The sequence below is a fragment of the Catharus ustulatus genome (assembly GCF_009819885.2).
Source record: "Catharus ustulatus isolate bCatUst1 chromosome Z unlocalized genomic scaffold, bCatUst1.pri.v2 scaffold_29_arrow_ctg1, whole genome shotgun sequence".
Taxonomy (NCBI): Eukaryota; Metazoa; Chordata; class Aves; order Passeriformes; family Turdidae; genus Catharus; species Catharus ustulatus.
Window position 1 is genome coordinate 1,542,269 of NW_024879446.1, and position 70,088 is coordinate 1,612,356.

The window sequence follows — 70,088 nt, forward strand, 5'->3', positions numbered from 1 at the left end:
GAGCTGGACCAGTGGGTGCATTCAGCACATTCCAACCTAAACAGTCCCTGCTTCAAAGCAGTGTTTGTAACATCTTTTTCATCCAGAGCGTCACTGGTTCATGTACTGGTTAGACAAATAGACTCTACACCTGATTAAAGAGAAAAGCAGAGGTCCCGTCCCTGTTTTATCTCATGGTTTGTCTTTCATAGCATTTATTGCAGGGGGGATGGATATGGAAAGTGGTTGGTCAGGCAATGCAGAAGCACCAGGAAAAGCATGGCATTGAACATGAGGCTTTCTTATCCTAGTTCAGAGTAAAACTAAAAACTAAAAAAAAAAACCAAAAACAAAACAAAACAAACAAACAAACAAAACCTAAACAAAAGAACAAAAGATCTGGAAGGGGAAAAAATATATGCTTGCCTCAAAAAAGTCCTTTAGACACTCCGCAGGGGGAAAGACCTTCCTCCGTAAAGCAAAGTAATGGGGATTTAATTGTGGCTGGTGTCAATTCAGGTAACTTCTCTTCTCTTCTCTTCTCTTCTCTTCTCTTCTCTTCTCTTCTCTTCTCTTCTCTTCTCTTCTCTTCTCTTCTCTTCTCTTCTCTTCTCTTCTCTTCTCTTCTCTTCTCTTCTCTTCTCTTCTCTTCTCTTCTCTTCTCTTCTCTTCTCTTCTCTTCTCTTCTCTTCTCTTCTCTCCCTCTTCCTCTTCTCTTCTCTTCTCTTCTCTCTTCTCCTCTCCTCTCCGACCCTCTCTTCTCTTCCACCTTAAGAAATTTCCAGCACAGTTAATCACCCTCTACGAATCTGCACTGCAGGGGCAGAGTGGTCCTTATTTTGGAAAGTAAGACACTGAGTAGAGAAATATGCTCTGTACTCTTCTGTCAGAATTACCCCTGAGGTTTCTTCCTCCCTGTCAGATGGCAATGACAGCTCCACCTTATCACACAAGGTATGGTAAGGAAAGATGCTTGTTCTGTTATTGCTGTTATTAATGAATTCATGGAGAAGGAAGGAAAACAGATACCACAGGAAAGGCCACTCTGGCTGCAGATTCTTATAACAGCTTGCAATTTCCTCAAGAAGAACCTATTAGGAAAGGTGACCTAATATGGGCTACAGTCTAAATAAAGAAAAGATTTTTTGGGGTTTCTTCCCTTCCCTGTTCTGGCCATTTAAACATTTAATAGTTTAATACAGCAGTAGAATCTGAAAAGCATACCGAATCTGTTTGAAGTATATAAGTTTGTTATGTCCCTTGCTGTATCTTTATTCTGAATATCACCATGGTTATTGAAATAAAAAGATGGATTTCTTTTTCTTTTGTAACTTATCAGAATAGTGGATAAATATTTATTACATAACATAGAAACCAAGTCTCCAAAGTTTTTTAAAACAAATTGTTGATGATGGAGTGTATGCTGCTGTACTGATTTGCAAGTCCAAAAAACACTCATTACATGGATTTCATTCATTTTTATATTACAGCTAAAAAAATATTTTCAACAGAGCTTGCAGATTTATTTTCTTCTCTTCTGATCCCGTCACATCTCAGATCTCTCTGCGCACAACATTGTTCATCTAAGCACAAAAACTCCTGGGATAGCCAGATGCATGCAAGCTGATTCAATTCTTAGTGAAGGAAAAAGAAAATCCAAGCTGGAAAGCACTCACTAATCTAAAATTGAACAAATAATATCTTGACATGGAAAAACTGAAATTCTTTCTTGAAAAGATTTCATTGGGCTCTTGCTCTCCAGCTAATATTGATGTCTTTAACTTACATTTGCTTGGTCAAAATATCAGAGAAGTGCGTTAGTTCCACGTATGTGTAGATTCTGCTCGGAATAGTAGGACAGCTGGACTGACTTTCAGCTGGACTAATTGGATCTTGTGGGTGGTTTTATCAAGATCTTTCCAAATAATCATCTAAACAAAACCAGATCTGACTTTGGTAGGTGCATCCCCTGAACCATCTGCAAAGATTTCTGAAGGGAGCCACGGGAATGAAACAAAGCCTGCCACCAGGAAGGAGCAAGTAAAACTTGCAGAAAATCTTAATGTGTTGTCATTTAGTATTAAGTCATAGCTGTGACAGTAGTTTTCCACCTCATTCCTTAAACTGCTAATAATTCATTGGAATTGTATAAAACCACCAGTAAACTGCACTCAGCAGTACTCCAAGAAAGGTCTTGTGACTCTACTGGCACAAAACCAACAAACAAGATACCCTGTAAAAAAAAGAATCCTCTGTCTGGAGACAGGGGAAGCCCTACCCAAAAAGGAACAACATGATTAGACCTGTTATTACGGTGTGCTTGCGTAATTCCATCAGTGAGTAAGGATTTGAACAGGAAGGAAGGTGGCCTTTGGCTGCAGAAGTGCAGGTAATAGCAACCGGCAGCCACTAGATCTGAATGCTTGATGTTTGCTCCCAGAGAGAGCAGCAATGGCCAAGGTACAATAAAAGAGAACAGCTGGGAAACACCCCACATACTGTTTTGCTGTACCTGTGAAAACTACTGAAATTCAGCAATTTTGTATTTTTACAGGGCTTGAAGTTAAGGACAGTCATAATAGAGTCACCTTCTGAGAGATTTTTTATCTTCTACAGGATTATTTTCTCCACAGAAAATATTTTTGTTTCTCTCTCTTTTTTTTCCAATATACAGCAAAGTCCTGTATTAGTCTGCACCTAACTGAGGGGGATTATTTTAAAAAGGACAATTTCATGTCAATGTGTTTCCTAGTTGGTGCAAATGTGAATCCCTAAAAGTTGCCTCTATGCAAAATAGAAGAAAAATGACATAGTCTATCTAATTCTTGGCTTGTTTGAATTAGTGTTGTTGATTTGGGATTCTAGGCTGGTTTTTTCATGTCCAAAAATTGAGCTTGGTCTGGTTGAGCCTGTGAAAGAAACAGAAATGTGCCTGTTACTTTTCAGAAATACTTCTGGATCTCCAGTGTCTGAAGAAGGAAACTGAAACCAAAAAAACCAACAAAGTGCTATATAAGGTATTACTCCCTTTGAAAGTGTATTTCAGCCTCTCTGTGGAGCAGGTCTGTGTATCCTATTAGTGCTTTTGGCCATAATTTTTTATGCCAACTGTTTGTCCAGAGGAATACACTTACCAAATCCCAACTGAGACAAAATTAGCCATCTGCTGCAAGTCCTTGATTTTCTTTGTGTTTTCTTTGTATGGGAAAATTTCTAGGTCCTTCTAGAAACAAGGATTCTGATATACATTTCCACAATTCTCTCCTGCGTTAAGATTCCAGATGAACTATGTATATTAAAAAAAAAAAAAAAAACTCAAGGAAATGTAATGATTCAGTGCTTTTTCATGCAGTAACTATAATCCTAGAATAACTAAATGTTCCTTGAACTTGGAAGCTTGTAAAAATGTTGCTATGCACCAGATGTCGTTTCAATTACTGCTTTGTCTTCCTAGTCTCCACAGTTTGTCTTCTATGCTGTAGTTTATTACAATGTCTGCAACTTTTTAAAATTTTTTCCCCCCACAAATAGATCCAGCTTAATGTGATGTAATTAGAGTGTTTGCCATTTAAGGGCTGGAATGAATGTCCTGTGAAGAGCACGTGTGTACTTCAGGTTCATTGAGCTTGGAGAAAAGGAAGCTGAATGACAACTTCATGTTCTTGTCTGTCTAGGTCTGTGAAAAGCCAGCCCAAGGTTAAATATGGAATAGAAAAGGCACAGAAATTTTCTCCTGACTCCCACAAGTTCAAGGAGACCCTTTGTCCCTTGAGAACAGCCCATACAGATCCTATTCTAGTTAAATCAGTAATTGAATCTATACATTTCTGCTGTATTTGCATGTAGAAAGAACATTTCCCAATTTTCTTTGTCACAGAGTACTGATAGTCAAATTAGAGTGTTTCTGATTGGCTCTTTTTCATTTTCACTTCCAAAATAAATATATTTTTAGAATTGTATAAATAATCCTGCAGCTATTGAAGACAATCATTAGTCCTTTTATTTTATTTTTATTAGCATTAGCTTCAGATTTTAAAGCAATGGATTAGGCCTAAGGTCCAAAGCACGGACCTTTTTTCCAACAGATTTGGAATTCCTGACTGTCAATACGAAAGCCAATGGGAACTACCTGATGTTTATCATATCACCTGACAGACTAAGTTATGTGTCTTTGACCTCTGGAAGAAAATGGAATATATGGTGCCTCTGCTTTTCAAACTTGAGAATTATATTGTCTAAGCTTAGATCTCCAGGTCAAAATAACAAAGTAATAGAAACAATATGGGGTTCAAAATGTTAATAGATACTGTCAAAGTGAATTTGGAGGAAAAGTAAAGCTCACTGGAAAGTGGGAATGACTCTCATATCAAGGACACATTGATAAGTGCAGACCATTTCTCAGAAAACATCCCAAATCTGCTTCTGCCCCAAAACAGTTAACTTCAGCAGCAGGAGTTTGTCTGCCACTCCCAGAACCCAAGCTGGTTGTTTCCTCCATGGAAAACTGGGGGAAAGCATTTGCTTTGCCCTTTTGGAAATTATCTCTTGAGCACAGTGCCAAGGAGCCTTGTGGCTCCTGAGTGATACCACAGATCTTGCTTATCCTGGAGCTGCTTTGACCCAATTTAATTTTCTGCCAAACTCCTTCTGCAGTTTGCTCTCCAGAGACAGCTGTAAGCACAGGTTCTGCTGGGTTTGTTCCCTGAGCCACATTTCTGGAGCCAAATGTGCTCATTTCTCACTGCTGCGTGTGATGAGTCACAAAACAAAAACCTTAACCAACAGAAGGCCCAAACCTTCATGTTTTCCAGGCCTGAAAGAAAAAAAGAAAAAAAAAAAAAAATACCACTTATATTCTGGCCCTTCCCATCTGGAAGGCCAAGAGAAGAGGAAGGGAAGAGAAGACCACCTCAAGTTTGTCTGGAAATGAGAAGTTAATTCTTTGTTCCCATTTTACTGGAATAAGGATTCCCTGGGCCTGAGGCACCTGGTTTAGGCTGTGGAGTAGCTTTTGTTTGGAAATAGCTGCATTCACAGAAAATACCTTTTGAGAGGTGTTCAGCAGTCCTCATACTCTGCAGGTAACATGGCTATAAATCCTTTAAGCCCCATTTTGATTTCCTTCCACCAGTTTTGGGTGCCCATGTATGGCTGCAGCTTCTCTTTAGTGTTCACAAGGTCCTTATGGTCAACATTTAATTTCTTTGAGAAGACTGAACAGCAGCACAGCAATGAAATTTTACATTTGTATGCAAAATTGAGTTGTTTTTTTATTTAAAAAAAGGCAGCCACCACTTTATTTTGCAGATGCATGCACTACAATACAGATTATTCTAGGCATGTAGGGACCTGGCAAGTTAGTTATCTTCATATAGGCTGTTTGGCTCTATCAATACCTGCCATGAATGATCACTCTCCCCATTTCAACAATGTGCTCATGAAAAGGCCATTTTCTGCCAACATCTGTGGAAAATCTATTATTTTATGTATGAGAGGAAAAGATCAGCAAAATGCAACAGCCTAGTTGCCTCTTATTCTTCACTGTTGTGAGGTCTAAGCCAACAGATTTCCTCTTTTCACAGAATATTTTAACAGACAGATGTTGGGGGCCAAAAATTGTAATAAAATATGTTACATAAGCCTTTCTAACCTTGCAGTATATATACATAAAAATAGTATTGCAATTATCCCATTACAGGTGGGGTGGTTTTTTGGTTTGTTTTTTTTATATATATACTGGACCACCAGGTGTATAAGGAATTCCAAGTTCAAGTGGAAGAAAGCATATTATTACACTACAAACCTGACAAATTGCTTTTATTGGTTTTTAAAATAGGGGGTTGAAATCCCAGACAAATAAAAAAACAAACAACAACAACAACCAAAACAAAACAAACAAAAACACCCAAAGCTGAATATTGTTCATGTCAGTGAATTGTGGAGAAAGTTGTGTGCAAATGTGCAATATAGGCATGTGTTGTGTGGATGCCTTAAGGGCTAAATCTGCACCCCGTAAACAGTCAAAAACAGCAACACCATAAACTTTTCCCTGCACTTCAGCTGCTTTTGGATCATGTCTTTTGTGGTGTGGCCTTGGCTCAAAATAGTAGCAATAATGTCCTTAATTAATATTTAGTCCTGGAGGGGAAGCAAAACAGTTGTCCCCCATTACCAAAATTGAAAGAATCACAGACTTGACCGTACAAAGGTATTTGTGCTTTTAGTGACCTTTTTAATAGCAAAAGATGAGCTAACAGGATAAAACTCCAAGTTATACCTTAAAAATAAACACCTGGCAAATGACTGTCACATCTGGAGCACACCACGGTACTTAAATTACATTTGGCTCATCACCCTGTTCTTCGCAGCTGTTATGGCACAGAGGAGGATAATTAAAAGCAGCAGATTGCCATGGTATTTAATGGACTGCTGCTGAACTATTTGTGTGTTTGTGATTCAAATGAAAACTGTTGGGCAAGTTATGGCTTTGGAGCAGGAAGATGTTTATGAGCGACAGTGGGTTTATTGAGAGTGTTTATTTACCTTGTGATCTGGGGCAAGGAGCAAAGACTTCAGGACACTGAGAAGCTGTAGGAATCATAGTGTAGTTATGTTAGGAATGTGCTTTAAGCAGAATAAATTGTATCTTGGCTAAAGGAGAATCAGAATGCATACATATATGCCACAATATCATCTATATCAGTTAAGGCTCTGAGTCACCAAATAAAGAGGTAAAAAAAGCTGATTTCTGACCCCAAAAAAACCCCAAAAACAAAAAAACAAAAACAAACACAAAAAACCAAACCAAAACAAAAAACAACATAGGAAGGAAAGAATGAAGGAGATTAGTTGTGGTAATTTGACTGCTTTTCTGGTGCACTGAGCTCATCGCACAGCTCAGGTACAGACAGGTTCATTTCAGGTGTGCAGGTGACACACACAGAGATTTCCCTTCAGCTTCCTGTGATGTGCTTGCAATTTTGTATGTCAACACACAAAAGGTGAAAAATCTCTCTTTTTTTTTCCTTTTTTTTTTTTTCTAATGTTGACAACTATCCCTCCCTCTTGCCTAGCAACTGTTTACAACCACAGTCCTGGAGAGAAAAGCAACCTTTTCAAATTTGATAAAGACCTGTGAGTTCCCACGTGAATGCCAGGAGCTACATGGAAATTCAAAGACTTTTATCACTGTCTAGTGTGGCCCAAATAGATAGTGGTAAGTAATGTTTGGTTAATGTGTATAAACTGAAAAATAAGAACTCTTTGAAGTTTCCATTCTGCCTTCCCTTATTTTGCTCTTCATCTTAAAAAACATTTTGTCTCAAGCTCATAAACGTTGCATTTCTTCTGTCCTAAAACCTGGGGTTAATTGGGAAAAATAACCTCCACTTCAAGCCACCAAGTGTTCAGATATTGTGTATTAGGTTGGTTTTTTCTTGAAATATCTTGAAACAAGTATGATTTTGAGGTGTGGCTTATAGTCTTTGTGTTTCCTTAACTTAGGAAGGCAGAGAATGCAGCTGTCTTAAGTGTTTTTGCTTTTTTTCCCTTTCCTTTTCCATAAAAATGTAAGAAACTCATTTAAGATAAAACATATCTTACCTAAAACAAGAAGCAATGGCTCTCACTTATTCACCTGTCTCCAGAGGCTGAAATTTAAAGAACAGTGGGTAAGAAGAGACTCAGAGTTTCAACTTTGTGATCTGAAAGCTCCTGAGCAATAGAAAACCACAACAATATGAAAATGCCAACATTTGTCTGAAAAACTCATGCAATAATGGCTAGTGAAGCAATTTCTTTGGAGTTAATTAGGAATCACTAAACAAGGATGAGCTCTCTTGCATTGTGAGTGGCAGAGATTTCTTCCTCTCCAAGGGCAAAACATGGTCATGGCAGGGGAGCAAATTAAACAGAGAAGGACAAGGGAGATTTCGTCCTCATCTTTCCTTTGCCTGGCAAAACTCAGGTAAACAGCTGGAGAGAAAGAAATGGCCACAGAGATAATTTCTCTTTTCAAAGCAGCAAAATTACATGCTGTTCCTCTCTCCAGGTGCATCACAATCAACAAAATCATCTGCAGTATCATCTAGGCTTCACAGCTGATGTTGAGAGAAAAAATAAGCAGCCAGGGAACCATGATAATATTTTTCTTTTACTTTGCATAGTCTCACAATGCATATGTTTGGTTTTACTAGGGGGAGAGACACAGAGGTGGACTGGATCAGGAGCTGATAATAATTATTTTTAAATTAACCATTAAAAAAATTTGTTTGGGATTACACTAGACTGGTTTTGTGTTTCTTCTCTACTCCATTGTTAACTAATTCTACAGTAACTTTGCAAAGAAATTTTAAAAGTCCTAAATTTTAACATAACCCTAAAACATATTTTCACCTATGAATTTTCTCCTAAAGAAGTTTTTGGGGTTATTTGGCATAAAGATGCATTCAGAAACAATACCTGCTTCCCCACTCACAGTAATACCAAAAATCCATATCATATGAAATATCAGTTATGTTCGCTCACAATGTTTGCCAACTGAATTCACTCAAACTGTGAGAAAACTTGGGCCAAATTCCAAGATCCCACATTTAAAACCTTGGTGCTACAAGCCATTGATCAGATGAAAAATCCTCTAAGCATATGAATGTATTCTTTTGTCAGCAGATTTATTTTCACACACTTTTATTAGATGTTACTTAAGGAAACTTGAGTAAATACTGAAAAAAAAAAAGTACATTTAGCTTTGGAACTACCAAAACCAACTTATCTTGAATTTAACACCTGCAAAATTCACATCTATAAGCTTTATTTTATATTAGTTTCTTAATACCAAATAAGAACCGTAAGAATACCAAATAAGGCCATAAGAACTCAAAAAATTCAAATGGTATCAAATAGACCAAACAGAGCAATAATCCCACAAAAATATTTCTGTTCTGTGAGGCTCCATGCTTGAAGAAAGGAAAATGTGCAAAACCACCAATTCCCAGATGTGGGAACAAAGGGGAGAAGAGGGGTTATGGATAGCAGATAATTATTTAAATGGAAAGCCACCTCTCTTTTCTGTAGAAGAAGAAATGAAGAAATCTAATATTTCTTTTCCACAGCAATAGATCTTTTGCAATTAAATCTACCATCAAGTTTACATAGGGGAAAATCCCTAATTATATCACAATAAGGCATCACAATGCCTTATTTGACATGATTTATTTGATGGCGTTCATTGGCTGATCATTACATTTCAAGGTTGCATGTTAATTTTTCAGTCAGGCCCTGGGGGAACGATAGTTTCTAACTTTAGATTATTACCAAATGCTCAAAAGTTTTGATCCCTCATGTCTTCATCTTGAGACCAGATCTCAGCAGCCAAGACAAGGATTAATAACCAAGGTGTCTCATAGGACTAGTGATGACTGATCTGAAGAAAGGTGCTTTGGCTTCTCATTTTATTCCTGTCATAGATATACCTTGTGACCAAAGACATGACATTTTCCTTCTGAATGTCTCTAATTTTTCCTCTTGGTCACGTCTGTGTAGCCTATTCAGTGTGTTCAGCTTTGAAGTGAATCGTATGTGTGAGTGTTTATTGCCAGGACAGGTGAGGGACATGGTGCTGTGCAGGGTTTAATCTCCAGTATTTGTACTTCTAAAATGCACGCATGCAGTTAACTAACATTCCCACAATACACCACTCTGCAATGGAAGTCTGTTTCTAGGAATCAGGATATGAAATTTAAAAAGTCCTAGATTTTAACTTAATGTGCCCCTAAAACATATTTTCACCTATAAATTTTCTCCTAGAGAAGTTTTTGGGGTTGTTTGGCAGAAAGATTCATCCAAAAAACAGTACCTGCTTCCCCACCTACAGCACCAAAAATCCGTATTGTATGAAATATCAGTTATGCTTACTCAGAGTGTTTGCCAACTGAATTCACTCAAACTGTGAGAAAACTTGGGCCAGATTCCAAGATCCCATATTTAAAGCAGTGGTGGGGTTCTCTTCTCTGTTTCAGTTTTGGGAGTCTGTTTTTATAGGTGTCTTTCTTCAGATCTCCCCACTGGGAATGGGGACTCAGGGTGGGCAGTTGTATGAGCATCATCTTTTATTCAGCTGATATTGAAAATCATTAAAACATTTACTCTAAGTAATATATCAACTGATTCTGCTTTTCTACAGAGCACAGGCTGAGGACAAAAAATGCCAAACTGCTTTGTAGGCACAGCATAATGATCTGGGAAATGGCAGACAGGAAAAGATTGGAATACATCTCTAGTTAGTGCCCAGAAAATCCCTAATAGGTAACAAACAAACCAAGGTGAGTACTTGGAAATCTAAGGAAATCTAAACTTTTCTCTGACAGTGCTTAACAAAAGCTTAAAAAGTATCTTCACAAAAAGTCCTCAAAACTAATATTTCCAAACTCAATGATGTCTTTCTATGCTTAGAGCCTTTCCCCTTTTGCACGGATTCCTGTTGTCACGTACCTACATTTTGCTAGGGAAAGGGCAGAAATGTAAAGCCATCTAGTACTATATGCCTGCTAGGAATCTACCATAACCTGGTTTAGATGAAGGCTCTGGAGGAAGCCAAAATTTTAAGTCTATCTGCAAGTTTTCAAAGGCCTATACTGAAGATCCTTAGAGCCAGTCCCTCATCACAAAGCTGAACACTGTCCTGCCTGACAAAAAAAAAAAAAATTTAAAAAAATTGTGTGAAAGCAGCTTTATTTGGTTTACACTGACAAGCCTTTATTTGCAAATATTCCAGTGCTGCCAAGGGATTCGGTAGCATTATTTCCCCATTATTGATCACGGAAATTAATGCACAATGACTTTTTCAGGGTTCACCCAGCAGGAGTATTTCTACTTAGCCCTTTGAACTTATTTTTCCTTTAAGAAGAAGCGATATTTACACTTGTATTTTTCAAATTTTAACTCAACCTCTGAATTCCCTTTGAAGTCAACAGGCTGAGTTACCAATTAAAATTAATTGCTCTACCTTGGCCTGCATTATTTTATGGGGATTATGGCAAAGCAGGCCATTGAAAGGCTTTGGAAATGGGGGCCAAATGAAGATTCTGCTGCTCATACATGAGAGCTTGGTGTGCTCTGCTGGGAGAAGTATTCCCACGGCCCACATGAATTGCAGGCAGCCTCCCCTCCACAGATGTGTGGAGTTAAAGAGTCTTGGGAGAAAACTGGCCTGTGACAAGCAGGGATGAGGATGCTGGGCTCTCTGTGGGAAGCAGAGGCAGCACCTGTGAGATCATGGACAATTAGCCCCAAGACTGCTCATCATCAGTGCGAAGCAGCGGCCAAGTTAATCTCTGCCAGCCCTTCAGCTGGTTTTGCCAGCTTTTTGTTCTATTGCTTTTGTTTGGCTCTACATTCAGAGATCACTATTCTGATCAAATATCTTCTTTATCTTCCAAACTCTATTCTTAAATCTATCCCTGCAGCTCCTGATACTTTGTTGGTTTTTTGGTTTTTTTTTTTTTTTTTTTTTGCCTTTCAATTCCCATGTGTTGTCTGGAGAAAAAAACCTGAGGCTCGTTCATTTTATTGCCGTTCTGTATTTGCAGAAAAGGTATTTCACCTTTTTTTTTCTCTAAAGCGCTCACATTTAGTGGTTTACAATGTCCATATAGAGCAAAAAATAGTGATGTATTCTCTGTATTTTGAATACAGTGGAATTACACGGATAATCATAACATTCTTTGGATCTGACCATAAAACCAGAAGTCTGCAAATCAACTCTATAAAAGTTGTTATTATTAACATGGCATCTTGTGCAATCATGCAAGGATTTCAAGGAATATGCAAAGAGACTGAAACCTGTATCTGAGCTTTTTGAGAAAATTTGTGATGACTTCAAGATCATAATCTCATAGGGCTGTATGTGCCAGTGCATGTTTTCTGAGTGCTTCACCACATTTCCTCAGGAACATTTCTTCACAAAGTGATAGAAGAGAAAGGGGAAGGCTCCATGATTTTCCTCAGCTTCATGAGGTCTGTAAAAATGCCCCCTTTCTCACAGAGAACATGGTCTCTACTAGAGATTCATTCACCCTGGAGGTTCACTTCGCTTCTCAGATACCAGGTTTGCATGCAAATATTGCTTTCAATTTCGACGCGTGTCCAAGCACGTTAAAAGACAGATTTGCACCCAAGAACTTCCTCATCAAGTCAGGGAACATTAGAGATGTTCCCTTCTTTGGCTGTGGTACTCATTTACTGATGTTTACTGGAAGTTTATGTGATATATGTGAAAATAGCTCATCATCAGAGTTCATCTGCTGCTGCAAGTGCCTCTTAAAATGCATTTTTCATAGTGCTCAAGACTGAAGGAGAACAGAGTTAGCTTTGCACCACAAAAGAGAGTTATCTAGATTGAAAAAATGTGGGCAAATTTACACTTAACAATGTTACTTTGTTCGGAAATGGAGAAAATCACCTCCATTTAACTAAGGCTACCATGATTCCTACTAAGAACAAAAAAAAAATCATAATAAAGGTTATTAGCCAAAAAAAACTTTTTTTTATTCTCCTCCAAGCCCACAGCACTATCACCTCCATCAAGTGAGAGATTCAAGTAACTCCTGTTTTTGCCTGTGGGTAGAAACAGAATCTGCACATGGGTGACCCACACTGGGAGCAGGGTTTCCCAAGCACTCCAGGTAGGAGTTTTGAGATACAAGGGTTTCCCAAGAGGCTGGGATCTCAGGCCTGTTGATCAATAGAGCACACCTGATAGCTGCTTTTGAAAACTTCCTCCTGAGATAATTCCTGTGACGTCTGTTCTGATTCTGCCACGGCACAGCTGGGATTGCAGTGCAATCCATGTCCGGCACATGAAAGCAGACGTTGTTTTGTGTGTCAGGGCAGATTGTCTTATCTCACTACCAAACTAACTCAGATAAAACTAAGGTGGGTGATGGATACAGACATCTTCACTTCTAAATCATTAAAAGCCTTCTTTTTTTTTTTTTTCCCCCTCAGAGGCAGATCTCAGCAATCTTCTTTCTTACTAAGGATATGCACTCTCTCTCCCTCTGTGTGCAATCCTTTTTCCAGGGCTTAATCAGGAACCACAGGGCTGTAGCTCAAATCCTAAATGGGTCATTGATAAACGGAGTGCCTTGAGAATGCATTTCCCCTTTGTTGGGAAAGCTTGAGCTACCCCAGTGTTCAGGAAGGAATTTTTTTCCACTTGGGGAAAGAAAAGAGAAAAGACAAAGAAAAGGGGAAAGACAAAATGAGAAAGAGGAAAAGAGAAAAAGAGGGAAAGGTGAAAAACAGCAGAAGATTAAGAGGGAAAGGAGGAAAGGGGAAAGGGAAAGGGAAAGGGAAAGGGAAAGGGAAAGGGAAAGGGAAAGGGAAAGGGAAAGGGAAAGGGAAAGGGAAAGGAACAAGCCAAGGGAAATTGTCAAAATATTGTTAAAATGCTTTTTTAAAGGGAAAGTAGGCCCAAAACCAAGTTGGAGTAATATCTGGCACTCAGTGTCTGAAACACCAGTAACAATTTTACAGTGGCCTTTTTACCTGATCCTGAGATATCTGCGTGGTCAGATGGATTTTTCTTCCTTCCCAGAACAGAATTTACTAACAGAGGAGAACAGTCAGGTTCTGGGGCAATGTGACAGTCCTGAAGGGCAATAAAGTCCCCCAGATTAAGGCAGTGTTGCCCCCGTGGTGTAAGCCACATCCCCTCTGTGCCCTCCTCAAATTCCTCCTCCTCCCCCTCAACCACTCTGCTACCCAGAACAGCTTTCCCAGGATTTGGTGCTATGGGAACTCCCCTCTCAGGTCACATGAGACATTTTAAAATATATAGTCTCTTTAGACATGTGGATCACTCTAAAGCAGACTTCCACGTCTCCACCCACTGGTAAATCTGAATTTAAAACAGTTTTTCCTTCTACTAATAGGAGTCCTGCAAGGAAAGGCTTTTTCCTTCTTGGCTGCACCTTTTTGAACACAGGGTGGAAGCTGTTCCCTGAGATGTGATGGGAACTGGCTCGCTTATAGTCTTGGATGTGTGAGCCAGACTTCTGTGTTCCATTACTGCTGCATGCCATTACCTCTTTTCCACTTTGAAGAATGCCCCTACCTTTCATTTTTAACAGAAGTACCTCCCAAACACAATAAAACAACATATGTAAACTCTTCAGTCCTGCCTGTTGCCCTTTCCTACTTATTTCTTTTTTTTATTGGATACCCACAGAATGCTTTGCTTCTGTCTGTAAACTTTAGGGAATTTGTTTTCTCTGTTTGCTCTTTCATTTGAGGAGATGCTTTGTATTTTAGATGCTGGACATCATATGTTTATGTGAAAAGAAACCATTTCTTAAAAAAATATGTTTCCCATGCTCCTTCCTCCCCTTCTGCACTTGAAGCCCAAGACCAGAAAAAAACAGTGTGATAAAGACAGGGAGCAAAGGAAGCACAAATATAGACCAGCACCTGTAAGTCCAAGCAAGAATTCTTCTGGCTAATGTGCTAAGGTGGGCTGTCACTCTTATCTGATGCAGAAGTGCCTGTTCTTGGAAGGAAAGATGTATTATAAAAGACATTTGGTAAGCAAGATGAAGGACCTACATCCATTTATTAGGTGCTGGCAATAATTGATGGCACATGGTTTAACTGAGGCTTTACTATCCAGTAGAATTATGATAGTGCCTCTAGGTTTGATGTTAGGAAGCCACGATGAGGTGGTAAAAAAGGCTCTGGAAAGCTCCATATTTTCCACATCAAAAAATCAGGAGTAAGTCATAATCCAAATATGTAATATTCCACTTTGACAAAAGAATAATTTCCCTAGATGCACCACACTGGTTCTTTCCCTTTTCTCCTCAACTGAAAGCACCATTTAGTTTGCTATTTGATTCACAATTGCAGGGTTTTCTCAGGTTTCTGTTGGTGTCTTTAGTTTCTTTCAGTGAGGAGGTTCCTGGCTTTAGCCCTTGGTGCGACTGAGCAGGGGAAGGAAGGAGAGATGAGAATCTGTGTGGGAAGGGGGACGACCTGCTTGTCCTACAATGGATTTGTGTGGTGGATTTTTCTTTGTAATTTGGTCACAGCAGCCTCTGGTGGTTTTTAGGATCCCTGCAGCTGTTTAGGGAATAGCAGTTTGCTGTGGAAATACTTGTGTATTATCAGATATATTGTGTACTATCAGCATCAACTCCCAGCTGGAAAGTGTACTTTAATACAAAACAACTTTCCAAGCTTAGAAAATTACCCCTTTCATTCTTCCCTCATGCCCAACTTTACTATAAAGAACAAATATCTTCCCCAAACTATCATTATTATTTCCTTTTTATGCTGGTGATACATTTCAGGTAATGTCTTCTTCAGGGCACAGTAAAAACAAGGGGCTGCCAGTAAAGTGTGGATACATCTGGCCCCTGCTTTGAAGGCTGTGCCAACCAAATAGTGAAGGCAGGTGCAAAAAAAGTGTCATTATCCCAATTTTGTACATAAGAAACCAAGATCTAGAAAGATTGTTTTCCAATATTAGTAAGGAACAGGAGTGAGTGGGGATGCACTTCACGACCTGTGGGAAAAAAAAACTCCAAAAATATGTTTCAGTTTTTTTAAATCCAATCTTACACCTCAGAAAGGAAATGGAAAACCTGATTGTGAGAAGAAAGGTGCAGGCAAAACCACGCCAACTATTTCCCACTGCATTCTGCATTTTTAAAAATATTACATGCATGTTTCAGGCCCTAATCCTGAGGGATGGTGTGACAAAGGGGAAAGACAGTGCTGAAATAGTTGTGTGCTGTGAGGAAAAAACACAGTGCATGAGCTCTCTCTAGTGGGATCACAAATCCCTGCACCAAAAACAAACTGTGGCTGCTTATGCTTATTCCCTCACCATGTATTCACAGGGGTCCTTTCCTGACAACTAATTATATGCAGGAAGAGCTAGTGATTCAGTGAAGGAAACTGATTTTGAGAGAAGTGCAACTCAGTTTTCTGTGGCCCTCCTGGACAAAATTGTTGGGGGGGTTTGGGGGGTTTGGTTTGGTTTTGGTTTTTTGGGTTTTTTTAAATTTTTCTTCCTTATTTTTTCCTTTTGTTCAGTAGGAAATTCAAATTTGTGTGTTCTTGCAGTCTATCAGCATGACTCATTTTTAATCATAAAATTTTGGTTCACAAAAATTTAAAAAATACTTTGTGAAGCAGAGACCTCCTCGCTCCAGTACCCAACCTTATAGTAAATAATATATCAATAATAGGGGAATCTTTTCCAATACTCTGAATCCTAGAGTTGAAAAAGACAATGGTTGGAACTGACCACTATTTTAGATGAAGGATAAGCCACATAAAGTAATGCAGAGACAAATGAACAAATCCCTTGCCACTCATTAAAAAACCTTTCTGGTTTTTGGAATTGTGATTTATTGGTGGTTCTGCAGACAGCCTGATCATCTCTTTCTAAAACCACATGTATTTTGGGGGATGCATTACCTTCCAGAGAATGAAAATCGAGAGCTGCCAATTTAAGGCGCACACACACACACACACACACACACACACACACACAAATTAGAAATAAGATATATGTATTAAACATGAACTGATGATGAAAGGGGCATGTTCTACATCTCTTGCAGTTATCCAGGCAAGCCAGAATGCTGTTCCAAAGGAAGTTTTAAGGACTCTGTGTAATAGGAACTGCACAGAATTCCCTGGGCTTTATTCTGTAGGACTGGCTGGATGAGTTAATGCTCTCTCTGGCTTTAAATCCCCAAATGTATGGATTACGAAATCCAAAAGAAATGGGGAGAGATTTATTCTTAAAAGTTATTTAGTGCACTGGTGTGCTGAAACAGCGCAACATTTGCTTTCCCAAAATGAAAAGTAAAATCGTTTTACTAAGCATTTCCAAACACGGGGTTTTTGCTTGATTTTCTTTGTTTTGTATTGTATTTTTTTGAGATCAAGCCTGGACTCTTTGTGGACACATTTGCTTTCTACGAAGTGCTGAAATCAGATGGTTAAGGTAACAAAAGACTGATGGCCATCTCTTTCTTAAATAACCATCCTTTATGTGGTAGCATTGCATTTCTCATAAACCTTCAATTAAAATAATTAATCTACTACTGCTTAAAGTTTTGAATTTTATTGAATGAGTATCTGCATTTTTCTCCTTTTCACCCCACTGAAATTTCTTCAGTCATTTAAAAATAGCATATGCACACAAAGCACTTTTTTAAAAAAAGTTTATCTCTTTCCAAATATATCTCCTTATAATGCATAAATTCTATAGCAACTCAGTGAAAATCAAGATCCAGTCAAGCACTCAGTGGTTAGGAGAAATTGTCCCACTGACTTAAAAGAATTTTGAAGGAAGTGCTGGTTTTAAATTAAATTATTGTCCTCTTTCATATCACTGTAGCCTAGAGAAGAATCTCTAGGAATTTTCTTTGAGAGTGAACTAACACTTTCGAATGTCTGAGAAACTACATGTGACATGATGTTCAGCTCGCACCTTATCAGATATTTTACTGTCTTCCTAGGTAAGGTGTTGATTTAGAAACAAATTCTCATTTAATCTTCAGCTAAAGTTTCTTCTATGTGCAAGAGCAGTGGTTAAAGCCCGAGAGAGGAGAGAACTCCTTTCCATTCCAGAGGTCTTCAAGCTGAAACAGGGAAAAGAAACAAGAGAACATGTTTAAATAGCACAAAACTTTGCTGTATCTGCTGTGTATGACAACTCAGACTGCAAACTGGAGTCTGTGACAGGTCATAAGAAGTACTGACACCAAAAATTCAGAAGGACATTTGTGCATAGTTACAGAGACAGAAGATTCTCCTTTGAGTAAGAAACAACTGTTGTATTTTGAGGGGACGAAGGGGTTTTTTTCCCCTTCTTTACATACGATATAAACCCTTTGGCAGAAAGTACAGAGCTTATTGGGTGTTTTAACTTCTTTGGGCACAGAAAAGGGAGGGAAGGATGAAGAAAGCCTTTGGACATTCCCATAGAACACACTGTGACTTTGCTGTGTGTTTCTTTTCAATGCCTTTTTACCAGATAAGAAGTCACAACTGATAAAAATACCTTATACCTTCAAGTATTCTAATCAGCTGTTCTTTCAAGGGCACAGAAACTTGGCAGAAAATAATCCCCCTTGCTTTCCAGCTGCTCCTCAGAGATCAGAGATGCTCCTCAGAGATGGCTGGGCTCCATTTCTGATCATAAACAACTTGACACAGAGAGTCTGGTAATATTCACTGAGAGCTTTCACAAGCAGAAATTCACAAATGTAGTGATTTACCAATTCAATCTTATAGATCTGGCTGAGTTCAATTAGTACTTGCATGATCCAGATCCACAAACAAAGCAGGTTACTGAGAGACAGGAAAGTAGCTTCAGGATAAATGCACTTACCACAGAGTGTTAATATGCATCATGACATGACAGGGATCTATTTATGACATGTGGACAGATAAAAATATCATATAATAACATAAATGATTATTCTTGAGTGTGGTCCAAGGCAGTTGGAAGTGCCAAGCTCACCTAAAGGTGTCCCTTTGTTGCCTGATATCAAAAGACAAAACCTTCTGCAACGGTATTAAAATGGGAAGATTTCTACAATTTTTGTAAGTGTAACAACTTACCATATCTAACAAATATTGTCCAATTAGAAGAGCAGTTGGTTAGGTAATTTTCCCTCAAAAAACTGCCCCACTGGAGTTGGTCCAGAGCTTTTTTGCCCCATGTTTTATGATGTCTCCTTGTAGGTGCTGTACTTGAAAATAAGGCTAAACAGTATTTCAGGAATGCGTTAGAAAGTTACCTTATTACTCTAAAATGTAAGAGAGAGGGTAGAAAAAAATACCCAGAGCCACATAACCAGGTATTAAAGTTCTACAAAGTTACAAATACATCAAAAACACATAAAGAGCAAAAATCTTTAGTCTTCACCTTCAAGAGAAGAGGAGGGGCATGGTCCATTGACTGAATCCAAGCAGGCAGAGGCTCCTGCTGTCACCTCTTTGAAAAACCCCATTAAAAAATCCATGTTTCAAAGGAAATTGAGTCAACTTTTTTTTCTCTTATATTGCCATAACTGAAAATAGGGGTTGAAATATGTGTTGCACTCTCAGAAGGCTTGCACTGGGGGAGGTGGGGGGATGGAAATCCAGCAGAAAAATAACCAAGAATCTCGATTTATGGGACCACAGCAGAAACAATTGCCTGCACATTTGAACATTTCAAGCAGGAGTAGCATATGTAAAAGCAATTTTTCAGCTGGGAGAGTCTGGCAGGGGACAGGGGATCATTTCTGAGGCACCACATAATGGAAAAAAATGGCTCAGATGCTGGACCAGGACTATCCAGTCCTTGGAAAGCTAGTGGGACAGGCATTCCTGTCTCTCTGTGTGTGTACACACTCCATATGTGCACACCTGCACGTATACAGGCTGATTTTAATTACATAAGACAGAAAAGATGCCTGGCTTTCCTGTTACTTTTTGAGTACGCGATGTCTTTCATAGGACTGACAGTGTGAAAGAAATATTGAAGGGTAATCATGAATAAGAAGAATGCATGAAAAAGGCAAAATTCAGTACCATGTTCATGGGGAAAAGTGTTACTAAAGAATGCTATGCTAGGAGAAAGCAAAATTGATATTAAAGGTAGAGAGGAAACATATTTTTGGTAGGAGTCTACTTTCCTTCTCTTCAGTCCCCCCTTTCTATCCTTTTTTCACACCTCAGCTTTAATTTTCACTCTGTGTGTAGCCCATGAATCAGCTGAAATGAAATAACACATTTTGTTTTCTCTCCTCCTCCCCATTAACTAGGAAACACCATCCTTTGCCCTTTTTTTAATGGAGTATTGCTTTGATAATTTCCAATTAATTATATGTAAGATTCTAATAAAGGTCAACATTTGATTGGGGGCTAAAAATTTATAATTAGCAATCTTGTTGGAATATCCCTCGAGTATCTGGCTCCTTTTCCCTATCAGTAAGAGGAAACAGGATCCAGCCACCCTTAGGAAACAGGGGACAGCAATGATGGAAAGTCCCAACCCTGGTGAAATCAGCAGGACCAGAATTTGCTTCTCCCTGTCTCTTTTGCACCAAGCAGTTCAACCCTTCTCTTACCAATGATTCAAAAAATTAAAAACTAATAATTATTTGGTGTCTCACACTGAAAGGGAGACTCATATCTAAATGTCCCAGAACACTGTTCTGGGGGAAAGAGTAGATTTCTAAGTGGTCGTGGCAGCCTCTTCTCCTGTTGTTTGCATCCATTAACTCAGAAGAGATGACACAAGAGTGTTCAGCACCTCTGTAAATGCCTTTTTCTGCACACACCCTCCTCTGCGAGGTGAGGTGTGGAGGGATGGAGGCTCTACTCTCCACAGCACTCATTTCTCTCTGTATCTACCTGACTGCAAGGAGGGGAACTCCCTTCTCTCCTTTACAACCCTGATGTTCCCTAGACACACAGGATTCCTCCACATCCCTCCATTTTTAGACCTTATGTGCACACCCAGCCCAGTCTCAAGGTCTGATCCCAAGCCCAGGTTTCAATGTTTTGGTGTGATGTGTTTCCTCCTGGCTTTAACTCCCACCTGCCAGGAGAGGCTGGGAGAGGCTACCACTCCTGCCTGTGCTTGCTTTTCTCATCCCCCCGGAGCCTGGCAGGTCTCACAGGTGCTCCCAGGTGGTCCCACTCCTGATGCCTGGGATGGCTGTGCCTGTAAGCCCATGCTGAGCACACTGGCACAGAGTCTGCTCCAGGCTATTTCCCAGTGAAACAATGATCCCTGCATTTCCTATCATGACATTTTGGGTTGTTTCCCCCTTTTAACCCCCCCCCCCCGACAGAGTAATATCTTCCAAGGACATTAATAGCTGGACATTGCGCAGAAAAATTACTTCTTCACCAAGTTTACATGAACTTCACTCGAAATATCCAAAGGCTGAGACCAAAACCATTAAAATCATTGTTTAGAGTAGCTTTTTGAAGGGGCCTGCACTAAAAGCAAGGCAAGCGGGGGGAAGAAATTCAAATTTTCTGCAGGTATTAGGGGCTGATGCCTGTCCTGGGCTGCCTGGGGCCCAGCATGTCATGTGCTCCATGGTAGACAGATGTGACCACAGCCTGTCCTTGTCACCATGCCAGAGAGGTTAAGCCACTCAGGAATGTCTTATATAAAATAAAAGCAATATTCTGCAAAGGGTTCATATTCTGCCTATCCTCACTGGTTTGGTTATTTTTATTTTTATTTTTTTAACTCCTTGAAACGCTGCAGTAATTGTGCAGATCAGACAAATTTAGCATAACAAATTACAGGCTTTAAAAAATGACAGACTGGCAAGGAGACATGGGGATCGCTTCTATTCAAGTAATTCTTTCTCAATTAGCCCAGTTTGAAGGCAGGGGGTCGCCTGGATGGTACAAGGAAGGCAACTTGAGAAGAGAGAACCCTCTCAGCTCTAACGATGCAGTGTAACAAACTTTGCTCTGTTGGCTTTGTGGTATTTGCTTGTACCTTTGGGAGAAGAAATGTGTGCTTAGATTATACCCTTGTCAAACGTCTGCCTGCCAGTGCTAACTTTATCCACTAAAAATATCCTGTAATTAGAACAAACTGCAGCAACGAACCCTAATTCCTTCAGACCCAGTCCCAGCAGATGCCGAGCACCTTTCGTGAATTAAACAGCAAGAGGAACCAACAGCATTCACTGTTGTATGAGGCTGTGTCCCTTGCTGGATAAATGAAGATGCCATTCAACATTAAATATATATATTAATCACCTTTCTGGTCCTCATCACCCTCTCACTGAGGGAATTCACCAAAAGGCAGAGCAAAGTGACTGGCACTGGTGAACCATTAGTGACTGTACAAGGAAGAATGAATGGTGTTCCCCAGACCACAATGCTTAGAAGGAACAAGATTTTTGAGTAAATAGCAGGAAGGAGGCCTGTGTGTGTACACGTGAAAGAGATTTTTTAAGACAAACTGTGTAGGTCTTTTCTTCATGCTTTCACTAGGTGCAGAGATTTTACCACCTGTATTCAGATTTTCAGTCCTACAGAAGGTGCAGGGTGTGCCATGACTGTTCTGTCCATGAAAACCCTGCAAGGCATCCTCAGCACAAAGCCTAAACTTTTGTCTCTACAGGCAAACATGTCAATACTTTCCTAATTGCAAGCGGCTCATTCTCCACTTTGTTTTACATTTAGGATACACTCTGCAGGCCCAACAACTGACATCTTTTAAAAATATACTTTTTAATAAGGAAACAAATTTAAGACTTTGCCAAGAAGTTATTAAAGAATTTGGGTATTCCCTCTGTCCTGCCCATACTGTAGCAGATCCTAAGACAGATATCCATCTCTCTGAGATTAATTAGAAGTTAAATAGCTGAACAGCCTAAGGATGATGTCCTCTGTTGTGCAACGAAGCAATCAGGAATTATTGTCCCGGTTTCCACCCTGTTGAAGCCTGTCTGCCTTGAAGTGGCAAATCCAGTATTTTCCATCCTGGTAAATTGCTGCTTTGCTTCTTTTCCTATGAGGGTTGTAAAGATTGAAAAGGTTTTCTTTAAGGAAGGCATTTATTGCCACTTATTCCTGCTGTTCAGATGTGATAGAGTGCCTATGAAGACCAGGATGATCAGAAGAGCAGAATAAATATTTCCTCTACATATTTTCTGCTTTTAAGAAGCCTGTGAAGCAGCCTGTGAGTCTCATGCTAATACTGAGTTTTTGAAACAGAAGTACAGATATAACTCCAGGAGGGAGTCTGGAGTAGTCTTACGAAATCTTCATCATTATCAAAGTAAAATCAAGGGTCTGAAGCTGGAGTTCAGAGAACTATTTATTTTTACTCGTTACTATAAATCTGTCTCTCTTGAAACCCTTAACTGAGGAGGAGCATTTTTTTTTTCATCTGATTGTTGTTTGCCACATTTGAAAAAATTCACTGTGTGGGAATGATTCACAGGCTGAAAGACAGGCCTATATTGAAATATATACTGACATATGTGAGAGGAACCATAAATATGTTGAATTTGCACATAGAAGTCCAATATGAGGCCCAATGTCACATGCTGCTCATCTTGCAGCTTCAGCGGGCTTGCTGGTAAGGGTGGAGTCTGGACAATTATCACTGAATTATTGAATTATCACTGCATATTGACTGGTTGAGTGTCAGGATTTCACAACTTGTTCATTAATTGCATCTTCTCACAGTGCAGAGACAGTGCTTCCAAGACAATCTACACTGTGTTGAAAGAGTTATGCCAGCACCAATATGCCATCAGTAGGTGCTTTGGTCAGGCTGGTTTCTTTCACTAGGAGCTGGATATTCTCCTAAAATATATTCCCACCAGCTCTTTTGTTCTTTCCATGCTGATCTCTCTCGCTCTTTTAAAATTTGCTGTGGATTGTTGGACAAGGGAGCCCACAAAGCAAGAGAAACAGAAAGGAGGTGAGAGGGGGAAAGCCATGTCAGGACCTCTTTGAGATGGTTACATTAGCAAGTTTTTACAATCAAAAGGTGGCCTCTCACTGTCTGCAAGACCTTCTGCTGTTTTATGTGACTCAACCCAGCGAGGAGCATAAAGTGACAAGAGCAGAAGGGGGACCCTAAATGTCCCAGCTGCTCCCAGTTGTCACCCCAGGGCCACCCACAGCACAGCCCCCAGGAGATCAGGGGCAGGATGGCAGGCAGGAACTCCAACCAGAGGCTCATGTGGACAGACCCACCTCGTTGTGTGTTGGAACCCTGGAAACTGGGAGTTTTGAGCTTTCTGTGCTGACAGGCACTGACCCCCAGGAAAACACTGCTTTTGACATAAGGCCATGGAGAAGCTTCCAAAACTGAGCAATAGTGTGCAGTTTGAATAGAAGTGTGTAATATCACATGGTGAAAAATTTGGGATTTAAGGTCTTAGAATACAGTAATACAAAGAAAGCAAGATGGAGATTTTAGGGCAGAGGTTTTGTCCTTCTTCTTCACCTTTTTCTTCATGGGTTTGGGTAACATTTTGCGATTGGATAGAAAAATCCACATTGCAGGTCACAAGTAATTAGTTAATGGGTTAAAAGTAGAGAGAGAGATATGTTTCAGTTTTTTAGCTTGGTAGCTAGAAGCGCTGTAGAACTCACATAATATAGATAAGAATCAATAAACATCTAAGTCCAAGTAAGAAATACCATCTCTTGTGCATTCAATCCCAGCCTTGGCTGAAAAGCAATAGTTTTGCCAGGACCATCCCAGAACAGCCCCAGTCCAGTATGAAACCCACCAGTAGCAGCCAAGGTGGAGATGACCTGGGGAGTAAAAAGAGAGGCATAAGGAGGGTGAACGGGGCAAAAAGAGCTGGTAGCAGTTGGGTGGTGGGGCCATGAGCCATGCCCTGCATCCAGCCAGCTGAGTTCTGCTCACCTGAGTCCTCCCCCTGTCACTGGAAGCTCTGTGTCCCCTCCTATGGGGGGGTCTGGCTGCAGGTGGTGTGGAGGTGCAGCCTCAAGGGCTGTGTGGCTCTGTGCCAGTGCAGCAGGACTCCTCACCCTGGAAATGGGAACAAACCACTCAAACAACACCCTGTTTTCCAAGCTGTCAATGGTGGGCATCATGTGCTGCTTTTGGTATTGAATTGTACCAAAACCACTCTTGCTCACCAACACTGAATTAATGCCCTGACAGTGAGGCAAAGGTTTGGTAGATAAGATGCCAAGCTGACTGGGAGACAAGTGACTCACTGTTACATCACTTTACACCATAAAAGTTCATTTTCATTCATCAGTTTCTTCAGACATATTCCTCCTTGGAGTGTGTGTGTGTGTGGACAGCTTTAATATGATGGCTTCAATATAATTGCTTTGACCTGGTTCACTAGGCTATACAATACATTGCTAGTAATTTTAGCTTTTATACTGTGTAGTTAACAATCCAGATTAAAATTTTTAGTCTAATGATTTTGTTCTGATAAATAATTCATTTTATGTAAATACATCTGATTTGCCATCTTTAAATCCTGTAGGACAAAATTCCTTAACATGTTGGGGCTAAGATTGGATCCAGCCATCCCCAGGATCCTCTCTGGGAAGGATTACAAGGGGGTCTTTGTGGCAGAACTTCTCTAAAAACCCTCTTGGATCTGTCTGGATGTATTTTCCTCTTAATGTTTCCAGCAGACTCACATTTTGTTTTCTTCTTGGAACTGGAACATCACATACTCAGGCAGAGGGGAAGTAACAATATCCTTGGAGGAACATTATTTGCACCAAAATATGGATACAAATAGCTGGATGTGACACAGAAATAATTTTCACATCACTTTTGCAAGACATGTTTTGTCCGGTGGAAAAAATCTATGCCTTCCTTGACTGCAGCATAAATGATTCCAGAGTCAGTTAAAGCTTTTAATTTTATTTTTTAAAATGTTGTAAATATAGGTCATTATTTATACACTTTTATTTTTCTGTAAGATAGTTAGCAATGTCTTCCCATCATCATCATTTTGTCAAAGGTAGGTATTAATGCTTTTTCCTCAGCTGAGATATTGTCTCCCTCTTCTGATAAGCAGAAGGTTTGGTCCTTTGCCTGACATTACAAAGGCCAGTCTTACAAGAACTGTAGCAATATATTTTCTTTATTGAATGGGGTTTGAGCAACAGTTCTATCAGCAAAGGTGTACTCTTTGTCTCCTTTCACTGTGTCTTCTAGGGTTGCTGCTCAGTCTAAAATATAAATCTGTGATGACAAATACCTTACACTTCCACTTTTGTCACATTACCAAACCAGCTGTAAAGCAGATTTTTGATGTTTGATAGAAATTTCTACAGGCAAAGCTCACCTTTTCCAATCTTTGCACGAAATTCTTCTCTGTGGGGTAGCTCAGCATGTGCCTAAGGTTTACCACACTAGGTCTTAATTTAGGTGTACATCAAAATTTAGGTATTCATCAGAATTTAGGTTTTCATCAAGAGTGTTCATGAGAATCTGCTTTTGTGGGTAACTCCTTCTATGCACCTGACTGCATAGATGAGGTTGTTGCAGAACTAGCTTTAGTTGTGCTGCACTGACTGATAAAAATAAGCCTTTCTTCCACTGAATTAGGCGCATTTACTGAACCTCTGCTTGCTTCTGAGGGTTGTTAAGGCTCACTCAAACCTTATTCCTTCACATGGGTACAAGGTGCTGCACCTAAACCTGCCTGGGCATCTGGAACTTGCAAAAGGGCTGCTCTGAGCTCTGCATTCACCACTGCATTCACCACTATACCACCCGGATAACTTTGATACCTGGCTGTGGTATGACAGCCACCACTGTTTCATCCTGCACTTTTTTGTGGTTCTCCTTGATTTAGTGAATAACTTGACATGACGCCACCTTTGTGCCTGGGTCTTTGCAAGTCGTGCACATCACTTCTGTTTTTTGCACCCATTTCAGGGAACGGCTGTGGTCTCCTCCACAGATTAATCCCAGAGTTTTGCCCTCTACCCCTGAAAAGACTGGACTACAATCATATCTCCATGTCTAAAAACAACCTTGCAACCCTATCTTCTGCAAAGTTTTGCTTTTCTTTCAACTGTTCTGTGGTACCACCCTGCTGCCACTCACTGCTGCAGCCTGTCATCACCATCTGACAACCATAGAGATGTTGCTGCTCTTTTATTTGATCTCACAAATGGTACTTCTGAGCTGCACTGTCATGGAATTTCTGACAACATAGGTAAAAATTTGTTTCAGAAGTAACCAGGGATTTCCACTGGGCTCACAAAATGGAGCACCTTTGTCAGGAGGCGCTGTTTATTTCTCAAGGTGTTGGAGGTTCTGTGTAGCTCAGGCAGTGTTCATTAATAAAATTCAAAGACTCTGTTTTGAGTTTATGACCTCCCCATGACATGAATGCTCCATGGTAACATGTCAGATTACTCTGAAGTTAACGCTTAAAACTGGGAAATAGAGATTTTTGTAAGCTAGAGAGACACTTCAGTATGAAAAATTAGTATCCGCACTGTCCTCTATGATTAAGTCTTCTTACTAGAATGTTAAAGCAAAATATTCTAATTCCATGATAATATCTGAGATACTGAACACCACACTTTATCTCATAGGAAAAATAACCTGTAATTTATTATAGTTAATTTGATCTTTTTCAAGCAAAATATCAAAACCGACTTAAAACTCAATGAATAGCCTAAGCAACTTTAAAAGTTCCTTAAGTGAGGAATAAAAATGTCATTTTTCAGCCAACTAATCAGAGACTTTTTTCCTACGTGTCTACAGACATGGATACAAATATAAACAGAGTGTGCAACCTCAGGAGAGATTGCTAATAGGTTTTTCTTAATTTCTGGTGGCTTTAATGCTGTCTTTAACCAAAAAGTCTCAAAGAACAGTGAAACTTCAATCAGATCTACTCTGGAGTATTCTCTGCACGGAATATTATTAATTTCCAAACCAGAAAATAAATTATTTCTTGCATGGCAAGCTTTCTGTGGAACTTGATGAGGCAATGTGCTTATGAATATTTTAATGTGTATTACACAGAAATATCTATGCGTGTATTTTCAACTTTTGGTAAGAATTCCTTTCATATCTTCTGTACATAGGAAACAGATATTCCAGATTAACTCAAGCTCCTGGAATTCAGATGCACTTGACAGGAACTGGACTCCTCACCAAGTGAGCAACCACAGTTCTGTGTCTGGAAATCATTACACATCTGCTACTTATATGTGCTTCAGCATGACTCAAAAAGAGCTGCAGAATTGTTCTCACAGCCTAAATTATTTCAGATCTCTTTTTTCCCCACTCCCATTTGCAAGTCAGCCTTATTCCATTTAATAAGAAATGACTACACTCAGATCCACTCATGCAGCAAAAGCAGTGACAGCCAACACAGTAAAGACCTTTTTTTCTCCACTTTAGCTAGGGAAGTGCAGCTAGATAGGCAGCCTGAAAAAAAAAATTCAACAATTCTGCTTGTGGATTAGGACGTGTCTCTTTTCTGACGGGTTCCTCAGGAGCATGGGCAAGCAGAATAGCTTTTTCCTTCCTTCCCATAATGACATTTTTCTCTTTGAAAGTTTCTATGCAGCCCTTCAAAATCAGCAGCAAAACCGAGACCTTTAGAAATAAATTATTTGCTCTTTGAAGAAACACACAACCCTGAAGCTCTGTATTGTTAATTTGTTACAGTCTACCAAAAAATAAAATATAATAAAAATAAAAGGGCATTTTATTGTGTTTCTTACCTTAACTATGAGTGTTGTTTGTCTGAATTCACTAATTCGTGCAATCCATGAAAATAAGTCTTCTTCCCCTGCCGAGTGACATTTTTTTTTTCTATTTTTACACTTCCAGCTATACAATCTCAATAGTTTAACAGTGCATCATTTCCCAAGCACTCATTTTCCTTCTCACTCTCTGTCTTTTAACTGCATCACCTGTCATGGACTGCCACTAAAACTACAGGAGAAACAAGCATTTAAAATACCTCTGGTTGTGCACAGTACTGCAAGAGAGAGAAAAGAGGGGGGGAACAAAAGGAAGATAAATCCTCCCATTGCCTTGACTTTCATCAGTAATTCAGAATGCTAAAAAGATTCTTTCTAGACCTTGTGTATTTGTTAGGTAGGCCTTGTAAGCTCAGTTTCAGGTCTTTGTCTTGCCTGACACCTTATTACCTTTGACAAGAAACATGGGAGGGGTCCCCAGGCAAGGGGAGTGAAAATTAATAATGACTTGCATTGAAGGTATTCTCTTTCTGCCATTCATATTTTCCTCCACTCGATTTTCATATAAAAAGTGAAAAACAAAGATAAGGGCTGTGGACTTTTCAAAATTTCTTCCCTGCAGTCCCTATGGATGGCTGGACACCGCTCAGAGGAAAGCTCCTCCGGCATCAAAAACATTTGATCCTCCATTTTTATCCTGAATAATCTTCCACATCAACAGAAGAAATAAAGGCTTCCTACCATATTATAAATTCCTACCAGGATTGATTTAATAAATCAGAGCCCTTGGGCTGGAAATCCTGTGCCAATGGGCTCAGAGTTCATGTGCTCCTAATGTGGTGAAAAAACCAAGACAGTTCTTCCATAATTCTCTAGTTTTTTAAATGGATTAATACATCAGTGTATTTACAATCAGTGCAAGTAACACTTCCATGGTTTTTGTAAGTTAACAGCTAGACTTTTAAAGTATATGTTTAACTCCTCTCAAAGCCAAATTACTGAGTCTTAATTGCTTTCCTGCATTAGCATGTGAGAAGTATCAGCTGTGTGTTTTAAATGTACTTTTAAGAGTGACAATTTGTGGCTCAGGTCTTGTTATAAATCCATTTCAAGTCCTGTAAGATTTTTTTTTTTTTAATTAAGCCATGCAATACATGTCACAGCTACTACAATATAAACTACAGAACAGATTATAACATAAATGTAAGTAAACATCTGTGGAGATGGGAATATTTGGAAAAACAGTAGTATCACACAATTAAGTACTGTTTATATAATGACAGTACCAAACAAATAATTTTTAATACCTCTTCTTTTTGTATCGAGTTTATATCAATAGCACTTCTAAATAAGAAGAAAAATATTATCTCTGGGAAGTAGTTGCTGAAATAAATCTAAGAATGAAGAAGTTCTAAGTATTACCCAGGTGGAAAACCATTTTGTATTATAACAGACATTAAAATTGCGGTTACATTAAAATACATTAAAATAATATACATTTGGAGGTGTGGGGGACTCAGTTCTAGAAAGGGTTCAGTGAAGAAAAGCTCATGATAAAATGAATGTAACCAAGATCTGAAGGCAAATTACAAAGAAATTTTATTATTCTCTCCCCCTCTCTCTCTCTCAAGAGGATGAATACTCGTAGTCTGTTTGATGAACAAATGGAAGGAGAAACTTCCAAACTGTTACTTTAAAGAGAAATTTACTCTTGTTGAATTGTGTCACCTCTGTTAGACACATGATACAAACAGGAGCAAAGGGATTTATTGAGAATATAAAGTGTTAAACCTTTGCTGCCACAAGAACTGATTTAAACGTGTGGGTAGTGGTGAGGGAGAATTTTATTATTGGTTTCTGTGGAAAAAGTAATATATTGGTAAGGGAAATAGATTCTAATACCGCAACTGTTATGGACCACGAGAGAGATGTGAGAAGTGTCAGAAATTCAGCTTTGAAACTGCAGCATGAAGGGTGGTGTTTCACCACTTGATGTCACTGTAGCATTTGATTTTTGCAATTCCTTGCCCATTTTTAGTAGCTGGTGTTGTCTCTGGAATTTTTTTTTTTAAATTATCATTTTTATCATGGTCATCACTGCTGTTTTTAATCAAGAATGAAAGGTAGCCCCTAATAGCCCTCAAATCTAACAATTAATCTTCCTGAGTATTAAACAAAGAGCATAAAGCCTTGGGCACCAAACTGTAATGAGATGATTCAGGGGTGGATAGACCTTGCAGACTTCAAGGTTTGGAAATCTGTCAAATCTGCTATTGTAGCTATTGGAGAAAATGATCAAGTTACAATCCTCTTCCCTTTACATCTATAACCCTTTCCTGACACTGAACGCTCTATGCACATCTTTCTCTCAGTGACACAGGCAGCATTCAGGTAAACTAATTTCAGACAGTGATTGCCTCTGTGCTACGTACAGTAATTTCACTACTATAAGGCGCACCCTTTTGACTCAAATTTTCCCCCAAACCTGGAAGTGCGCCTTGAAGTCCAGTACGCCTTATATGATGGACAAAGTTGCGAAATTTTCCAACCCGGAAGTGCGAGCTGCGAGTGGGGGTGGTGGCGCAGGAGCCCCAAGCCACACGGAGGGGCAGAGAGCCAGCAGCCCTAGCCCAGCAGGAGCAGGGCGGGGAGACAGGGGCAGGCGAGGAGGCAGGGGAGGGCAGGGAGGTGGGAAGACGGCAGCCCCAGCCCAGCAGGAGCGGGGAGGGTAGACAGGGACCTGGTGGCCCCAGCCCAGCAGGAGCGGGGAAGGTAGACAGGGAGCCAGTGGCCCCAGCCCGGCTGCAGCAGGGCGGGGAGGCAGGAAGACGGCAGCCCCAGCCCAGTAGGAGCAGGGAGGATAGACAGGGAGCCGGTGGCCTCAGCCCAGCAGGAGAGGGGCGGGGAGGCAAGAAGCCAGCGGCCCCAGCCCGGCTGAAGTGGGGCGGGGAGACAGGGACCCGGTGGCCCCAGCCCGGCTAGAGCGGGGCAGGGAGGGTGGGGAGACAGGGAGCCGATGGCCCCAGCCCAGCAGGAGCGGGGCAGCGAGGCAGGGTCAGTGTGTGGGGAGGGAGGCGAGTGGCCCCGACTACCGCGTGGGGAGCGAGGGAGGGAGGGAGGGAGCCGGTGGCTATCCCAAGCCAACTCAGAAGTGCGAGCTGCAGCCGCGCCACAGCAGCTCTGAGCCACCCCGGACCGCGGGCAGCCCCTGTTATTAATTCATTACTTTGTTGCGTGCCGCGTGGCTCCTCGCTGCAAAAATAAAGTGCGCCCTATAGTCCGGTGCGCCTTATATGATCAACAAAGTTGCGAAATTTGCCGACTCCCGGGGGTGCGCCTTTTAGTCCGGTGCGCCTTATGGTCGTGAAATTACTGTACATAGAATATCAGATAAGAATTTCTGTGTCTCCCATTGCCCCCAGATATTAGGAAAAAGTGGGAAACAGAAAGAGAGGGAAAAGAGAGAGAAGGGAGGGAGGGAGGGAGGGAGGGAGGGAGGGAGGGAGGAAGGAAGGAAGGAAGGAAGGAAGGAAGGAAGGAAGGAAGGAAGGAAGGAAGGAAGGAAGGAAGGAAGGAAGGAAGGAAGGAAGGAAGGAAGGAAGGAAGGAAGGAAGGAAGGAAGGAAGGAAGGAAGGAAGGAAGGAAGGAAGGAAGGAAGGAAGGAAATGCCCCTCTAAAGTGAGAATATCCTGAAATTGAGGCTAGCAGATGAGAGCATGCTGTACCAGCCAGAGAGCACACACATCCCTTGATGCCCATGTGTAGCCAGCTGCAAAATTTCTCATCCAAAGGCTACAGCCACACAAATGTCTTACAGCGATTCTTTAACAGATCTGTCTCTGTTCCTTTCCTGGCTGCCTTGCCAGGGCTGCTGTGGTGGGGTGACCTTGGCCAGGTGCTCAGAGAGCCACCCTCCCACTCCCCCTCCTCCTTAAACCAGACTGCAGGGGGAAAATAAGATTAAAAGCTCACAGGTCAAGATAAGGACAAGGAGATTACTCACTCTGTTACTATCATGGGCAATACATGAGGAGGATTAATTTAATTTATTGCCAGTTAATAGCAGAGGAGGATAAAACTCCTTCCCCAACACCACCACAAACTGCAGTGGGAGGAGGACGATCTCCCTCTGCAGAGCTGTTTTTCTTACATTTGTCCCACTCCTGTCTCTCACAGCTGTTGTGCAGTGTTTTCTACTCTCTCTCACCCGTTGTACCAGAGCTGACACGATGGGCTCAGCTCTTTCCCCACAGCTGATCCCTTCTGGAGCTGTCTGACACAGGGCATTCCCCAGTCTCATCTCACAGGAGCCATCCCTGCAGCCCACTCACTACCAAAACCATCTTTTTGGTCTCCAGTGTTTGCTGAACACACATAGCTTTGTACTTGGTCCCCAGCAATCTCTAAGTAAAATACAGAAACGGACACTCAAGGTAAAATTTATGTTACACACATTGTGTGAGCAAAGTTTCCTTACGTATGATTTTCCTCTTTTCAGTCTTTCCTTTAAACTTTGGCAGTGCTCTGTTAAATTCTGACATTTACTCCCATGCAAGGGAGCCTGAAGGGAGGGAGGTTTGAAGTCCAGCATGATGGCTAGTGTTCAATTCTAGTCAATTTAATCCAATTTCTAAATAAGTGGCTCAATGCAGCACTGGCCAAGATACAGCCTCTATGAAACTGGTCAAATGGGTCACAGACAGAAACAATTAATGCCCACAATTACCTTACATTGCTGTATTGAGCCAATTAATATACATCCAGGGATGTTACATTTACTGTGGAATTTTGTCTCTTTCACTTATTCTGTAAAACTACTTCAGGGTTTTAAATTAAATACAAATCCCTGACTCCTTGCCTCTGTTTTAATGTGTTCAGGATGGGTTTTTTTCCCTTTTATTCTTAAACTTGTGTATTAACTGAGGCCACAACAGTATCATTGGTGAAAGTGAGTGGGAGAATGAAAATACTGATGTGGAAATGCATCCTTATTTTAACAATATCAGATGAAGAAAAAGGATCAAGACTGTAAACCACGTCAGGCATTCTTGAGTAACAGACCAGACTTTATGAGAATAATGTGTGCAGCTGTGACCTCTGAAAGCACCTCCTGAATCCTGCAGGGAGTTACAGTACTGATGAGATATTTCTCTGAGGAAATGCAAGTTCAGCTAAGCTCTTTTGGGTGTCTAGCTCGCTATTGTAAATTACTTTCATACAGAACCCAAATGCAGCATGGAGCCTGGGAACTATTTTTTTTTTGCCAAGCCCTTTCCAAGACAGATTTTTTTTTTTTAATGCACAGATTTGGAGCTTTTCCTTGAAAGAGGCCTCCCTGCTGTGTGACAAATGTGTGCTTGTTGAGCTGCAGGTAATGCCACACCACCCACGGTAGAGTTCAGGCTTTACATTTCACCCTCTCCAGACCAAGGTTTTTCTGACCACTTCTGGTAGGTTGCCAGTTTTCCATTCTGAAATTAAAAACCTGGCCATTATGCTCTCTGGTGCAACTAGACTCTAAGATATCTGTCATAAAAGCTAAACTTATTTTTTCTTTTTCTTTTTCTTTTTCTTTTTCTTTTTCTTTTTCTTTTTTTCTTTTTCTTTCTTTTTCTTTTTCTTTTTCTTTTTCTTTTTCTTTCTCTTTTTCTTTCTCTTTCTCTTTCTCTCTGTCTTTTTTCTTTTCCTTTATCAATTCTGTCTTTTGTGAAGCATTTGGGTTGATTTGGTCTTCTGGGGGCTGTGAATGATATTAACTAGAGAAAAGGGAGGAAGGCTTTGTGAAATAAGGGCCTAATTTTCTTATTTCAGGATATGATGCTTTTTTCCTGTGTTAGACCTCTTGAGTCTCTACAGGCTACGAGGGGTTGATAATTCAGGCCCATGCAGGTGCTCATTCTGGAAGCAGCTGACCTAAAAAACTGTCAGGAGTGTTTAGCAAAAAACCTGTTTGTGCCTCCAACCAGTGCTTCTGATAATGTTGTGGGAGTCTGCAACCATAAATAAATAAACAAATAAATAAATAAATAAATAAATAAACAAACAAATAAATAAATAAATAAACAAACTTTATTCAAATTACGATCCCTTTTTTTCCTCACATGCTCAACTGAGTGTGACTGGTATCTCTTATACTTAAAAAAAAAAAAAAAAAAAAGCTTGTAAAGTGCCAGAAAGGCAGACTAACTTCCACTTTGTGAGTAGTCCTTTTAATAACAGAAGTGACCGATATTACCTACTGGCCAAAAACACTACAGATCTATATATTTTCTCTAAAGCTTTGAAAATCATTGTGAAAAATGAAGAAGTGGGAGTTTTATTTTGTCAGCCATTCAATGTATTGAGAAAATGAGCACCAGCTTGGCATTTCTGTTCACAGGTTTTGTTCACTCATTGCTGGGAATTTTCTGTGTTGGCTATTACCTAACTTCAGGCCTGCTATTCTAAGACTGATGAAACTTGGCTGTAAGTGATACTGAGGCCCAAATTTTTGCTGCAAGCAGTAGTATGGAAAAAGTGCATCTTTATAGGAATTCCTTTCAAATGGATAACTTAGAATTGTGGCATTCATGTGAAAACTGGAAGCAAACAAAAAAACCACTCTGCTTTAAAACACGCTCTATTTATGAACTGGTATCTTTTTATTACATTGTTTATAAATAGAAGAGATAAATCTGTAGCTAAAAGCTGTGTGCTTATGCCACACTGTATTTTGTTATTTGATTTCAGTTTACTCACTCCCACACTCACAGAAAACCTGCCCAGTGAGATAAAATGTCTGAATTTCTAAAAAAAACCACCTTTTAAAGTTCTGTTGCACATGCAGACATTCCAGAGGACACAGGATGTGTGTGTTCTGCTTTTCTATGCAGGATGGCTGTGTAAAATCCTGTGCTGAAGCCCCTGGGCTAAATGCTGCTCTCAAACCAAGTTGGTTTTTGTGCATACAAAGAGATCACAGAAACTCTCTGCTTTTGCAGGAAAAGCTGGGAATAATGGCTTAATAGAGATAACAAAATTTTCAGTTCTGAATAGCTCTGATCAGCCAGGCTGGTTATATACAGTGAAGATACAATAAAGTAGATTTAGATTTGATTGTCCATGGCTAGGATGGAGAAAACACTTCTGTTTGGGTCAATATATTGTAGTTAAAATTAATCTCAATTTAACAGAAAAAAAATTGTAGTTCTATATTATTATTATCATTATCATTATTATCATTATTATAATTGTTATTATTTTTTTCATTATTATTCATTATCACCATTATTATGAAAAGAAGTATTCCAATATAAAGTAAGTTGTATATCTGGAAAGCCAATAAAAACTTCCTTTTTTTCCCCCTTTCACTGAGAATGCATTCTTGGGGAAAAAAGAAAAAACAAATCAAAAATAAAAAGTGATGAAAGAGAACAGAAGTCCAGAAGCCTACAAGTTTTTCATTGTCCCTAACATCCTTACTTCAAGATCTCAAAATCTACAGCAGTGAGATGCTGCTCTATCATCCCAGTTAGGTTTTTTGTACACACACAGTAATATAAGCTGTGGAATTATTTCTCAGTGACAAAATCTCAGCAGACCATTTATTTTTATAAAAATACAATTCACTGACAAAATTTAAACACATGCATTCATTCTCTAATGGCACTGGAATAGCAAATAATGGAGATAATAATTTTGTTTTAAGACATGTAATATTTTACCTTCATGATTGATTTTTCTGTTCCAGAGGGAGACAAAAGACAACTACACGTTCTTCTCAGAGACTCACCTCATCATGGACAAACTGGATGTGATATATAAATGAAAAAACGTTTTCCCAACTGCACATCCATGGAGCAGCTCTGTTACCTCTCTGAATGTTGCAGACCAGTGTCATCTTCTAACTTAGATCAGACTTTGTGGTTTGAACAGTCTGAAGTACTCCTAAATATGAAGCACCAGAAATCCAAGTCAGTATTTACTTTGGGAGCAATCGACACAAAACATAACAAAAATCTCCAAAATCTTCAGGTTTACTTAATTGTTTCACAGTTACTGGAATGCAGTGGGAAAAAAAAAGTTAAATATTTTGACCATTTACAATCTGTTTCCTGTTGGATCTCTTTCATCTAAATGTGCCACATCTGTGTTATTGCTAAATGTTTCTTCATGAGTATTGTTACAAATTCTGTTTAATGAGTTAAAAATTGTGTATTTCCAAGTGCAAACACACAATCCATTTTTATTAACATGAAAAAATGATTCCAATATATTAATGTGCAGCTTTTAGACAGAGTGACCAGGCTCATTTTGCCTTCCTACTCACATATTTTTACCACCTAGCAATTAACCTTTACTAACTGCTTTATTGAAACTAAACACTTACTTGCGAGAGCACATTTGAAGCGAAAATGTTCTTCCAGAATATCTTTCTATTTTGTAAAACTTTTCAGTTAAACATTTTTTTATGCAGCCTTTTGGTCACAAAGAATAGCAATGCTGTGAAGAGCAATTAAAGATGTGCTAGGAAGAAAATATTGAATGCAAATAGAAAAACTACCAATTTCTGATTAAATAGGAGTTTTAAGTGAAATTAAGTCTGAGACTGGTTAATGTGGTGGCCCCCAAGCGCCCTGTCATTTCCACAGGAAGGACAGGTAAGGAAAATAAAGCAAAAATAAGATGGAGACAGAGAGATTACTTATCAACTGTCTTCACAGGCAAAACAATTAATTGTAACAGAGTAGAATAGTCAGAAACAAAAAAATAATAATTAAAAAACCCCAAACAAACAAAAAACCACAAACATCATCAACAACAACAACCACAATAAAACACCCCCTTCTCCCCAAAAAAATTTAAAAGACCCCCCCCCCCTTACACCCCAAAAAGCCACTCCACATTCAAACACCTCTACCCTCTGTACCTAAAAACCTGAAAACTCTTCTTATGAAAACCCAGAAGATGGCTTCACATGCACTTCTTGTGCCTGTGTGAATATTCATCTCCTTTAGTTTATGATCACATTAAAGGATTTAATTTTCACTGGGATTTCAAAATTGCATATTACAAATGTATTAGCAGGGTTTAATTTTCACCAACTGGTAGTGTAAAAGTCTTCTCTTAATTTAGGTATTTGCTACTGATATTTGTAGTTTTGTGTATTTCTTTTTTTTTTTTTTTTAGGTGTTTTGTTTAGTTATATAAACCAGGAAGTATTTAATTGAACAAATCCTATTGCAAAAGAAAGCACTGAGAACATTTTTGCTGTTCTGTTTCAAAGCCACATTGAGGATGTAAACACACTGGCACACCGCCTACATCTCAGGAATTAATGACTTTTAAAACAGGTATTTGCAGTGTTGGAGTCAGAGTGGCAGGATGAACACTTATGACATAGAACGGTAATTATCTGAAAAGTTTCTCAATTTTTTTCAGGTAAATTAAACCCATCTTTCATCCAGTGGAAGCATCCAGATGAAAAACATAAAGTTACTGCATCCCTCCTTGAGGTTCAGCTCCATCCTAAGCAGCAGAAGTGTTCCTGAATAATGAATAATGAAAAAAATGCCCTTTCCAAGTGAACATCCTGTTGGGCTGGAACATACTATGCTGTGGAACAGATTGCTTAGTCTTATCACTACCAATTAGATTCTTTAAAAAAAAAAACAAAAAAAACCAAAACAAACAAAAATCCTGGAAGAGTTCAGAGTCTTTTCTATTGTGAATTCAGTTCGTGATGAGGTGAAGAGGCCATGACGACCTCGGTTGCTTTAATTAAACGTACACCTTGAAATAAATATTCTCCATGTGTTTAACTTGCTCATCACAGCAGGAAAAACAGAATGGATTTCACAAACAAATTAGGTGACATTTTCTGAAATTTTTGCACCCTATCTGTGCAGCCAGTAAATGGTAAACAGGTATTGTCATGAAGAATCCTAATAAAAGTCACTTACAGCTACAAAAGCATGGAAGCATCCACTGGAGGAGGGAGGGAATAATTTCCCACAATTTATTCAACGTGGTTATTAAAACACTGCACATTTTGTTTTCATAGAAATGTGCTTGCTACAAACATGGCAGGACTCTGTCTTCTCAGAATAAAGCTTCTACATTCAGAGATGGATCTTCTCAGCCTTATCTAGACTTAGAGTGATGAGACTCCAGTCACACAGAACTGCAGTAGCACAACAAAAAGCAGCTGAAGGCTGCCATAAACCAGAATTGTTCTCTGTTCCACTTGATTATATGATTTTTGAGTCTATATGGAGGCGATATTTTGAAGGTGACATGCTCAATCAAAGGGTGTTTTTCTCTCTGTCAGCTTATTTGGTTTTGGTAAGGAGAAAACTGAAGGTGTGCAAAAAAAGACAAAAGGCGACCATGACTGAAATTAGCCTTTAACCAAGAACTTTTCTGTTATTTGCCATGGTCTTCCCTACCGTCCCTACTATGCCTGAAATGAGAAAACAAAAAATGTCCTTTACAGCTGAGCCTGCATTTAAGATGGGGATGGGAAGACATGACTCAATACAAAATATTCATTTAGGAAATCCAGATATGGGACTGTGAATCAACTGGCTTTTTTTTTTTTTTTTTTTTTTTTTTTTTTTTGGTTTTTTTTTGAGTAAACGGCACTGTTACCTGATTTATCTTATTGGGCCTGCTTCTGGATATTGTGTAAAGTGCCCAAATTAATTATCCTTCTGAAGTTAAAGTCATGGTGGCTTTTGTAGAGGTTATGCTGACATAGAGAACTCCTTCATGTGAGTTACTGGAGGATTACATTCTCCCTGTTCCACAGTTATCCTTAGCTTCAGCCCAGGAACTCCCTGTAACCCAGTGAAATCCCATAGATATGATTTAGTTGCAAATAAGATGAAAAGCAGCTTTTTTGCAGAACAGGGTGTGACCAGTGCTATGCATCATTAAATGCAATAGGAAATGAGGTAAGAACAGCACAGAAAGAAGCACACTATAATTTATCTCATTTCCACTGGATTTCTTGAATAATTCTGACACACTGCAACAGGAATGTCCTGAGGGACCAAAAAGGCAAAGAGCTTTAACTGTTCCTGCTCCTTCTTCACCTTTGTGCCTTTTCTTCTTCTAAGTGAAGACAATAGGAAATTGAAGTCCATGAGTGAAATTTTTAAGGAGCCATCCAAAGGTGCAGAAAAAAGTCAAGTAGGGTTTTCAAAGGCCTTACTCGATAACTGATAATGAGAATGGCTAATTGATAATGAGAAGCAGGTTCCAGTGATTTACATTGCAGTTAAGTGTCCAAGCACTGGAAATCCAATTAGACCACAACAGGGATTTTGAATGAGGTACTGATACTTTGCAGTACTCTGGTAAGATGGTCTAAAATGCATAAAGGAAAAACAGTGCCCATATATGAGCCTGTTAATGGTGGGAGTGAAAAACTGCACCTCTTAAATTTATTGGGTGTTCAGGGCCACATTGCCAAGACCATAAATGGCTAGCTGTGATGTATCTCTTCTCAGGAAAATCACAGCTATGTTTGCTTTCCTAGTGTCAAGATGTTTCCAGTAGGAGTGATTTATCAACTGTGCTTTTTCATTTTTGTTAAAATATACCTATCCAGCAGCTGGTATGTGCTGAAGAATTATGAGACATCTGTTTGGATTTGTTTTGTTTTCCTAATCAGTAATTAACAGTACCTCAAGCACTGGTATTACCATACAATAATGCCATCAGCTTAAAGCCTGTTAGTGCCCAGATGTCCTTGAGTAGGGGATGCTAAGTGCTCTTTATTCTACTAACTCAGAACCACATAATGGTTGGAGCTGGAAGGGATCTCTGGAGCTCATCCAGTCCAACCCCTTGCCCAGGCTGGGTCACCAGGTGACATAGGATCACATTCAGGTGGGTTTGGGGTGCTTCCAGAGGGGGATACTCCACAACCTTCCTGGGAAGCGATCCCAGTGCTCTGACCCTCCATGGAAAGTTCTTCCTCCTGCTGGGGCAGAACGTGTGTTTTAGTTGATGACCACTACTCCTCATCCTGTCACCGGGCACCATTGAACAGTCCGACACCATCCACTCATGAACTACCCTGGAGATATTTATACGCACTGGTGAATTCCTCCATAGCCTTGTCTTCCCACATCTTTATTTACTTACACCCTTAAAGCTTGTTAGCTCCAGGATGTCCCTGACTAGGGGATGCATCCGCTGCCTGTGCCACTGACGACAATGGACCTCCTTTCTCTCTGATCAGGCCTGAAAGCACGCAGAGATTGCACCCCAAAGAACACTCGTCTTAAGGCAAGCACCTCGCAATGTTTGCGCCGAGCACCGCAAGCTCCCAGCAGCGGCCTGGGGCCCGCTGTAATGCGGGTAACACCCGGCTTTTCGCACCACGACGCACTCCGCGGGGCAGAGCCGGGAAGGAGGCGGCACGGCCGGGCCGGGCCCTCAGCCTGCCCGCCCCGGACGGACGCGCCGGCCCGCCCCGCCTGCCCGCTCCGCCCTTCCGCCGGGACATGGCGCAGGAGCTGCAGGGTATGGACGGCGATGTGGAGGATGGCGAGCTGTCCGGCTCCGACTCGGACATGCCCGGCGCCGGCTCCCCCGGACAGGTGAGGCCAGGCAGCGGCCGGAGCGCCGGGCAGGGGAGCGCTGGGCCGGGGGGCTGCGGGACGGGCAGGCCGCGGAGGCCGCGCCTGAGGGGCTTTGTCGCGCCTGAGAGGATTTTACTGGTTTGGGGCTCTCGTTCCCGGTCCGGTGGCTCGTCCCGGGGCTGCTGTCCTGTCGCTGCTGCCGTGACTGTCTCTGTGCCGGCACCGCCGGGGCCTCCCCGGGGAGCCGGGGCCGCGCCGGACGCGTGGCGCGCGGGAACAATGGGGATAGTGGCGACCAAAGGGGCGAACCCTGGGCGACCGCGGGAGAGCCCCGGCCGCTGCTGGCCCCGGGAGTCCGCGGCTCGCCTCAGGAGCCTGCTACTCTCCGTGCCTGCATAGAGATGCCACCGCTGCCCTGTGTTTCCCTGTGTCCCGTTATGGCCTCCCCCGCCACCAGCCCGGAGTCCCCAGCACAGCAAGGAGCTGGAGCTGCTTGAGCCAGGCCAGAGGAGGCTCCAGGATGAGCAGAGGGATGGAGGAAAGGCTGGCACAGCTACCATTGCTCAGCCTGCACAGGAGAAGCTTTGGGGTGACCTCAGTGCGGCCTTGCAGGGCCTGAAGGAGCTGCAGAAAACATGGAGAGAGACAATTGCCGAGGGCTGCAGGGACAGGACACAGGGAATGGCTTCCCACTGCCAGAGGGCAGGGCTGGGTGGGATATTGGGCAGGAATTGTTCCTTGGCAGGGTGGGCAGGCCCTGGCACAGGGTGCCCAGAGAAGCTGTGGCTGTTCCTGGATCCCTGGCAGTGCCCAAGGCCAGGCTGGACATTGGGGCTTGGAGCAGCCTGGGACAGTGGAAGGTGTCCCTGCCATGGCAGGGATAGCACTGGATGATCTTCAAGGTTCTTTGCAACCTAAACCATTCAGTGATTCTCAGAGGATATGAGGAATATATTCTTTATTTAATTAATTAGTACTGAGTGTATGAGGTGTTCACGATGGTGTACAGACAGGAAAATATTTCAAACTAAGATTGGTGTGTGGTACTATATATATAATGAATTTTATTTTCTCCAGTTATTTTGATCTTTGCAATATAGTTCTGAGAAATGTAGTGCAAAAACAGGTTTTTTACAGAAATGTTCAGGGTTTTTTAAAATTTATGCTGATTTGGGGATTTTTGCATTACACTTGAAGTTAAAGATTTGTATTTCATAACACGGTAAGTTGAATACTTCTCTTTTCTGTTTGGAGAAAGAAGAAATGGCACCCATGCTGATGAAAGCAGTAAGGCTAAAAAAAGAATTTTCATTTCACCAGAAAGTGTAGGAAGAGATCTTATTTTGAAGCATCATGGAACAGCATATAACTTTATGATAAGAAATCAGTCAGGGAGCAGCTGGAATTAGGAGTAAAAGTACTTCTTGAGTAAATGTGTATCAGTGGAATGATGTTTTGGTGGGGGGAGTTTGTTCTAATTCATAAGACATAGTAATCCATGCTGTCTTGTTGGTTTAAAGGAGGAGAAATGGGTGCTTTTGTAAAGGTTCTGCTGTCCCCAGTTGGTCATGTGCTGTCCTGACTGAGGCAGGATGACAGAACACCCTTAGTCTGAGCACTGTCCCAGTTTTGTGGGTTCATTTTTTTATTTTTGGTCATTTGGTGTTCTTACTTGAAAGATGAACTTCTCTGCTGTTTGACAAACCTCTGGTCGTCTTGCTCTGGTATTTCACTGCACTTAGAGTTGCTGTGCATCTTGTGTCTTTGTCCAGTTTGGGTATATTCACCACTTTCCCAGTTCCGTAGTTATTTTTGCTCAGGAAAACTTGCCTTAAGGAGAAAAATAACTCCTGTTTCTGTGTCAGCCGTGCTGTATTTCATGTTCATGCATTCAAAATATAGGAGTTTCAAAGGTGCTGTGGCCCAAGAGATGCTTGTGGAGGACTGCGCAGCCACAAGGGTCAGAATTGCGTATTTTAGCTAATCGACAACTTGATAGCTCTTCTGGTTTTCATGAATAATGAGGTTTGATTCATTTTTAATTTCAGAAGCTGCACGCTGGCAGTGATTCCTGCAGGCCCTTCCAGAGCAGCCTCTCATCCTGTGCTCCCAGTGTTCCTTACAGGACCACAAAGAGCTTGGACTCCAGTGAGGAGAGTGCCTCCGACTCCGATGATGACAGCTGCCTGTGGAAGAGAAAGAGGCAGAAGTGCTTCAACGTCTCCCCTGCCAAACCTGAGCCCTTCCAGTTCAGCCAGAGCCACCAAAAACAGACTGCTCTGCGTGCCAAGAAGGTCAACAACATCTGGGGCGCGGTGCTCCAGGAGCAGAACCAGGATGCGGTGGCAACTGAGCTTGGGATTCTGGGCATGGACGGCTCAATTGACAGGAGCAGGCAGTCTGAGACTTACAACTACTTACTAGCTAAAAAGCTGATGAAGGAAGCCCAGCAGAAGGAGGCAGAGACTTTGGATAGGGAGCTGGATGAATACATGCACGATGACAAGAAGACATTGGCGGCAGAGGAGGAGAATGGGCAGGGCTTCCTCAAACGGAAGCGGCCCGTGAAAGACAGACTGGGGGAAAGGCAAGAGATGAAATACAAGGGAAGGTACGAGATAACAGAAGAAGATTCAGAGGAAAAAGTGGCAGATGAAATTGCTTATCGGTGAGTTTAATAATGTTGCATCTTCACTAAGCATTGATGGTTGATAGAAAGAGTGGGGGGAAGCTCCTCTGCTGCTAAATAGGTGTCACATTAGATCACAGAAAGCACTTCCAAAATCCTGGGGTATAAATGCATCGCTGTGGCTGGTGGTCTTGTAGAAACATCCTATTAGTACTGCCTCTTTCTGTGAATTTTTATATTTTTATTCTGAGAACCACCAGGATGGTTTGCTATTTGAAAGTAATGGCAAGGAAAAATATTGCTTCTCATTAGACAGATTTAGTAGTGCCCTTTTTTTGGGAAATACCTTATGGTTGTTTAGGCTTAGACAGCAATGCATACATGCTGTGGTCACCACAAAAATCTATTTTAAGTTTCAATCCTTTGAAACTGTAGATAGCTTGGGCAGTGCAGTGTTTTGGATGGAGTCAAATTGCCACATTCCTCTTTCACTGGTGCAAGGGAAGAAAATTATGTTAAATAGGGAACAAGAGCTAGATGATTTGCTGACAGTTAGCTTGACATTTAAATAAAGTCTGTGTTTATTGGTCATAGTTGTTTTTGTACATGTGGTATGACTTCAGAATCTGGCAATAATACCGCAATTAGTTATTACTGCTGTTACTTGTTCTGGGTAGTTGCTCATTTCTTAATTTGAAAATTTCAAGCATATTTCTTGCAATAAACTCCTTTTTGTTGTATAAAGCTTCACTGAAATAGGGCAGAAGCCTCTTTTTTCTAGTTGTAGTAGGAGTGGCATTGAGTTGCATCAATAGAGTTCTGGGTTTAGTGCAATTTTTTTGTTGTTTTCTTTGCTTTTTATAGATTATCATAGATCAGTCAATAAACTGATTTCCTCTTTGTTATACAGGTTTGACTGAAATGGCACATGATACAGGGGAACTTCTGTATTTCCTGTTTTCTCCAGTTGCTGATTTAACTGTATAAAAGTTACAGTAATTTCACGATTATAAGCTGCACCATTTTGACTGAAATTTTGCTCCCAACCTGGAAATGCGGCTTACACTCAGGAGCGGCCAATATATGAAAAAAGTTCTGAAATTTCCAAACCCGGAAGTACAAGCGGAGGTGCTGAGCAGAGCACCTGCCAGTAAAACCCGGGATTGCGAGATTGTTACAAATTGGGTTACTCTGTTGCGCCACGGGTGGAGGCGGGCTCTGTGCTGGCAGGGTTGGGTGGAAGGTGGGGGGCTCCCTCCTGCCGGCCCCACGGTGGGGGGAAGGCGGGGACTCCGTGCCTCTCCCTCACCACTGCCACCGCGGGTGAAGGTGGGCTCCGCGCCTCCCGCTGCCGCCAAAGGTGAAGGCGGGCTTTGGGCCTCTCTTTGTGCCAGGCCAGGGCAAGTGATCCTGCGATTCCGTTACTAATTTGCACGCGGGTCCTCCCTGCGAAAGAAAATGCAGTTTATAATCCGGTGCAGTTTATACATGGACAAGACCGAAACATTGCCGACATTCAGACATGCGGCTTATAATCGTGAAATTACTGTAATTTTAACTGCTAAGTGCACAAGAAGCTTTTATACTTTGATTTCAGAGATTTATGCAGGTGTTTGCAGTTTTTCCTATTTGGTTTGATATTTCACACATCAGTAGAAGAAAAATAACCACTCAAGGCATTTTTATTGAAACAAGTTTTAAAAAATGCATGCTTTAGAGAAAAGACATGCCTCAAAAGCTCAGTATTTTGAAATCTGTTTCAGTAAACCATTTGAACTCATAGAGTCTTCAGCACAAAGTGAATTATTCATTGTGGAAGTTCCACAGTCAGTTATACTCAAGGAATTATCCTGACAATAAATGTGCCTTTTTTTCCTTCCTTCTCTGTTCAGACTTTGTGAGCCAAAGAAAGACTTAATTGCTCGAGTAGTGAAAATAATTGGGAAGAGAAAAGCCATTGAGCTGCTGATGGAAACAGCTGAAGTAGAGCAGAATGGTGGACTGTTCATTGTGGTAAGGAAATTGTCTTCCTGTGGTTTGCCAGGGACAGGGAGGGCAACGCAGCTTTTTACTGGTAGAAAATTCACACAGTGCTGTGGAAGTCTGGTGCTGGATATGTTCTCCTGGACTTTTACGGCCTTCCCTTGCCGTGAGACTCCCCTAATAAACACTCATGTAACCTTCCGGCAGGATTTGAGCAAACAATAAGGTGAATGAACCTGGAAATTACCCAGGTTCTTGTGGTGAGGTTGGTGTCTGATCTGCAGGGATAACGTTGTGTCTGTTACTGCACTCCTTGGACTCTTTCCCCTCACGGACTTGATTTAAGGATTCCCAGGCTTGAATAAAAGCCAGCGTTTCCTATATACCATTTGCAGAGTAACTCCCAAAAGGAAAACTGTTGGCTTTATTTGGGGACCACTGGCTTGTGTATCAGCAGAGCAAAACTGAGCACTGATTTCTGTTACAAATCATCATAAAAAAACATATACTCTGTGGTCAAGTTGTCAATTTTTTATGCTTTTGTTCTTGTTGAATAATGAACCTCAGTGTAAAAAACACAGTGGGGAAGAAAAGCTGTGGGTGAGGAAAAAGTGGGTGAAAAGTAGGAATCCACTTGATTACCATGTTTAAAGTCTATCACTTGGAAGTAGAACAGAGGCAAAAAACAAGTAGGGAGACACAATCACAAAAAAACCCCACCAAAATAAATTTAAATTACACTTGAATTTAAAGGTTTGTATTTCATAACATGGTAAGTTGAGTACTTCTTTTCTGTTTGCTGTTTGAAGAAAGAAGAAATAGCACTTGTGTTGATGAAAGCAGTAAGGCTAAAGAAAGAATTTTCATTTCACTGGAAAGTGAAGCAAGGGATCTTATTTTGAAAGATCATGTGAAAAAATCCCAAAACCACCACCTCCCTCCTTCAAAAAAGAGAAGGCAACAAATTCCAGCCAGTTAGTTGTGCTAAAAGCATTCTGTTGTCTTGGTAGTTAAGTTAAAAGGTGTTTAACAGAGAAAATGAATGGACACAGCTCCTGGTGGCACAGGTTACAGTAATTCCGCGACTCTAAGGCTCACTGGATTATAAGGCGCACCTCCGGGAGTCAGCAAATTTCGCAACTTTGTATATTATATAAGGCGCACTGGACTATAAGGCACACTTTTCTTTTTGCAGTGAAGATCCCTGCCGCTTGCAACACAGTAACGAATTAGTAACAGAATCCCACGATCGTGGAGTTTACTGGCAGGTGCTCAATTTGCAAACATTTTTCACAGATCGGTGTAGCCTTTAAACGCAGCCCCAAGCGCCCTCCCTATGTGTGGGCCCCGGCACTCCCGCCTGCCCCCAGCTGGTGAGGCAGGGCTCGGGGTGGCCGCGGCTCACAGCTACCGCGCTTCAGGGCAGCCACGGCTCACACCTGGGGTTACTGCGGTTCAGGGTGGCTCAGAGCCGCCACAGCTTGGAGCGGCTCGGAGCTGCCCGCGGCTTGGGGCGGCATGGGGCTGCCCGCTCCCTCCCTCCCCGCGCGGCTCTTGCTGGCCAGGGGCTGCCCGCTCCCACCCCCGCTTGCAGCTTGGCTCATGGCTCGCACTTCCGGGTTGGCAAAATTTGCAACTTTGTACATTATATAAGGTGCACTTCCGGGTTCGGACCAAAATTTTAGTCAAAAGCGTGCATTGTATAGTCGTGAAATTACTGTACTTTGGAAGCAGATCAGGGTACACTCTTTGAAAGGCAGATCATAAAAGGCACCATGAAATGCAGGTGATAAAAAGATGTTAACGTACTTTTTCAAGAACCCACTTAAAACCTGAACCACCCCTGTTCTTGGAATTTTTAGATTATATAGTACATTATTTAGCAGGAAAATACCACATTTTGCACCAATGTCATCCAGTTTTTACTGGAAATATACTGCAAGTCTAAATTGAATAATAATATGATAATTAATACTTGTAATTTACAGAGGTTTCAAAGCTGAGCCCATTCCATGCACTGCTATTGCTGCACTGAAAACTCCTGGGTCAAACATGGTGGGGACAAACTTTAAAGTACAGGTTGTGTTTTCTGTGCCTTCAACAGAAATGCAAAATCCTGTTTGTAAAACAGACAAGTTGTAGCATTTCTGAGCACAATTATTAAAAACCCCGTGAGATTAACATAATTTTTTTAAATTTGTTTTAGACATTTTACTGGGCTCATGTGTTAGGAATGCTCTGAGTGACTACAGTAATTTCACTGCCATAAGGCGCACCTGAGTATAAGGTGCACCTCCGGGAGTCGGCAAATTTTGCAACTTTGTACACTATATAAGGCACACCGGACTATAAGGTGCGCTTTTTTTTTTTTTGCAGTGAGGAGCTGCGCTGCGCGCCACAGAGTAATGAAATAGTAACGGAATCGTGCAATCGCAGGGTTTACTGGCAGGTGCTCAAATTACAAACATTTTTCACAGATTGGCGTAGCCTTTAAACGCAGCCCCAGGCACCCTCCGCGTGCCGGGGGCCTCGGCACTCTCGCCTGCCCGCGGTGCCAGCTGGCGAGGTGCAGCTCAGGGCGGCCGTGGCTCGCGGCGGTCCAGGTTGCCTCGGGGCTGCCCGCGTCTGGGTTGGCTTGGGGTGGCCGCGGCTTGCGCTGGGCCAGTGGCTCCCTCCCTCCTTACCCACGCAGCTCGCGCTGGGCCAGCAGCTCCCTCCCTCCTTCCCTCCCTCCACGTGCAATTCGCGCCGGGCTGGACTTGGCGGCTCCCTCCCTCCTTCCCCACGCAGCTCGCGCCAGGCCAGCGGCGGCGGCTTCCTCTGTTTCCGCGTGCTTGGCGCCAGTCCGGAGCTGGCGGCGGCAACTCCCTCCCTCCCTCCCTCCCTCCCCATGCAATTCGCACTGGGCTGGAGCCGGCGGCCTTCCTCCGTTCCCATGTGCTTAGCGCCGGTCCGGAGCCGGCAGCGCCGGCTCCCTCCCTCCTTCCCCTCGTGGTTAGCGCCAGGCCAGTGGTGGAGGCTCCCTCCTTCTCCACTTCTCCCCTGCCAGCGGCCACAGCGCCGCTTCTTCCCGCATCCCCCCGACCAGAGGCCACATTGTGTCCCTCTGGCCAGTGGCCACGCAACTTCTCCCCGCTTCTCCCTGGCTGGTGGCTGCACAGCATCTCCCTGCCCAGTGGCCGCACCGGTTTCCGTTTTCCGCCACCCAGCGGCCGCGGCTCCCGTGGTTCCCGGCGCCCCCCGTGCAGACGCAGGTCCCGCTCGGCTCGCAGCTTGCACTTCCGGGTTGGCAAATTTCTGAACTTTGTCCATTATATAAGGCACACGGGACTATAAGACACACTTTCGGGTTCGGGCCAAAATTTTAGTCAAAAGGGTGCGCCTTATAGTCGTGAAATTACTGTAACCTAGTGCATAACTTGTTGCAGATAACTGTGAGAGTAGTTAGAATATTAATTGTATTTTATCAAGTATTGTAATTGTATTTAATCAGGTTTAGTGTGTAGTTTTGACAATTTGGCATTATATCCTAAAGGAATTATTTTGTAACTGCATGGTTTTCCTGTCCAGATTTAGCAGACTGATTGTTGACCTTCATATGACTAATTCAGTCACAAATAAGACACAACCAGGATTATTTTCATATGGTATTTGACATACCAGAACTTAAATTTGCTTTATTCTGTCTCAACACTGAGTGTTGCCTTAGAGGCTATTTTTTGTCAACAACTTAGCATTAAGCTTGCTCTTCCCTTTCCTCTCTCCCTATTAAGAATGGCACCAGGAGAAGAACACCTGGGGGTGTTTATTTAAACCTGCTGAAGAACACACCGAGCATCAAAGAGGAACAAATAAAGGTAAAAATGTCTGGAGTTCAAATGTGCATTCTCATTTGGGTTTTTTCTTCCTACTAGAAATGTCAGGACCGAAACTCCTAATTTGTAACAAATGTACCTGTGTATTCCATTGAAACCACATTTTCATATTCAAAAGATAGGCAAAAAAATAAAAGACCTACTCAAAAAATGTTGAATTGCTGTTAACTAACCAGAGTGTTTTGCATGTTGCCAGTCACAAAAACCTGTTTAGGAAGATGAGGTTGTAGAGTCTGGCAGAAGTAAATGTTAGATTTTTCTAATTTGTATATTTGTATTCTTTACAGCTAAACTGTCCCTTGGAGCTTTGTGTCACTGTGCATGGATTGAATGCAGGTCTCTCAGTAGAATATTTTTGTCCTGTTTAGCTCCAGCTGTGGCACCAGGCAGAATCTCTCATTAAATCAGTTGGTCTAAACCTAATCTGAACTGCTCACCGGACTCATCTATGGTGCTCTCTAAATCAGTTTTGTAAGCTTGTAAACATTATTTCTCTGAGATGTTTCAACTTAGTGAAGAAAATACCAGCTTACTTTTTTTTTATGGCATATGCTACTTTTTAATGGAGTTTTTTTAAGGTTTTTATTTTATTTGTAGATGGCTGCAGGTCATTCTGTAAGCCCTTTTAGGGTCTGGTGCTGGGAATTGAGAAAAAAGTCAACGTTGTGTCAACATAGTGATTCTTTGTTTGGAGGAAAATAAAAAACAACAAGAAAATAAAACCCCAACATCCTTTCATAGATTACAGCGGTCAGAAGAAAATTTCAAAAGTTGCAAGACTGATCACTTTACACTATAAGAAATTTAATTTTCTGTTCTACCCTCTTCCTTAAGTGCAGTCTTTCCTCACACTTCTGCTCTCAGTAACAAGCAGCTTAGTTAAATATTGACCAGTGTTTGTAATATTTTTTTTTATTCCTTCACATTCTTTTTAAGAAATACCAGTAAAATGAACATGGAAAAAATTGTTTTTGTTGTTTAATTGTTTTTTTTCAAGGAAATATTCTATCTGGAAAACCAAAGGGAGTATGAAAACAAAAAAGCTGCCAAGAAGAGGAGGATACAAGTTCTGGGGAAGAAGATGAAAAAGGCCATCAAGGGGCTTAACCTGCAGGAGTATGATGATGCATCTCGTGAGACTTTTGCCAGTGACACAAACGAGGCTCTGGCTTCCTTGGATGACCTGCAGGAGGGGCACCATGAGGCAAAGATGGAACCTGAGGATACCATTGAAATTGATAATGCCCATGACTTGGAGATCTTTTAGTTACTCATACTCTTGATAACAGAGTCTCTATAGAAACATGTTAAATAAGCCTTTCTTGTAATCCTGCAGCTTCTTGTTTTTGAAGTATGGGGAGTACTTGATGCTGAAAAATAGGTGGTGATTCTTTGCTAAATTTAACAGCATGAAAGACTTATAATTGTCCTGTTACTTGTTTGCTGAGTCCTCAGAAACTGTCAAGATTTTTCTAGATAACAACTCTGCGTCATGACAGGAAGTGTTCTTAGTCAGATGTTAGGTTTAGCAGTTAAGGCGGTGTTTTAACCAAATAATTCTCTTTTAATTTGCTGAAGCACACAAAGTCATCAGGTGAGCAATGCTCTTTACTACAGATGAGCAGAAAAAACAGTGTGAATTGAGTCTTGAAATAAAAGATCATATATTAATGTGGCAGTGTATAGACTAAAACAGCAGTATTTATAGGATTAAGACCTGTAAAAACAGGTTGGTTTGTGAAATAAATTTAATTTTAGTGGATCTTTGAATAAGAACCTTGTAAATAAGCAGTACTGAGCAATGTGTGTTTCGGATTTATTCTTTGTATTCCAGTGGTGACTTAAGCTTCCTATCTGTTTTCCATGATTAGACACATACCTAAGTTCCATGGATGGTTTTGTTTGCAATTGTAACTGAAAGCTTTCAGAGTAGTAAGATTTTACTAAGCTGTGTTCCCTTCAAGGGTCTGTAGACTGTACATACAGATACAAATCCTTTACCCCGCAGTTCTTGTTCTCTCCTCCTGTGTGCAGTGAGATAATGTGCAGCTTGCAGAAGATCTGGAGTTTTTCTGTGCTGACTCTTGCAGGGGATATTTGTTTTTTCCATTTACTTGATGCAGGAAACTGTTGTGTAGTTTGTTAGTTCGGCCAAAAACTATTTTTATGTTGAATATTGTTTTTAATATAGCTGAAGAACATGTGTAACACTGATATGTAAGTTGTCTAAAGTATTTCGTTACTAATAGGATGTGGCATTTTTTTGTGAGTAGACACTATTCAGCCCAACTTTTGTGCATAAATTTTGTTCACCTCTGGGTCTTTGAGTTTCAGAAGGAAAGTGTGTCAGTATAACACATAATCAGTTTATAAGATTGAACAATTCAGCACTACCAAGGGCTGGCATTTAAAGGATTGCAGCATTTGAAAAAATACTTCTTATACATAAAAGCACATTACATTACCTGCCTTACTAAACCTGGGGTTTGACTTCTCTGGTTTTTTTCAGCTCACATGAAACCGAGCTCCTAATTGTTAAAAAGTTACTCATCAAATGTGCAAGCCTTTGGTGGTAGTAGTTGCTCACACTGAAATAACTGAATTTCTAATATTTTCATTAATTTTCCTAACCAGTGATGGTCAGACTAAACCGGTAACTCCTGTAAGGGAAACAGAATTTTGTGCTGTTCAATTGCTTTGGGATTGTACCATTTCATCCTGGTTTTGGGAACTGCTTGGGGATATGTCTTAACTGTTTTCTGGATAGAATCAGCAAATTGTAACATTATTTTAAGCAATTTTTAATTGTTATGTGATTTGCACTGTGTATTTTTTTAATGTTAATATTTCTAACCTCAATTTCCCAGGCAAGGGGTACTGAAATGGCGTGTAGTGTTGTCTTTAACAAAAGGGTGGTAGGGGGCTATAGCAGAGGGCACTGAGCATGGGGAGGGGTCTGGAGGGCTGAGGGCACTTGGTCTGTTCAGCTGGAGGAGAGTGAAGGGAGACTCGCTGGGGTCTTCAAAATTCTCAGGAGGGGAAGAGGAGGAGCAGGCACTGATCTCTTCACTCTGATGACCAGTGACAGGACTCCAGGGAATGGCCTGAAGCTGGGCCAGGGCTTTCAGGTTTGAATTGGCTGTCAGGAAAAGGTTCTTTCCCCAGAGAGTGGTTGGGCACTGGAACATGTTGCCCATGCCAGTGGTAGCACAACCAAACCTGACAAAGTTCAGGGAGTGTTTGGGCACTGCTCTGATCAGGCACAGGGTGGGATCATTGGGACTGTTTAGGGCCAGGAGCTGGACTGGATGGTCCCTTCAACTTGATTCCATGATTCAGCTTCCTCCCACTGTCTTAAGAGACCTTTTCTTTGTTTTTTCTGTATTTTCCCTGGCTTTCAATGGAGTCCTTCCAAAAAGCCAGGCCAGTTCAAAATGACGAGTAGCTGAGCCTTTGCTCTTGGTCCCCCAGCAGTCTCCTTGTGTTTGATATCAAACAGGTTACATTAAGCAGCCCCAGTTTCTGTGTCTGCACCAGACACACCAGTCTGTCCTGGGCTGACCCTTGCACAGGGAGCAGCCCTGCCAGTCTTTTGTCTGAGAGCAGATCTGTCTGTGTGTAGCTGATGTTATGCAGACAAAAATGCAAGCAATACAGGTTGGGGTTTGAGCTTTTTAAGTTTCTCTGATGAGCAGGAGTGGTTGAGGCACTACCTTTGCTGCAAATAAAGACTACTGCTGGTACAAACATCACCCTCCATCCCATAAACTACAGCACCATAATGAGCCATATCTATTATACCCAAAGAAGATGCTGAAAAGAGAGGGAAATGTGCTTTGATCTGAAAACACAAAGCTCATTTATAACCAAAAACCTTTTGCTACCTTGCATCCAAAATTCCAACTAGAAAGCAATGATTTTTGGTACCACTGGAAAAAATAGTTTATTTAAGATTCAGTTTTACTGTGGATCTTGAAAGCAGAATTTGAAGTACAATTGCAATTTTACAGATTCTCCTTCCCTTTCCAAATAGATTATCTCATTAAGATGTTCTTATGCCCTCTGGACTTATGAACTGCTGTCTGCCAAAATTCTCAAGCAAGCATTGAATGATGCATTTCAAGGTGAAAGGGTGATGGGAAAAGGAGATGGTTGTATTAAATATGCCATTTATGTTACAGAGACGATGAATTCCTTGCATTTTTTCAGAGTAAAAGGGAAGGGGTAGAGTGAGTAATAAAGACAATTGAGAGTTTTTTTAAATTCTGAGTTTTTATTAGTCATAAAACTTCAGTATGACAATGCTCATTATTTATCCCCTTAACTTAGACCATCCTGTGACTCAGACAAGTGTGTCAGAGGCAATATTTTAAAAAAAAAGTTTATTTCGATGTACAGAGGAGAATTCATGCTCTTGTAAATAGCAGCCTCTTTGGTGTCCCACTCCTATTCCTAATTCTTACTGGTCAGCAACACTTTAGAGATCCAAGCCTTTTTCTGAACCAGTCTGGGGCTTCAGTGGATCTGGGAATATCCATCCAGTCTTGGAGCTTTGGCATCACAGTTTGCTTAAGGGATTCGTGAATGTGGCAGAGACAATGACTGAAAGTTCCTGGCACCACCTCTTGGATTCAGCAGGCAGCTGAAAAACATGGCAACCTTTGCAGCAGCTGTGGCCTGTTGGTGATTTTGGACCTCATGCATCCCATCTTATTCATCACCTGCCAGACCTAAGATGTTCTTGCAGAACAAAGCTTTATTTAAAAATTACATATTTGAGGGTTTCTCATCTCCCCATCTGCAATGCTGATAGATCATGCCACTTTTTCAGAGGTGTGGGAGGAACATTCAGCTGTGATACATTTAATATTGCCCAGCCAAATACATTTCTATAATCACAAGCATCTGGACCTAAATACAGAGAAATATAAGGAATGTGTATCTGAAGGCAGACTCTAACCTAATTTAGGTATTCTGGACACCTTTCAGGTTACTGGGATTCTTGTTTCTTTTTTTGCTTGGCCATAAAGATTTATTTAGTTTTTTAAAGAAACAAACAAACCCAACAATTTTGTATCATTAAATAGATACAGAAAAAAACTTACTATCTTGAAAACTTCTCCCCAAACAGAATGTTTTATTAATTGAAAAGTTACTAGTGATTCAATGTATCAGCATTCTTGTTTAAGACATAATCCCTTTGAAAGATACTCTCATTTTTCTGCTGAAGTTGCACTTTTTTAGTTAGCCATCTTAATCTTTCATTTCTTCTATCAAGGGTTAATGGTGTTTGGGTTTTGGTTTTTTGCCCCAATGGATAGTACAGCTATTTACAGTAATTATTTTCCATTTGATGTTTAGTTACCATTGATGAGTTTTGTACTGACATCTTTTCAGCCACTGAAATGTCTCTATTCAACATGCAGAAATAGAAATAGATCCTGGAAGATGATTCTCTCTCAGAGCACCAGGAGAGACCTTGCCATGGAGCTGAAAGAAAAGGCTCCAAAAAAAAAAAAATGCCTTGAGAAATTTTAGTTGCCGATATCCTCACACATTCCTATTTCCAGATGTTGGGCAACTGTGATTGCTTTTCCATTTGGAAAACTCATTACCTGCTTTTTCATCTTAGAAAATAAACTGGAAGAGAATAGTATGCAATGTTTAAATGGCATACAAAATTGTACAAAATCTTTGTGTAGACTATTTTCTTCACAAAGAAAAGTAATTTTAAAACCCCACGAATTTGCCGTAATGTTGACATGCTTCCCTTGGTAAAGACTATGACAACCTAAAATACTGAAAGCTCAAGGTTTTGGTGGAAAATGAGAATTTCTGTGTAGATGCACAGGAGCTATGTAGCAGGCCAATCTTCTTGTTTTTCCCTAAGAAGTCTCAAATCTAAAGAACAAATCGCATTTATATTTACTTAGGAAAATATATAAAATATTATCTTGCACCTTTTTACTGCTCCATGAAGAACTTGTGTCATGGTGAATGAAGATCTATGGTTGACACAACCTTTTTTCCACTGAAGTTGCTACTTATACTGAGTCTATTTCCGTGCTTTAACAACTGGTAACACCTTCTGTCTGCTTTTATTTGGTCTTTATTTTAAATGTTATTCCTTTGACCTGTTTTCTGCAAACTGCCTAATTTCTTACCTTACACAGTGAAAGGCACTGAAGATGAGTTTCTGTGCCAGAACATCCTCAGTACCTCTCAAAAGACCAGAGCTTTTTGCAGGCTTGAATGCCCCAATTTAGACAAAAGAGTGCAGATTAATTCCCAAGCACCACAGCTGGAAAGTGCAATAATCTGCAGTTTGAAGAATGATGGAATTAAAAGATCAGGGTGCCAAGCAAGGAGGTAAGGAAGGGTCTTCAGGATTCCGTAACCTGGAGATATATTTTCCTGGTTCTGCCTGCCCCGACTGACTTCCTGGGCTCTCAGGAACACTCTGCTCAGCAGCCAGCTCTGGCAGTGACCTTCTCCAGCAGTTTCCTGTAGATAGGTCCAAAAGCATTTATGGGATAAGCTCCATGCCAAGGGCCCTGGCCCCTCAGGACATCCTCCCTCACTTCCTCCCTGCTGCAGGTTTGTTTACTCTTCACAAATGAAAAGAGGGAGTGAGATGTAAATTCCTGCAATTTTCTCTGCACAGCAACCTTGTAGAGAGTGGAAGGGTGTGTGCATGTGAGACAAGCCACAAAGCAATTCTAAGAGTGATCTCAGCAGTTATATGAGGAGTTAAACAGATGAGACTAAAGCAGGCATGAAAGAGGTTGTTCATGTAATTATACATTACTCTGCTGCTATCTACAAAACCATAGTCCCTGCCCAAGAGAGAGCCAATAGGTTCCTCCAGAAAGCCCTTTAAAAAGTGCAGAATTAGAACAGAATAGAAATAGAATTTGAATAGAACAGAAGAGTATTACAAATTAATAGAATAGAATAGTTCCTACAAAAATCATCTAGTTCAACTGTCTGACCATTCCAGAGCTAACCAAAAGTTAAAACCTTTTATTAAGGCCATTGTCCAAATAATTTCATTTTAAGGCAAGGGGTCAGGCATAGGAACTGTAGGAACCTGTTCCAGAACCTCCTCTGAAAAGGCTTTCAGCCATTCCCACCCATCCTACCACTGGATCCCAGGGAATTCAGGAGCTCCTTCTCCACATCTCCTCCTCAGGAAGCTTTAGGGAACCATGAGGTCGTCCCTCCCAACAGGATGAACCCAAACTCCTCAGCTACTCTTCACAGGACATGGGACTCTGGATGCATTCTAGTACCTTAATAGTACCTGCTTAAACTGTACCTGCTTAAACTGTACCTAGCACTACACACAGAAAACCCCACAATGCTCCTTTGGCCTTTTGAGAGTGTTCAAGAGCTGCCAGTTTTATGTAGGGAAACGTAAGCCTTCCAGCAGAGAACAGGAAGTGATAACGACGCTAAACCTCCTTTGTGAAATTACTTGAGTAATAAAGTAATAAAATAATTAAGATTATTTTATTTTTATGAGGAAATTAGTTTAACAGGGAAAGCGAGAATTTTCTTTTCTGAAGATGTAATTACTTGCAATTTTCTAACCAGCGCATTTTCCCTGTGGTTCAAAAATTCCTAAAAACAATCGGAAGCAGACTGAAGTGCCTTGATACATCAAGGTGACGTAGGTAGATGTTAACAGCTCAACATGTAAAACCTTAAGCTTCTAAATTGAGACCACCACACAGTAGGATTTAATGAACCTCTTCCCAAAGCCGAAAAATTATCTACAGAACTGCAGTCCAGAGTTGGTTGTACTGAATGGAACAAAGCTACAGCTACAGACGTCATTTTCTTACAAGTCTGATTTGCACTGGGTAGAAAAGAGAGAAAAACATTTCCACTGAAATGTAACCCCAGTGATTTAATCTTGGTGGGAGGGTAATTTCACTTGAGATATTTCAACACTACTCAGAGCAGGGGGAAAAAAGCTTAAAGAGCAACATGTGAGAAAATGTCACCTGTAGTTTCCCTACTCCTTGCATGGCAATTTCTGCATGTCCAACTCCCTCCAAAATGTTCCTATTTAATTAGCACTGTGATTGTCCATAATTCCTCTTCCTTGCATAAGCACAGCCGAGAGTTTGCCCCAGTTGTCTCTAAGGGTGATCAGACCTCACCAGCAGCATGCAGACCCCCGGGCTATCCTAAATGTTTCAAAGCTGTTAGAATAATGGTTTCTACCCTGCTTATTGTACAGTATTTTGGAGAAAGAGAGTTAGACCTTCCAGGAGGTAGAACTCAGCCTCACCTGAGAGAGATTCTTCCCCATTACTGGAAAAGAAAAACATTAACAGTCTATGGCTAAGAGTATTTGAATTTTTTCAAAGATCATTCAGGAGACCTGAGAGAAATTGGCTGATTTTTCTTAAACTGAAAGATAAATAGGGAAGAGTTAGGTTCAGAGACTGGTGGTTCAAGCAGAAGATGTGGGAACAGCACCAAACTGAGCAGTTGCATCCCTGAAGGAAATCCTCTGCAGGTGCTGGATAATGTCTGTGAATCAGGACTGTGAAGCAGCCAGGAGGAAATCTGGATCTGGTGTGTGCTGGGAGGAGGAGAAGCTCCCCCAAAGGAAGAGTAAATGGAGGAAATAGCAGTTTGATGTCTGAGAAGTCAAGGTGGTGTTATCAGCAGGAACTAGAGACAAATTCAGCAAGTCCCATCATCTACAGTGATGCTGGGGGCTCTATGCAACCCAAATGGAGGCCTGGGCAGGAAAATTAATTTTATTTATATATATTTATTTAGTTATATGCAAAACTGATTTTAAAAAATACTGACAAAATGTGTCATCTCTGCCTTCCTCTAAGTGTCGCTCCTGCCCAAGCATTCCCTAGAGAAGGACAGGAAGGAAAAGCTGGCTGTGGGGCTGATTGTGCCACTTATCAGAGACAAATAGTATTTACTTTTAAGAATAACAATAATAAAAAAGATAACATGTTAGCACTGCTTTGAGTTTCCGTGCCACTTCTTTGAAGACAGTTTAATGTTTATAGAGCTATAATTTTCTCCTTTAAAGCTCAGTCAGGTAATTACACAAGATTTATGAGGGAAGGAGGAAGGAATAATGAATTTTCTGTCCTAAAACATTCAAACACTACTTGCAAGTGAAAAGGTTTATATGTATCTGTGAACAGGATAGTCCTTTTCTACTTGGACTTGGCAGCTGACTTAGAGTGAAGCACAAAGTTTATCATGCAGGCTGAATAAAAAAGAAATTACTTCCCTATTCATTCTTGGTTGTTTCTATATACCATATTTCTCCAGCACAATATCTTTCTATATTGGTACACACAAGAGGAAGTGGTATTTTGCCAGGGCACATTTAGGGGAAATCACAGGCAAGAAAAATTAGCTACATCCTGAATGGAAAGGTGGGGGAAAGAAACAGATTTTTTTGCTTTAGGTCTTTATTCGAGAACTTTGGAGAGAGTGTCTTGCAGGTCCACTATAGCCTGTCTGCATGCATATTTTCAGAACTAAGTCATCTCTGCAAGATGTTTAAGCAATCTTTGGCATGAGGCCTGAAATAATTATTCTGATATCTTTAAACTTTTGGAACCAGCAGAGTACTGTTTGAGCCTTTGAGAAGTTTTGGAGATGATGAACAGATTCTCTGAGTTCTAGAAATCACTGAAGTTTTCTTTTGTAGCCAGCATATCAGTGTCTTAGCTATTACCTTGTTTGCATTACACTACTTTCTTTGTAACAACATACAGGAAATGCATTATCCTTTAAAATGCTTTGTTGTCAAAAGTTTTTCCCATTCACAGGCACAGGCTACTGCAAGACAGAGCACCTTTCATTCATGAGATAAGGTTTCTGTCGGCTAATTTTATTTTTTTTTTTAATCAGTAAGAATATCAGCTCAAGTTCTTTTTGGTACCCTTAGCAGCATTTAATGTAATTTGCCATTTCAAAAGTGCCCAAGAGAAGCATAAAGTATTCACTTTTGCAAATGGGTAGAGAATCAAGTAAGAGCCTTCTGTGAAATTCTGTCCTCTGCTGAGCAGAGCAGATCAGACCACATTAAAGTGAGCATGGATGAGCAGTCATTTATCTCTGGATGGAATTTGGCCCTTTGTGAGATGCCATTTGGAATTAATACCTAAATCTCTTAAACCATGAGGAACTGAGCTTTAGGATTCCAAAAATTCTTCATGTGCAAGGCAGCCAATTATCAGTGTAAAATAATTTTATGTATTATTATAAAATAGTTTTACAATGATGCAAGCAAAAAATATGGCCCATAACTGAAGATCTGAAATTTATGAAGGTGTGACTTAAAAAGAGTGATTCTCTCCTCATCCTCCTTAGAGAAAATCATAAAGGTAATATGATTTTAAATGTAGTTTCTAATAGTTTTAAGGAAGAAGCACTGTAGTGAGCAAGACGCACTCAATGTATTCAGTGATAAAATGAAGCTGATTTGGGGAAATTGTTGGAAATTGCTGCAGTGTCCATTTGGTGACAGCTAAGGCCAAAATTCATAATGAAACACTCACACATCATGGGAAGTCTTATATTTGGAGTCTTCTCTGACAGAAAAGTAAAATTAAATAAAAATACAGGAGCATGAATCTGCAAATATACATACAGGCCTCACTGAAAACAGTTGGGGATAAAAAATAATTAAAAATAAAATAACAAAAGGATTCTTGGTATAGAACAAATACGCTTATCTTTAAGCTTTGTTAATTTAGCAGCTGAGGGAACTGGTAAAGTTTTTCCCTCCCATCCTCACTGCAGGAATTGTGACCCCAGATTTTGTGTTGTTGGACCTTGGTTTATCTCACCTTAATTCCTTAATTCATGCTGTGGCAATGAGCTGATCTTCCAGAGAATTTACCAGCTGAATACTAGAGGCAAACATAAAACATGACTTTTAGCCACTGAAGCCAAGTGGAAATAAGAAACTTTTAATTATCTGTAGTTAACTCCAGGGGGCTCTTGCACCATTTGTAACGGATGTAAGCAAACTTCAGAAAGTCTTGTTCTACAAGCAAATTTGTTCTATAAAAGGCAGTAATTAATGAAAACTACAGAGTGCAATCAGTTTTACTGAAGGATCTCACTCAGGATCTGTACAGTAAAGCTCTGGTATAGATACTTCTTTCTGAATAATTTGTCCTGCACATACCTTTGCACTGAAAAGCGTTTATAATTATATTACTGGTAATTTAAAAGATAAGAACCTGCCAGTAATGTGCATTTCCCTCCAGAGGTAAGAAGCAGCCTGTCAAAATGAAATAGATACATAGTTAAAAATTAATAAAAAATAAAATAATTTTAAAATTACAACCTCTTAAACTTGTTGAACTGAAATTCTCCTATACTTGCGGTTACAATGTTTTATTCATAAAGTCCAGAACTAGAAACTTATAGACAAATATGCATTGAAATTTCTTTCTCAAGTTTTGGCAAATCTTTACATTTGTTCTCAAAGATTTTTTTTTCTTTTTCTAAAATGACTACTTGAGTGCTTGTATAGTATTCTGTGAGTCCACAGTCCCACTTAACTCAGGGCCAGAAATAGCTGGGCTGTGAAAAGATACTGCTATGACAGTTTTGAAATTGCAATCTTTTTCCTCTGACAAATGAGATTTAGGACAGTTTGACAGATACAGCTAAAGCAACACGTAAAGAGTTTTCAACTATCAACTTTAGGAGCCTGCACAAGTCTCCTTTATTCTGAATCTTCACAAAACTCATAGAAAACACATATACAGAATTTCCACTGGAGAGATACTGCAGGACAGCATTACACAGCTAAGGAATGAAGTTTTCTTCTGGGCTTAGGAGGACGACTTGTCTTAATTGCATTGAAATTGTTTTGTGGCTTACAATGTTTTCCTTATGACAATGCTCTGTAACAGAAATCCCTTGACAGGTTGAAGTAATCAAAGTTCCTAACTCTGAAACAGTGCCATTTTCACAAGGCTTCTTCATGAATGTCACTTTTGAAGAATAATTCTACAGCCAAGACGCCAAACTTTAAAATCATAATTAGTACCTTGCTGACTCACTTAACAAAACCATAAGGCTTCTATACACCCCTATGTCGTCAAAGTATGAAAACTGGTGTTTCCAATGCCTGCAACACCCTTTGAACTCTGACACTCCTTATCTTTGCAGCCACATAAAAAGGCTATTGCTATAAAACTAAATAAAAGAGCATGTCTGGACTAGAAATCTGCGGCATGTTTATTGTATTTGCACTATCACCCCCAGCAGCTCCTACAGGAGCAGACAGACTGTTCACATTCTAAGATTTTAGCGTTTTCACAGGAGTGGAAGCTTCTGTGCTTCAAAAAGCACCCCACCCTACCCCAACTCATTCCAACAGTCCCTCCTGTGCTGACAGTAGCTCTGCAGGTGGAGTCTCACCAGAGCAGGGCAGAGGGACAGAATTCCCTCCCCTGCTGCCCACACTGGGGGATCAGCCCAAGGCACATCTGGCTTTTTGGGCTGCAAAATAAATAATTTGTGTTATCTCTATAAATAGAGTCCGTTTGCCAGCCTGAGTCCTGCGAGGCTTAGTGACACCTATGCGATCCTTCAGACGTAAAGTGCTGACCAGCCTCGGGGCTGGGGTTGGGCGTCTCCTCTCTGAGAACTTCAGAAAGTCTGGAGGTCGTTTTTGCTACTCCTGACATTGTGGGTTGAGTGTCTGATAATGCCAAGACAACGCTTCTGGGTCCCTTCCAACGAAGAATTCTGTGTTTTCTGTGAAACCCTGTCTGAAGCTCCCACCCTGCCTGCCAGAGGCCGCTGGCTCAGGGAGCACCCTGGTGTTTGAGCTTCCTTGGGTTCCTCAGCATCAAGGCAGTCCAAGCTGCCAGGCAGCGATGGCCAGGGGCTGAGGGGCTGTGACCCACAGAAACAGAGCCCAGATGAGCCCCCGTGCCTGCAGAGACCCCTCGGCTGCCCCCAGCCCTCGCTCCCTACTCACCGCTGACCATCGGAACCAGCTTCTCCTCAGCCCGGTCCCTCAGGCTCCGTGCGGCCATGCCTGGGCACAGAGCTCCGCCAGCTCCCAGTGCCTCCCCAGCAGCTCCCTGTCCTGGTCCCTCAGTGCGGCTGGCCCCGGTGGCCACCAGCAGCCCGGGCGCGGCACTGGGCCAGGTGGCTGCCGAGCCCAGCCGTGAGGGCAGGAGGGGCCAGGAGGAGGCACTGGGCTCGGGCGGGCCGGGAGGCACCCAAAAGAGGCACCCTGGGCAGTGGGTGTCACCAGTGCCCCCGAGGGCCGCCTCTCCAGGGGGCCTGAGGCTTCTGCAGGAACCTGCGGCTCTGTTCAGGCCTGCTCCCGTCCCTTGCCAGCCGAGAGAGCACAAGAGCACGGACGTGTCAGAGAGCCCGCAGCTGCCACAGCTCCCCCTGTCCAGAGCCGCCCTCCTGCTCGCTGCAGAGTGGGGAGAGCGGCCTCCAGAGGCCTTGGGGATTGTGCTGTTGAGGACAGACAAAGGGTGCGGCTCCGGGCTGTGGCTCTGGCCGCAGCAGGGCAGCCCTGGCCCAGTCTGGGCCCTGGCGCTCATCCTCACCCAGCACCCGCCGATCCTCCACGGCTGCTCGAGGCACTGGAGCTCCTTGCACTTGAGGAGCTCTGCAGCTGCAAGGAAGGCTTCCCTGGAAACCTGCAGCACAGCAGGAGCTGGGAGATGGCAACAGGGCCCAGGGAAGGAGCTTTGTTCCTGGGGTGATCCCACCCTTAGGGATCCCCAGCTGGGATGTGCTCCCACCACAGTGTCTGGGGGTCCCTTGGGGACAGCCGTGGGGGACAGGGACCGAGGCTGGAAGCCCTGGCCTCTGACACCGGTGGGGTCAGCTGGGAAGCCTCTGGGGACACACGTGTTCAGCCTCTGTGGCTGGGGGCTGCTGCCAAGCCCTGCTGGAACAGGCAAGGGCAGGTATCGGAAATGGCCATGCCAGCTTCTCTGCCCCTGCTCGTGCTGGTCCTGCAGGGACCCTCCCCATGGGCTGGGCTGGGGGAACGCTGCCAGCAGCCCTTGTCCCAACACCTGGGACCCCCCAGGAGGTGTCAGCCTCCTCTCCTGGCACCCCCTCCCCATGCCTCCAGGCAACCTTCTTGCCTGTGTGAAATACACAGCTTCCATTCTGTGAGAAGATGCAAGCCAGCGCACCTTTCCAGACACACTGCAGGCCGGAAGGGTGTTTGGAGAAGTCATCACAGCTCCTGACTCCCAGATCAGGCCAAGCCTGCACCCTCCCCATGGCCCCAGAGCCCAGCTGCCCTGACACTGCGCTGCTCGCCATCTCGGCTCTCCCCATGCAGCAGGGAGAGCAGACCACTGCTTGAATGTGTCAGGAGCCTCAAGTCTTTGTACTGCTAAGGGAATTCCCCTTTCTCACTGTTGGAGGCGAGCAGCTGACAGGAACCCAGCAGTCAGCTCCCAGCAGAGCTGTCGAGCCTGCCCGTGCTGTGGAACTCCTGGTCCCCAGCAGCAGCTGAGGACACAGCCCTGGAGCTTTTCCTGCTGATTCACAGCCAAGATGATGAAGCAGGTGTCCTCCTCCTTAATGGAAAAGGAACCCTTTTCCAAAGGGAAGAACCCTTTGCGCCAGAGCTTGATATGCAGCTCCTTCAGAACCTTTTCCAGAGTTTGGGGTGCAAAGAACATTCCATAATCTGAGGCGGTCCCTGCACAGGGATGTCCTGGAGCATTCCTCAGGTCTGGCAGCCGGAGAGTCTCAGGATCCTTCTTTCCACAGGGAAGAAGCCCTTGGGGCAGTTAGCTCTTATGTGGTGCCACAAAGGTCAACATGCTGTGGGCCAGTTTCCCCGGGGTACTCATGAGCCAGTATTACAGGCAGGGCAACCAGGCTCTCCACAGCTGACACTGTACTGGTGTGCTCTAAGTTTTCTTGGCTCCTGTTCACAATTTGTGGGACCTGGAGGGGCCACAGATGAGGGTGGTGCAGTCACTGGAGTGCAGCCTTGTCCTCAGCTGCTCTTCCCATCCCTCTCCACTGCTGTATAAGGTGGTTTCAGGTGCACCTGGGCTTGGGAGGGAGACAGGCTGGGCTCATGGGCACAGGGCACTACAGGGACCCAGGGCTTGCTGGTGGGCACAACTGGAGCTGTGCTGGGACACCAGAGTGTCCCCTGCTTGGGAACAACAGGAACGTTCCCTCCATGGAAAGCCCTGCCCCATTTATGTTGTGATGGGTGGGAGACCGTCCGTGGGGGTGACACTGCAGCAAAAGGACAAGGCTAGCCCCATGTCCAGTGACCCCATGCAGGCAGTAGGGTGGGGGGAAGTGTGTGTGTGTGTGTGTGTGTGTGTGTGTGTGTGTGTGTGTGTGTGTGTGTGTGTGTGTGTGTGTGTGTGTAAAATTTTGGGGTTTGCTAAACCCTCTGGGCCCACCCCATAGTTATTCCCCCCTCCAAGGCTTGCTGGAGAACGTTGGCTTTCCTATTAAGCACAAATAGTCGTGCTTAATAATTATTTAATAGTTGATAATGACAATCTTCCAGATATGGGTGAGTAGAAATTAGACATTTTCACTCCAGAAAGAGGATTACATTATTTTCTAGAGGAGCAGCTCTGGAAATTAAAACCTACCAGAGCCCCAAACTCTCCAGATCTCTATAAAAACAAATGAGAGGTTCTCTGACTGGCAAGAGAGCAGCATATGTGAAAAACAAGCAGGCTGCTAAAATCTGGTTTTCTGAAATTCTGTGCTATACTTGTCCAGAGATGTGGAGCACATCAGCTTCACAAGCACTCACCTTAACTCAGAGAAGCTGGGAAACTCAGCATGCCTGCTGTTAACTGCTACATGCCAGATTAGACTTAGAGCAAGTGTTTAATTTTCTTTAAGATGTTTAATTTTGCACTGACTCACACAACAGGTTTGCTTTCCTCCCCTGCCTCTAAGGGGGCAAGGATCTGTTAACTAAGACTTTGAATTGTGATTAATCTGACAAATTCATATAACTAGCCTTTGAAAACAAAGGTGACAGTTTCATAAAACTAATTACAAAGTCTCTGGAGTTGGCAATAATTGATGTTTCTCTAACGATGCGCATTCAATGTGAATTAAAGTTGTCCTGTCACAGGATCAGCCACAGCAATCCACTCTCATGTACTAGTAGGGTTAACACCTCTGTAGCTTCATGGCAAAAGCTTTTTTTTTTTAACCAAAAACTAGTACTTCTGTATAAGTGTAAGTGTAAGCTGTCTCTGCTAACAACTGAGTTCTTTAGCAAGGAGATTCTGTATTTACAGTCTGGTTTGTAGCCTATTCTGCAGAAATGCAGCTTTTCCAGTTTTGCATGGTCTTTTTTAAAGCGAGCCTAACCTGACCTTCATGTGGAACTGTGTATTTATGAGTTCCTGCTTCTCCTTTATCTTCCATAGCTTCTCTCTCTCTCTCTCTCGGTGTTTTGAAATCACTGTGGGGAGTGATTTCAACCACAGCTAACAGCCATATCAGTGCTCCTCCCCTGTGGGTAGCTCTGCAGTGTGGGTAGACAACTCCCTGGGCTGTTTCAGCCAAAACCAAACGCCCAGCCCATGTGTTTGTCCTTTCAAACACATGCCCCTGCATGGCTCAGCATCTGCCTAAGCAAGGCAAGTTGGAGAGTGGTGGTTTAAATGATGATTTACATGATGAAGACCAGAGCAGTGCAGTTCTTGTGATGGTTCTCTTTGTTTCTGTTCCTCCTGGTCTGCTTCCCCTGCACTCCTCGATCTTCCCACCTGTCACAGGCACAGGCTGCGTGTCTGCATCCCTAATGTGTTTATTCATCCTATTTTGGCTTCTTCTGGAGAAAGATATTCTGCAGAACACTAAATACAGTTTTCTAAGAAAATTTTCAGCGTGAAAGATTCAGCAGAATGAAAAGCAGACTTTCCCTTCCACCTGAAACAGCAGTTAAAAAAAAAAAAAGCACAATTTTTTTTAATGTCATTTGTTTATTTTCATATCATATACTCAGCTCAAACAATATTGATAGCTCTGTTTGAATCCTGGTAGGACACAGTGTTAAATGAATATTTTTAAAGTATTTTTTAAGGAAAGGCTTCAAGTTCCACATGAGGGAACCTACAAAGTGCCGTGTAGTCATACTTAAGTTACTACTGTACAGAGCAGCAATTAGAATTTGCACACGGACCATGCAGCAGTCACAGCTATCATTTTCAGAACACTGAAGCCAAAAACCAGGGAGGAGTATTACTATTACCCCATCTGCTCATGTGAGGAGTCTCCAGATTTTGTTGTCTTTCTAAACAGCTGCAGACACCCCCATGCTCTCTCCTCCTGCTGTGGCTATTACAGAAAAAAACACCTCTATTCATTTTCCGTTATTTTGTGTTTTTATTTGAAAGACAGGTGTCTGGTAAGGAAGGCAGAAGCCTCTCTTGAAATGGAAGATATAAATCCCCTTCCTCCAAATTATTATAATTTTGAAATTAAGGGGCTGTCAGGCAAAGATATGGGAATAGAAATAACAGTCCTTTACTAGGGAAATTAAAATAGAAATACAGTACTACAAATAATACCAAACACTGATAGAGCCAGAATACAACCTGACCCGTCAGTCAGGGTGTTGGTAGCAGTCCCATTAAATGGTGGCTGCAGTCCTCCTGGAGTGACTGATATTGGTCTGTTGAAGCAGTGCTCCTGCAGAAGGATGCAGTTTTTCTCCACATGTCCTTTGACGATATAGAAGAGTCTAGTTTTCCTCTGGAATCCAATGGAAAAAGGCTGTTATGATGTTTCAAATCTCAGATTTTATCTTGGTAGGAAAGGCTTGGTTCCTCCTCCTGGGTGGAGCATCTCCCAATGGGATGAGAGCATCTCCCAATGAGATGACGTAATTTTATCAGTCTTGCAGTGGGACTCTGCAGCCTATTAACAGAAGATACCTTCCTGAAGGGGAGATGGGTTGTAGAAAAGATAAAGAGCACTGCCTCACCTGGTTTTAACAGATGGTGATAGAATACATACATTTGGTTACATCCTGCATTGCAACCCAAGACATTTTGCTTACTTTCTTGAAAGGCTAGACTGAAGACAATCAAAATTATTTTTTTGATTCTTCTTTAGCAGACATTCTCCAGGTGGAAACAAACATATTTTCTCATAAGTACTCAAGTTAAGTAATATGAAGTTAAATATTTTTATATTGTTCTTCTTTAGGAGAACAGTATCTGAATCACTGAGGTGTCTTGGGATGACTTTATAATGCTTGTATCCCCAAATCATATGCTCTGGTGGTGTTGAATATTGAGTTCTGCAGCTTTAAGACTGGTTCCAGGAGTGAAGCAGGAAGAGAAAGAGGTGCAGAGCTTGTTATTAGAGATGTCACCTGCTGCCCTGCATCCTTCTCACAGACTGTGTTGTCTGCAGTGGACAGCAGGAGAGAGCTCGCCTTTGCTTTTAACTAGATTTTCTGGCTAGCTGAGGCAAAGGTGTCCCCTGGACTGTGGTTTTTTTTTTCCTTTTTCTTGGAATTGTTTGAACCTGCTCTGGACTGAAAACCCAGAAGAGCCCACCAGGAGAGGTTTTGCTGTTTAATATTGTTAATTTATGTGCTGGGAAGTGCTTTACTTGTTAAATAAACAGTTTTTTCCACTTCTCTCTGAGAAAATAATTTTTCCCAAACCAGTTGAGGGAGGAATTGCTTAAATATGTTTCCTAGAAAGACCCCATTCAGAGGTTTCCTCCCAAATTTGGCCTAAACCAGGACATGAGGTAACCCTCAGACTATGAACACATATGCAGAATGTATTTACTATGATTCTTGTCCACTTTAAAAGTAAATATGGTATAAATGCAAATCATTATATATACATATATAATCTATTTTAGCATTACAAAGTTAGCAACAGCAAAAATGGTTCATTTACTGGGAATTACTGGATCTGTGCAAATTTCCCAAAAACTTTTCCAGATTCTAGAATTTTACTTAAATCAGTGTACAGAGAAAACCTTTGCTACTAAAAGGTGCATATTGGAAGGCTTTTATTGAAGTTTGTTATTGAAATGCTTTTCACATTTTGAGGAGGTGTAGTCTGTTGGGTCTGTTAAGTTGTGTACATGCCTCATATACAAAATTTATGCTGACTGCAAAATTATTAAATTAAAATTAATAAATTGTAGCTGCAGTGGCATTTTGAAGCCATGTGAAAAGTACTTGTGATGTATTTCAGAGGTGTGTCAGAGGCAGGGCTGAGTCACACAGGTAAACACTACATTGCTTTTCTTTTTTTTTGTTTGGAGCTACCCTGAGTGAAAGGAACAATGTTGACATTCAGTTTCATAAGCCTACCATCAGCCCAGGCACAGTTTGAAGACCCATCATTTACTCACCTCCTTTTTCAGATTAATCCAGCAGGAAGAATTCAATCACACAAGCAGCAGACAGGAATCTCAGATATAAGAAAATGACAGGGAAATCTGGCAGCAGCAATGATTACTTGTTTCTTTATGGAAGCTAGTCTTGGTTGAAACCAAGTGTTGGTTGAAACCAACATAAGTTTATATTTTTTAAATAATGACATATTAATAGATTCAACTATTCACTATATGCATAGGAAAGCTACATCTTTTTTTTTTTTTTAATTAGGTGGAAGCAGCAACCTGAAAACAAAGACTGGTTAAAAATAAGCATGGAATTGGCAAGATCAACATTTAGGTTTTTTCACTAGGTACTTACAATAAGCAGACTGATCTGCCCATCTGCCTCTACTACAATATTCATTTCCATTTAATTTTTATAGTATTAGCTAACCTTGTCAGCTAAATAAGCACCATTTAGTTTAATCTCATGTGGTAGACAGAGAAGCTAAAATTCAGTGGTTTCAACAACAAAAAGTTAAATCTTGAGACTACTGAGGGGAGAAGAAGGCCTCTTTACAAATAGTTTGGATTTTAAATACACCCTTTTGATTTGAGAGGTGAAATGGAACACATCATATCCATACCTCTGTCAAGAGAGAAAAGTGTTTTACTTCAGGCAGACCAACTGCAAGACAAATACCGGGGGGTGGGGAAGGGATGATACCATGCTTCTTTATAAGGAAATGAAAACTCTGTGATTTAAAACCAAGCACCAAACTAAATTCTGGAAGCAGACGGAATCAAAGCCAGCCCCAAACACCTGCAGAGGGCTCAGTTTGTCCAAAGATAAAACCTCCCAAACTTTGTCTCTTGTACTGCCTGTGAACACAGATCGTTTCACACCAGTGCCAGCTGCAGTGTAAAACTACCCTGGGTTATAATCCTACTGTGCTGACAATTTTATGTTCTGGCAGGTGCTGTAGAATTTTTTCCCAGCTGCTATCACTCTTGTAACCCAGCTTTTCTATTTTTCCAGTGTAAAAGGAGCAAATTCTAGTAACTGGCAGGGAAGGAGAAAACAGAAAGAGATAATGGTTTGTGTCAGCATAGGCACCATGCAGGACTAGCAGGAGCTCCCCACTCTGACTAAATTACTATAGTTATGTACACCCCTGTGATTGGAATATATTCCTTTTTCCCTTTGAAGGGCTGTCACCCAGCAGTGGAAATTTGCAAAAGGATTCCTGTTTTTCCTGAAGAATTAACGTTCAACCTGAAAGTGATTGCTTCTCACTGGCAGCAAAACTTCAGGAGCTACGCTGATATCAGCCAAAGAAAATGCAAACTCCAAAGTCGGGCTGACTCCACCTGAGGTACTGCACTCTGAGTCCTGAAAAGAGCAAACTTGCAGAATCATGGGATCAGTTAGGCTGGAAATGAGCTCTGAGG

General features: G+C 41.5%; 1 protein-coding gene across 1 annotated transcript; it reads left to right on the forward strand.

The window, feature by feature from the left end:
• The first annotated feature begins 40,670 nt into the window (after window positions 1-40,670).
• PHAX (phosphorylated adaptor for RNA export) lies at window positions 40,671-53,540 on the forward strand. Its single transcript, XM_033086580.2, has 5 exons — window positions 40,671-40,808; window positions 42,839-43,458; window positions 45,312-45,432; window positions 49,176-49,259; window positions 50,275-53,540. Exons 1-5 carry the CDS (start codon window positions 40,713-40,715, stop codon window positions 50,542-50,544), a joined length of 1,191 nt encoding a protein of 396 aa, XP_032942471.1. The 5' UTR covers window positions 40,671-40,712; the 3' UTR covers window positions 50,545-53,540.
• The last annotated feature ends 16,548 nt before the right edge of the window (window positions 53,541-70,088 follow it).

What these genes read in the sequence shown, in the direction of transcription:
- PHAX (XM_033086580.2), top strand. Translation starts at nt 40,713, where the DNA reads ATGGCGCAGGAGCTGCAGGGTATGGACGGCGATGTGGAGGATGGCGAG. An exon ending in GCAGATGAAATTGCTTATCG is followed by an intron (nt 43,459 to 45,311) that starts GTGAGTTTAATA and finishes TTCTCTGTTCAG; the next exon opens with ACTTTGTGAGCCAAAGAAAG. An exon ending in ATGGTGGACTGTTCATTGTG is followed by an intron (nt 45,433 to 49,175) that starts GTAAGGAAATTG and finishes CTCCCTATTAAG; the next exon opens with AATGGCACCAGGAGAAGAAC.